This window comes from Homo sapiens, chromosome 17, assembly GCF_000001405.40.
Source record: "Homo sapiens chromosome 17, GRCh38.p14 Primary Assembly".
NCBI lineage: Eukaryota > Metazoa > Chordata > Mammalia > Primates > Hominidae > Homo > Homo sapiens.
The window spans coordinates 34,281,391-34,353,479 of record NC_000017.11 but is presented as its reverse complement, the minus strand read 5'-3'; the positions used below and the strand labels follow the sequence as shown (position 1 = coordinate 34,353,479).

Genomic DNA, 72,089 nt, shown 5'->3' with positions numbered 1-72,089 from the left:
CCATTTTAAGTGTTATCTATTTCTTGCTGGGACACTTACTGACATTGAATTGGCCCCATAAAATAGAACTTCCAAATGGGATTCTGGGATTGGATTGCTCGTATGTTTTAGGTGCACCATGGAAAGGGGCACAGGAATAGGATCTGTCAACATATCATGATTACTTTAATTACCACCAGTAGTAGCATGGCAGACTGCTTTAACAAGCCCATTAGGTGATCCTGAAATACACAAAAGTTTGAGAACTATGGGATTATATCATGTCCCACTGTCATCACTGATCTATAAAGAATAGCCACTACAGAGCTCTTAAGCATCCTGCCCTCCTCCCACAACTCATCAAAACATTTCCTAATACCTGGATTGAAGGGAGTGTCCCCCTGGGCCTCCCAGCAGCTTGCACATAGACTAGATCCATTCCAACAGATCCAACAGATAGACTAGATCCATTCCAACAGATCCACTTCCCTGAGTCTCTGGACTCCTTCCTGTCATTCCAGAGAATTTCTGGCATTTCAACTTCATTAACTGTAGGCTTCTTATTTTTTAATTTTTAATTTTTGTGAGTACATAATAGGTGTGTATTTTTATGGGTTACATGAGATATTTTGATGCAGTCATGTAATGTGTAATAACTACATCAAAGTAAATGGGATATCCATTGCTTCAAGCGTTTATTTTCAGGTTGTTTATTTGAAGGTTTGCTTCTTTTTTGATGTAGGCACTTAGAGCTATATAAATTAACCTCTTAGAACTGCTTTTGCTGTAACCCATAGCTTTTGGTATATTGTGTTTCCATCATAATTTGTTTCAAGAAATTTTTCAGTTTCCCTTTTAATCTCTTCATTGACCAACCAGTTGTTCAGGAGCATATTGTTTACATTCCATGTGTTTGTGGAGTTTCCAAAATTCCTCTTGTTATTGACTTCTAGTTTTATTCCATTGTGTTCAGAGAATATACTTGATACTATTTCAATTTTTTGAATGTTTTAAGACTTGTTTTGTGGCTTAACATCTGATATATCCTTGAGAATGATCTATGTGCTGAGGAGAAAAATGTGTATTTTGCAGCTGTTGGATTAAATGTTTTGTAAATATCTAGTAGATCCAATTGGTCTATAGTGCAGATTAAGTCTGATGTTCCTATGTTGATTTTCTGTCTGGATGATCTGTTTCAGGGTCTGAAAGTGGGGTGTTAAATTATCCAGCTGTTATCCTGTTGGAGTCTATCTCTCTCTTTAGCTCTAATGATATTGGCTTTATATATCTGGGTGCTCTAGTGTTGGGTGCCTATATATTTATAATTGTTATATCTTCTTGTTAAATTGACCCCTTTATCACTATATAATAACTCCCTCTGTCTCTTTTTTTATGGTTTTTGTCTTGAAATTTATTTTGTCTGATATTAGTATAGCCACTCCTGCTCTTTTTTGGTTTTCATTTGCTTGGAGTATCTCTTTGCATCCCTTTTGTTTTCAGTCTTTGTGTGCCTTTATAGGTGAAGTGTGTTTCTTGTAGGCAACGGATCATCAGGTCTTGCTCCTTCATCCTTTTAGCCACGTTTTACGTCTTTTGATTGGAGACTTTAGTCTGTTTACATTTAATGTTATTATTAATAAGTAAGGACTTACTCCTGCCATTTTGTTATTTGTTTTCTGGTTGTTTTGTGGTCTTCTCTTCTTTCTTTCCTTCCTTCCTTCCTATCTTCCTTTTGGTGAAGATTATTTTCTCTAGTGGTATGATTTAATTTCTTGCTTTTTATTTTTTGTGTATCTGTTGTGTGTTTTTAGATTTGAGGTTACCATGAGGGTTGCAGATAGTGTCTTATAACCCATTTTAAAAAAATTGATTACAATTTAATGCTGATTACATAAACAAACAAAGAGAAAACTGATAAAACTTCTACATTTTAACTTCATCTCCCCACTTTTTAACTTTCTGTTGTTTCTGTTTATATTTTATTGTACTATCTATGTCTTCAAAAGTTGTTGCAGATATTTGGATCAGTTCATCTTTTTGTCTTTCTACGTAACTTATGCATAGTTTACACACCACAATTACAATGTTATTCTGTGGTTTTCTGTGTACCACTTTGGTGGTCTTGGATAAAATCCAGAAGAATTCTCTGGACTACCAGGCAGAAACTCTTGTTCTTTTTTCTTACTTTGTCCCAAACAAACAGATTATCTCTCTCTGTGCTGAGATGCCTGGAGCTGGAAGAGAGGTTACACAACTACCCCCATGGTCACCACTACTGGGACTGAACTGGGTTGGACCTAAAAGCAGCACCAACTGGAACCACTAGCTGACTACTGGCTATGTTCACTCAAGGCCCTAGGGCTCTACAATTAGCATGTGGTAAAACCAACCAGGCTTATGTCCTTCCCTTAAGGGCAGCAAATTCTTCCAGGCCTTAGGCAGGTCCAGAGATACTGTCCAGGAGCCAGGGTCTGGAGTCAGAAACCTTAGTAATATACCTGTTGCTCTGTTCCACTGTGGCTGAGCTGGCACCCAAGCCACAAAATGAAGTTTTTTCCATCCTTTCCTTCCCCTTCCCTATGTAGAGGAGTCTCTCCTCATGTTCACCACCACCACCACAGGTCCATAAGGAGTACTGCCAGGGTACCTCCAATGTTCACTTAAGGCCTAAGGGCTCTTTGGTCAGCTTGTGGTGAATGCTGCCAGGCCTGGGACTCACTCTTTAGGGCAGTGGGCTCCCCTCTGGCCCAAGGTAGGTCCAGAGATGCTGTACAAGAGCCAAGGCCTGGAACGGGGGACCCCAATGCCCACTTGGTGCTCTTCTCTACTGTAGTTGAGCTGCTAAGTTCAAGACAAAGTCCTCTTTACTCCTCTCTCTGTTTTTCTCAAGCAAGGGGGCCTGTTCTTGTAGCTATCATATCTGGGAATGTGCCGGGTCACACCTGAAGCCAGTATGTCTCAGAGTCTCACCCAAGGCCTATAGCATGTGCTACCTGATTATGGCTGCTGGTTATTCAGCTCCCCGGGGCTCTTTAGTCAACAGGTAATGAATCCTGCCAGGACTGGGTCCTTCCCTTCAAGGTAGTGGATTCCTTTCAGCTCCAGGGTGTATCTGGAAATATCCTGGAGCTACGCCCTGGAATGGGAGCCTCACAACCCTCCCCAGTGCCTTACTGTGGCTTCCTACTGTGGCTGAGCTATTTAGCATCCAACTTGTAAGACAAAGTTTTTTTTTTTTTTTAATACCTCTCTTTTCAAGTGAAAAGAAGGGGTCTCTTTCAGAGCTGCAAGCTGTGACACATGGGGTTGGGGGAAGCGTAACATAAGCACTCCCTTGGCTGCCCCAGCTGATGTCTCACTAGGTTGCGTGTTGCCCACCAGTTCACAGCACTAGAACTTGCCTAGTAAGTGCAGTCTTTGTGGCCTAGACTGCCTTCCAAGTTTATTTAGAACAATTTAGCCAGAGCAATTTAGCCCATGGTGGCAAGGCTTGCCAGAATTAACATTCCAACTCCTGGCACAGATAATTCTTCTCTGGCCAGGGCAGGTCTAAATGCTCCCTTTGTGGGCGCTGGTTGAGTTCTGCCCAGTGTTGGCAGCACAGAGTTCCAGTGCAAGTCACCCAATCACTGCACTTTCCCTCCCCCCGCCCACATTTTCTTTCCGCTCCATGCAGCCACTGCCAAGAGATAGGGGAGGGGTGGTGTTGGCAATTTAAGATTGTCTTTCCAACTCTCTTCAGTGCCTCTTTCAGTGATACAAAGTTACAGCCAGGTACTGTGATTACTTACCTAAGTTTGGTTCTTATGAAGGTGCTTTTTGTGTGTAGATAGGTGTCCAATTTGGTGTTCCTGCAGGGAGGATGATCAGTGGAGACTTTTATTCAGCCATCTTGCTCTGCTTCCTTCTCTTAGACTTCTTTTTAAGTCTAGACTTCAATTAGCCAATCTAGCTGACCATTAATATCCCTTCCAGGTACTTGTGCCAGTACATTAAATTCTGAATTTGGGCGATTGAACCCTATATGTTATTTTTCTCAGTCTAACACTCTTAAAATTGACTCACACACATATGCCCCAAACTTTCCTATAAACTGGATGAGTGAGAGGACATTCAAATCTTCCCAGCTGTAAAATCTCCTGTCTGTCCTTTCCTGTGATTCAGGACTTAATACGACATAGGAGAATGTGAGCCTGGGAACTGGGGTCAGTTAAGCATGGGTTCAAGTTTTATATCCATCGTTTACTGGTTATGTGATTCAGAGCAAATTACTTCCCTCTCTGAACCTCCATGAGGAAACTGATTGGTAATCGCTATCTCATTACGATGTTGGGAGAGTCAATAAGATAATGCATGGAGAGTTCTTAGAACAGTGCCAAAATTGTGTATTTCTAACAAGTTCTCAGGTGATACCGATAAGGCTTGTCTGAGGACCACTCTTGGAGAATCACTGCTGCAATGAGACTGGGGTTGCTGATCTCAGTGAGAGAAATGGGTTCCAGGAGCAACAAAAGCCAGGCAGCAATGTTTATTAAACAGCGGAGACAGGGTGGACACAATTACCCCAAGAAGCCACAGGTCCAGAGTTGGAATCTGAGTGCTTTGATTGGCAGGGATTTGTAGCTAAGACTATGGAATCCCTAGAAATGAAATAGATGAGATGCTTACTAAGGTGCTTCTTGACTTTAAGGTAGAAAATTCTAGTGGGCAGAAAGCTAGTATGCTCATATCTCTTACCCAGTTATCAGATCTAAGCCAGTTTATAGACCTGAAGTCTCCTGATGGATGGGTAGGCCAGGTCTTTTTGAGGAAGGGCCCTGCAATGCTGGATTGCCAGATGAAATACAGGGCAGTTAGTTAAATGTGACTTGCAAATAAACAGGGAGTGATTTTTCTTTTTAAGCATAGATATACCTCTTGCAATATTTTTGCTTAATCTGGCAACTCATAGGTCTAATACTATAAATCTTCTTCCATGCCTTTTCCAGAAGAACCTGCTGCCATAAATCAGGGAGACTCTGTACTGGGGAAAGAAATAGAGACCTTCTGGGATTATTTGCTGATGGTTCTGAATGGATGATGTCCTATGAAGACCTGAAAATCTACCCTGGTTCACCAATCAGAGTGAGAACTTTCGAAGGTCCTATGTTAGTAATGCAGTTATGTCTAGAGTAGAAGTTCAGCCAGCTGTTTCCCAACCCAATAATCTTTATATAACAGAAGTCTCCAAGATCTATAGAATCCTGTTATTTTAGAATCATTATGTTGCTGTAGAATCTTAGAACCCAAGCATCCTGCCATCTTGCCCACTATAGTACTAGGCAATCTTAGTGCCCACAATCTTAGAGAGTAACATAATAGTGTTGGCAAATGTATGTAATGTTGTGGTTTTCAGATATTTGTTTACCTTCTAAAGTCTATTCTCAAGGAGTAACTTATTGGTAAGTTCTGACGTAACAGATTAAAACCAAAACTGCTCAGGGAAGCAGAGCTGGGGCACCTTGTGCCTTTACTTTTCCCTGTTTATCTCATTTCACTTGTTAAGGCTCTGAGGAGCACCACGATGGTGCAAATTTTTCATTTTATAGGAAACATGTCTAACTGCTGGAGTGGCTACTGAAAAGGGGAGGAAGCCAGCACTAATCAATATGTTCAGCCTCCAGGGCTGAATCTCTCCAGAAAGGCAAGCCTGCAGAAGAGGAGACATCCATTGGTATGCTGGGGGAGAAAAACCCATGCATTGCCCATGAAAACATTACAAGACCACTTCCTTACTTCTTCCTTCATACCACCTGCAGTTCTTATATCCATCACTATATGCATTGCTTATAATATTCCATCAACCCGTAATTCCTTCCCAAACAGGAATCATTTGAGACCTGGTATAAATCATGTCTCATTTATGAAGACTTCTCAAACTACACAGATGTCAAAGGAGGCCAAATCTGAAATAAATTGTTGGTCACCTCCCAGGGCAAGCTTTACTGCTTCTACTCTAGAAAATCCAGTCCCTTTTCTGGGCATTCTCTGGACAAGCACACAGTCAAAAATGAATACTTACTTATGATATGAGTGTCTAAGAAGCCATAAGGGCTCTCCTCTGTATGAGAACTATTATATACTTTATCTTGCAAGCCAGACAGGAATAAACCAGGGTTGTCCCAGACAAATTGAGGTGTACCATCTTCCTCTCCAGTGGGGACTTCGCATCTTACCAGTTGTTGCATCATCATTTTAGTTGTTTACATTTCTAGCTTCTGCTGCCCTTTCCTTCTGGGGAACTCCGAGGGGGGTTGCCTGGAGCTGCCCCTTCCCATGACCAAGTGGAAAATGCCAACAGGAACAACCGTGTATTCAGCACATGCTGGTACTAAGAATAAGCAAAGAAGCAGAAGCTTTTCTGTTGGAGCAGCGTTTTGTAGAAACACATTTATGTTTTTAAAAATAATGTACGATGACTTAGAACTCTTGAAAAGTATATCTCAAAAATCATAAAAATATTATAAAACAACATGTACACTCAATGTTGACACAGAATCACAGTAAAATTTCTGTTGTTCTTTTTTTCTTTCCATGTGAGCATATTAGGAATTTTACTGGATAAATGTTGGTCTCCGTTTGTTAGTTAATGCTATGTCAAAAGTCATTTTACATATGTCCATAACTGAATTTCTTAATGATTGAATAGTGTTCCGTTAAATGGGAGAACTAGAACTTATCTATGACCATACAGTGCTATTTGGCATTTAGTCTATTTTACTGGGACAATAAGTGATGCTTGATGCTATGATACACATAAGAAATATTTATTGGTCAATGTCCCACCTTCCAGAGGTGACCACTACTTTGACTTCTGTCATCACTGATTGTTCTTGAAATTCACATAAATGGAATTATATGGCATGCACTCTTTTGTGTCTGAAGTCTTATGCTCAGTGAAATTTTTTTTTATACTTTAAGTTTTAGGGTACATGTGCACAACGTGCAGGTTTGTTACATATGTATACATGTGCCATGTTGGTTTGCTGCACCCATTAACTCGTCCTAGTTTATTACTAGTCTTCAGACATCCAGAAAATAGAGTAAGATACTAGGTAGACATAACACCTAGTATCTTACTCTATTTTCTGGATCTGTCTGAAGACTAGTAATAAACTAGGACACTAACTGGGTTCCATGCGATGTTTGCCCTTTCATATGATCTTCTAAGCTGATTTTTTTCCTCCCAAGTCCTTTTTAAAGAAAGTATACTGTATTTTACCAACCCCCTCTCTTTTCTCATAGCTCTTTTGTGGTGAATTAAACCTACTTGAGTTAAAATACTTCGATTTCTTTTTTTTTTTTTTTTTAACAGAAAGTACTGAATAACAACACTGGACCTTCTTCATTAAAATGCTTACCACTTAGTCTATCTTTTTCTCTCTCTTGTTTTTTAATGACAGATGATTTTGTCCAGAAATTTTGCTGTTTTTCTTGGTGCTAATACCTTGCCTCTTATTCCTGCTACAGCAGGGTGGTAATATTGGCATCCTGATTAAATACTGTGCCTTAGGAGACTGGAAGTTTAAAAATGTACAAGTCCTTTCAGTGATGAGGGAATTGACTTTTTTTTTAAAGTCTTTTTTCTTAGAAAGCCAAAATGTTTGTTTTTTTAAAATTCTGAAATGTGTTGTGACAACAATGACCTATTTATGATCTTAATTAAAAAAAAAAAGTTTCTGTTTTCTGTGTTGTGTTTTTCGTATTTAAATCCAAATGTAAGATGTGGTAGTAATAGGTTAACTTATGTTATTTCTTTAGTACATAGGGCTTAGCTTTATACTCTTGGTTTCCACTCACACTAATGTCACATGGTTAAGGAAGAAAAATGTAGGCTTTCTGAAGTTTCAGATATTTAATCAATCAAAATGTGTTTCCTTCAAAGAGAGCTCTAAAATAACTTTACTATGGTTATGAAGTTATTACAGGCCAGGCGCGGTGGCTCATGCCTTCAATCCCAGCACTTTGGGAGGCTGAGGCAGGCGGATCACCTGAGGCCAGGAGTTCGAGAGCAGCCTGGCCAACATGGTGAAACCCCATCTCTACTAAAAATACCAAAATTGCTGGGTGTGATGGTGTGCGCCTGTAGTCTGCTACTTGGGAGGCTGAGGCAGGAAAATCACTTGAACCCAGGAGGCAGAGGTTGCAGTGAGCCGAGATCACGCCACTGCACTCCAGCTGCTCAATGTAATTTTAAAAAAATGTCAGTTTTTTGTTGTGTTTATTGCTAGGTAATATTCCATTTGATGAATACGCCACACTTTATCCATTCTCCTAGATCTTTGAAATGCTTCTAGTTTTCTGCTGTTATGAATAAAGTTGTGATGAACACTGTTGTTCCAATCTTTTTATGCATATAGGAATACATTGATTGAAATACTTACTTAGAAGTGGGATTTCTGGGTCATTGGGTAAACATATGTTTACTTTTATCACAAAGCACTAAACAGTTTTGCAAACTTTCCTCCAGCAACATATCAGATTTCCTTTTGCTCTATATTTCCATCAATACATGGTATTATCAATCTTCCCTATTGTAGCCATTTTAATGGGTTGTAGTAGTGTTTTATTAGGTATTCAATTGCCTTTTCTTGATGACTTGTGATGTTCAGCTCCTTTTTATATTTTTATTGGTTATTTGAATATTTTTTGTGAAACGACTGTTCACATTTTTTCTAAAAAAACCTCAATAGCTTTAGGGGTACAAGTGGTTTTTGATTACATGGATGAATTGTATGGCGGTGATGTCTGAAATTTTAGTGCACCCATTAGTGTACATTTTACCCAATATGTACTTTTCTATCCCTCACCCTCCTTCCACCCTTCCCCCTTCTGAATCTCCAATGTCTATTATACCACTCTGTATGTCTTTGCATACCCATAGCTTAGTTCCCACTTATGAGTGAGAACATATAGCATTTGGTTTTCCATTTCTGAGTTACTTCCGTTTCCATCCAAATTGCTGCAAAAGAAGATATTTCATTCTTTTTTATATAGCTGAGTGGTATTCCATGGTGATATATATCAAATCTTCTTTATCCATTTATAGGTTGCTGGCCACTTAGGTTGGTTCCATATCTTTGTAATTGTGAATTGTTTTGCGATAAACATATGCATGCAAGGATCTTTTGATATAATGACTTCTTTTCCTTTGGGTAGATACTCAGTAGTGGGATTGCTGGATCAAGTGATAGATCTACTTTTAGTTCTTTGAGAAATCACCATACTGTTTTCCATAGAGGTTGTACTAATCTACATTCCTACTAGCAGTGTGCAAGTGTTCCCTTCTTACCACATCCATGTCAACATTTATTGTTTTTTAACTTTTTAATAATGGCCATTCTGGCTGAGGTAAGGTGGTATCTCTTTGTGGTTTTAACTTGCATTTACCTGATGATTAGTGATGTTGAACATTCTTTTCATATTTCTTGGCCGTTTATCTATCTTCTTTTGAGAACTCTCTATTCATGACATTTGCTCACTTTTAACTGGGATGATTATTATTAATATTATCTACTGATTTGTTTGAATTCCTTGAAGATCCTGGATATTAGCCCTTTGTTGAATGCAGAGTTTGCAAATATTTTCTCCCGTTCTGTGGGTTGTCTGTTTACTCTGATAATTATTTCTTTTGCTATGCAGCAGCTGTTTAGTTCAATTAGGTCCCATTTCTTTTATTTTTGTTTTTGTTACATTTGCTTTTGTGGTCTCAACCATGAATTCTTTGCATAGGCCAATATCCGGAAGGGTTTTTCCTGGCTTTTCTTCTAGAATTTTTATGATTTCAATCTTAGATTTAAATCTTTAGTCCATCTTGAGTTGATTTTTGTATATGCTGAGAAATAGGGATTCAGTTTCATTCTTCTACATGTAGCTATCAAATTTTCCCAGCACCATTTATTGAATAGAGTGTCCTTTCCTCAATGCATGTTTTTGTATGCTTTTTCAAAGATCATTTGGTTTTAAGTATTTGTCTTTATTTCTGGGTTCTCTATTCTATTCCATTGGTCTCAGTATCTACTTTTACACCAGTACCATGCTGTTTTGGTTACTATGGCCCTGTAGTATAATTTGAAGTCAGTGCAATACCTCTTGGTTTGTACCTTTTGCTTAGAATTTGCTCTTTTTTGGTTCCATGTGAATTTTAGAATAGTTTCTTCTAATCCTGTGAAAAATGAAGTTAGTATTTTGATAAGAATTGGATTGAATCTGTATATTGCTTTGGGCAGTATGATCATTTTCACAGTATTGATTTTTCCAATCCATTAGCATCAGATGTATTTTCGTTTTTTTGAGTCATCTATGATTTATTTCAGCAGTGTTTTGTAGTGCTCCTCATAGAGATCTTTCACTTCCTTAGTTAAGTATATTCCTAGATATTTTACTTTATTTTTGCAGCTATTGTAAAAGGGACTCAGTTCTTTATTTGATTCTCAGCTTGGTTGTTGTTGGTGTATAGCAGTGCTACTGATGTGCAGATTGATTTTGTAACCTAAGACTTTACTGAATTCATTTATCAAATCTAGGAGTATTTTGAAGGAATCTTTAGGGTTTTCTACATATACCATTATATCATTGGCAAACAGAATTGGTTTGGCTTCCGTTTTTCCAGTTTGGATGCCCTTTATTTCTTTCTGTTGCCTGACTGCTCTGGTTAGGACTTCCTGTTCACATTTTTTTTCCTATTTTTATTTGGGTTGTTTTCTGTTTCTGTTATTAATTTTTAAAATTTACTATCCAGTCTGAATTAAAGTATTTTCTATGTAATACAATATATTTTCTCCTAATCTTTAACTTATCTTTTTACATTCTTCATAGTATCTTCTGATGAGTAATTATTTTCAATATTGATAAAGTCTAATATATACGTTTCTAAAAGTGTAAGGTTATGTGTTCTGTTTTGCTTAAAAAAGACAGGTTTTCTGCCACAAGTTGTAAGGATACTCTCCTACGCTTTCTTCTAGGTGTTTTCTAGCTTTAGCTTTTGTATTTAGGTATATCATCCATCTTAAATTAATTTTTGTCTATAGTGTGAGGTAAGGGAGAAACTTATTTTTTTTTCATACAGATATCTGGTTGCTCCAGCATAATTTATTTGGAAGACTTTTTATTTCTTCATTGGATTGATGACTTTCTTAAAAATGAAATCAATATGTGAATGTGTCTGGGTGTGTACTTATAGTTATGGTTACTTTTATGTGTCAGCTTGACTGGGCCATGGAGTGCCCTAATATTTGGTCAAACAATATTCTGGGTATTTCTATGAGAGTGTTTTGGATGAGATTAACATTTAAATAGGTAGACGGTGTAAAGTAGATTGTTTCCTCTAATGTGAGTGGGCCTCGTCCAATCAGTTGAAGGCTTGAATTAAACAAAAAGGCTGACCCTCACTTGAGTTAGAGAGAATTATTTTGCCTGACTTCCTATGGACTGGGACATCAGCTTTTTCCATCCTTTTGGACTGAAACTGAAACAATAGCTCTTCCTAGGTGTCTAGCCAGCTGGCCTTTGCAGTGGAACTACCCATCAATTCTCATGGTTCTCAGGTCTTTGGGTTTTGACTGGAGCCACTTCATTGGTTCTCCTGGTCTCCATCTTCCTGACTCATTCTGTAGATCCTGAGACATGTCAGCCTTCATAATTCTGTGAGCCAATTCCTTACAATCAATCAATCAACCTCTCTCTCTCTCTCTCTCTCTATATATATATAGATAGATAGATAGATAAATACATATGTGTGTGTATGTATGTATATGTTCTATTTCTCTGAAGAGTCACGACTAATACAGATCCATTTATTTATCTATCAATAGATACCTAATCTATATATAGTTAGATACATACATACATATATATGTATATTTCTGAACTCTCTACTTTGCTCTATTGATCTGTTTGTCTATCCTTATGCCTATATTATACTATCCTAATAATTATCACCTTATAGGAAGTCTTGAAATCTGGTAGTGCCCATCCTTCTATTTTATTGTTTTAAAGATTGTTTTGGCTATTCTAGGTCCTTTTCACATACATATCAATTTCTCTATAAAAAAGACTGTGGCAAAAAACACAAAGCACATAGACCATTGACATTATAAAGCAACTCTACAGTCAAGTCTGCATAGCAATCAGCTAACAAGGTGATAACATGATCAAATCTGCACATATCAATATTAACCTTGAATGTAAATGGGCTAAACACCCCACTTAAAAGATACAGAATGGCAAGTTGGATAAAGAAGCAAGACCCACTGTATACTGTGTTCAAGAGACCCATCTCTCACATTCAGTGACACCCTCAGGATCAAATTAAATGGATGGCGAAAAATTTGTCAAGAAAACAGAAAATAAAAAAGCGGGGTTGCTATTCTTATTTCAGACAAATAGACTTTAAACCAACAATGATCAAAAAGGGCAAAAAATGGCATCACATAATGATAAAGGGTTCAATTCACCAAGAAGACTTAACTATCCTAAATATATGTGCCCCCAACACTGGAGCACTAAAATTCATAAAACAGGTTCTTAGAGACCTACAAAGACACTTAGATGGCTACATAATAATAATGGGAGACTTCAAAACCCCACTAACAGTGTTAGACATAATCGAGGCAGAAAACTAATTATGATATTTGAGACCTAAACTTGACACTTGATGAAATGAACCTAACAGAAATCTATAGAATACCCAACAACAATAGAATAGACATTCTTCTCATCCGCTCATGGCACATACTCTAAAATCGACACCATGCTTAACCATGAAGCAATTCTCAACAAATCAAAGAAAATCGAAATCATACCAATCACACTCTCAGACCACAGTACAATAAATAGAAATCAATACCAAGAAGAGCTCTTAAAACCATATAATTACATGGAAATTAAATAATCTCGGTCTGAATGACTTTTGTGTAAACCAGAAATTAAGGAAGAAATCAAGAAATTATTTGAATCTAATGAAAACAAAGATACATTGCACCAGAATCTCTGGGGCACAGCTAAGGCAGTGTTAAGAGGGAAGTTTATAGGGCTAAATAACCACATAAAAAAGTGAGAAAGATCTCAAATTAACAACTTGACATCACATCTAGAAGAACTAGAAAAACAAGAGCAAACCAACCCCAAAACTAGCAGAAGAAAAGAAATAACCAAAAGCAAAGCTGAACTGAATGAAATGGAGACATGAGAAACCATGCAAAAGATAAACAAAACCAAAAGGTGGTTCTTTGAAAGAATAAATAAGATTGACAGACAATAGCTAGACTAATAAAGAAAAAAAGAAGGAAGATCTAAATAAACACAATCAGAAATGACAAAGAGGACATTATCATTGACCCCACAGAAATACAAAAAAAACCCTCAAAGACTATTATGAACACTTCACGCACACAAACTAGGAAACCTAGAATAAATGAATAAATTCCTGGAAACATACAACCTTCCAAGACTGAACCAGGAAGAAGCTGAATCCCTGAACAGACCAATAATGAGTTTCAAAATGGAATCAGTTAAAAAAACCAACCAACCAAAAAAAACCCAGACCAGATGGATTCACAGTCAAATTCTATCAAATGTATAAAGAGCTGGTACCAATCCTAATAAAACTATTCCCAAAAATTAAGGAGGAGGGACTCTTCCCTAACTGATTTCTCCCCCGCCAGCATCATTCTGATACCAAAACCTGGCAGAGACACAAAAAAAAACAACAAAAACCTCACGCCAATATTCCTGATGAACATAAATTCAAAAATCCTCAACAAAATACTAGCAATTTGAATCCAGCAGCACATGAAAAAGCTAATTCACTATAATCAAGAAGACTTTATTCCTGGGATGAAAGGTTGGTTTAAAGATATGCAAATCAATACATGTGATTCATCACATAAACATAACTAAAAACAAAAACCACATGATCATCTCAATAGATGCAGGAAAGGCTTTCAATAAAATCCAACACTCCTTCATGTTAAAAACCTTAACAAACTAGTCATCAAAGGAACATACTTCAAAATAATAAGAGCCTTCTTTGACAAACCCACAGATAAGATCAAACAAAACAGGCAAAAGCAAGAAGCATCTCCCTTGAGAACTGGAATAAGACAAGGGTGTTCACACTCACCACTCCTAGTCAACATAGTACTGGAAGTGTTAGCCTGAGCGATCAGGCAAAAGGAAGAAATAGAAAGTATTCAAATAAGAAGAGGAAATCAAACTATCTCTACTCACAGGCGATATGATTCCACACCTAGAAAACTGCATATTCTCTGCCCAAAGCCTCTTAGATCTGATAACCAGTTCAGCAAAGTTTTGGGATACAAGATAAGTGTACAGAAATCAGTAGCAATTTTTATACATTAATAATGTTCAAGCTGATAGCCAAATTGAGAATGCAATCACATTCACAACAGCCACAAAAAAGAATAAAATACCTAGGAATGCAGCGAACCAGGGAGGTGAAGATTTCTACAACAAGAATTACATAATACTGCTGAAATAAATCAGAAGTAATGCAAACAAATGGAAAAACATTCCACGCTCACGGATAGGAAGAATCAATATTGTTACAATGCCATACTCCCCAAGGAAATTTACACATTAAAAGGTATTCCTATCAAAATACACATGATATTTTTCAGAAAATTAGAAAAAGAATTATAAAATTCATATGGAACCAAAAAAAAAGAGCTTGAATAATCAAAGCAATCCTAAGCAAACAAACAAACAAAAAACAAACAAAAAACAAAGCTGGAGGCATCACATTACCAGCCTTCAAATTATACTACAAGGCTACAACAAACAAAACAAAACAGCATGGCAACGATATAAAAACAGACACATAGACCAATGGAACAGGTTAGAGAACCCAGAAATAAAACTGTCCACCTGCAACCATCTGATCTTCAACGAAGTCGACAATAGCAAGCAATGGGGAAAGGGCTCCCTATTCAATAAATGGTGCTGCGATAACTGGCTAGCCATATACAGAAGGTGTATGCTGGACTTTTTCCTTTCACCATACACAAAAAACAGCTCAAGATGAATTAAAGACTTCAATGTAAAACCTAAAATTATAAAAACCCTAGAAGAAAACTTAGGAAATATCATTCTGAACATAGGCCCTGGCAGAGATTTTATGACAAAGTCTCCGAAAGTAATTGCCACAAAAACAAAAATTTACAAGTGAACCTAATTAAACCAAAGAGCTTCTGCATAGCAAAAGAAATTATCAACAAAACCATATGATCATCTCTGAGTAAACAGACAGTCTTTGTTCTCTGGGAGAAAATATTTGCAAACTAGGCATTCAACAAGGGTCTAATGTGCAGAATCTATAGGGAACTTAAATTAAAAAGCATAAAACAACCCATTAAAATGGGCAAAAAACATGAATAGATGTCTTTCAAAAGAAGACATACATGTGGCCAACAAGCATATGAAAAAATGTTCAACATCACTAATCATCAGAGAAATGCAAATTAAAACCACAGTGAGATACTATCTCACATCACTGAGAATGGCTATTATTAAAAAGTCAAAAAAATATCAGATGATGACAAGGTTGTGAAGAAAAGAATGCTTATGCACTGCTGCTGGGAATGTAAACTCATCCAGCCACTGTGGAAAGCAGTTTGCAGATTTCTCATAGAACTTAAAACAGAACTACAATTTGACCCAGCAATCCCATTAACGGGTATATACCCAAAGGAATACAAATCATTCTACCATAAACACATGCACACATGTTCATCACAGCACTTCTTACAATATTAAAGATGTGGAATTAACCTAGATGCCTATCAACAGTGGACAAAATAAGGAAAATGTGATAATGAAAAAATGATAAAGGGGATATCAACACTGATCCCACAGAAATAGAAACTATAATCAGAGAATATTATAAACACCTCTATGCAAATAAACTAGAAAATCTAGAAGAGACAAGGTATGGTGGCTCACGCCTGTAATCCTAGCACTCTGGGAGGCCAAGGTGGGTGGATCCCTTGAGGTCAGGAGTTTGAGACCAACATGGCCAACATGGTGAAACCCTATCTCTACTGAAAATACAAAAAAATTTAGCCGGGTGTGGTAGTGGGCGCCAATAATCCCAGCTGCTCAGGAAGCTGAGGCAGGAGAATCACTTGAACCTGGGGGTCGGAGGTTGCAGTGAGCCAAGATCATGCCACTTCACTCCAGCCTGGGCAACAAAGGGAGACTCTGTCTCAAAAATAAAAAATAAAAATAAATTGTAATTAAAAAAAAAGAAAATCTAGAAGAAATGTGTAAATTCCTGGACACATACACCCTCCCAAGACTAAACCAGGAAGATGTTGAATGCCTGAATAGACCAATAACAAGTTCTGAAATTGAGGCAGTAATTAAGAGCCTACCAACCAAAAAAAGCCCAAGAACAAATGGATTCACAGCCAAATTCTACCAGATGTACAAGGAGGAGCTGGTAACATTCCTTCTGAAACTATTCCAAACAATAGAAAAAGGGGGATTCCTCCCTAACTCATTTTATGAGGCCAGCATCATCCTTATACCAAAATGCGTCAAAGACACACCAAAAGAAGAAAATTTAAGGGCAATATCCCTGATGAATGTCAACGTGAAAATCCTCCATAAAATACCGGCAAACCAAATCCAGCAGCACATCAAAAAGCTTATCCACCACGATCAAGTCAGCTTCATCCCTGAGATGCAAGGCTGGTTCAACATATGCAAATCAATAAATGTAATCCATCACATAAACAGAACCAGTAACAAAAACCACATGATTATCTGAATAGATGCAGAAAAGGCCTTCAATAAAATTCAATATCCCTTCATGGTAAAAACTCTCAATAAACTAGGCGTTGATAGAACATATCTCAAAATAATAAGAGCTATTTATGACAAACCCATAGCCAATGTCATACTGAATGGGCAAAAGCTGGAAGCATTCCCTTTGAAAACCAGCACAAGACAAGCATTCTCTCTCTCACCACTCCTACTCAACATCTTATTGGAAGTTCTGGCCAGGGCAATTAGGCAAGAGAGAGAAATAAAAAGTATTAAAATAGAAAGAGAGCAAGTAAAATTGTCTCTGTTTGCAGATAACATGATTGTATACTTAGAAAACCCCATTATCTCAGCTCAAAAACTCCTTAAGCTGATAAGCAACTTCAGCAGTCTCAGGACATAAAATCAATGGGCAAAAATCACAAGCATTCCTATATACCAACAATAGGCAAGCAGGGAGTCAAATCATGAGTGGATTCCCACTCACAATTGCTACAAAGAGAATAAAATACCTAGCAATACAACGTTACAACTTACAAGGGACATAAAGGACCTTTTCAAGAACTGCAAACCACTGCTCAAGGAAGTAAGAGAGGATTCAAACAAATGGGAAAACATTCCATGCTCACTGATAGGAAGAATCAATATCATGAAAATGGCCATACTGCCCAAAGTAATTTATAGATTCTTTGCTATTCCCATTAAATTACCATTGACTTTATTCACAGAATTAGAAAAAACTACTTTAAATTTCATGTGGAATCAAAAAAGAGCCCATATAGCCAAGACAATCCTAAGCAAAAAGAACAAAGCTGGAGGCATCATGCTACCTGACTTCAAACTACACTACAAGGCCACAGTAACCAAAACAGCATGGTACCGGTACAAAAAACAGATATATAGACCAATGGAACAGAACAGAGGTCTCAGAAATAACACTGCACATCTACAACCATCTAATCTTCAACAAATCTGACAAAAACAGGCAGTGGAGAAAGGATTCCCTGTTTAATAAATGATGCTGGGAAAACTGGCTAGCCATATGCATAAAACTGAAACTGGATCCCTTCCTTATACCTTATACAAAAATTAACTCAAGATGGCTTAAAGACTTAAATGTAAAACCCCAAACCATAAAAACCCTAGAAGAAAACCTAGGCAATACCATTCATGATATAGGCATAGGCAAAGACTTAAAGACTAATACACCAAAAGCAATTGCAACAAAGGCCAAAATTGACACATGGGATCTAATCAAACTAAAGAGCTTCTGCACGGCAAAAGAAACTATCATCAGTGTGAACAGGCAGCCTACAGAATGGTAGAAAAATTTTGCAATCTACCCATCTGACAAAGGTCTAATATCCAGAATCTACAAGGAACTTAAACAAATTTACAAAAAAAAAACCCATCAAAAAGTGGGTTAAGGATATGAACAGATGCTTTTCAAAAGAAGACATTTATGCAGTCAACAAACACATAAAAAAAAAAAGCTCATCACCTCTGGTCATTAGAGAAATGCAAATCAAAACCACAATGAGATACCATCTCACACCAGTTAGAAGGGTGATTATTAAAAAGTCAGGAAGCAACAGATGCTGGAAAGGATGTGGAGAAATAGGAACACTTTTACACTGTTGGTGGGAGTGTAAATTAGTTCCACCATTGTGGAAGACAGTGTGGCAATTCCTCAAGGATTTAGAACCAGAAATACCATTTGATCCAGCAATTCCATTACTGTGTATATACCCAAAGGATTATAAATCATTCTACTGTTAAGACACATGCACATGTATGCTTATTGGAGCACTATTTGAAATGGCCAAGATTTGGAAGCAAGCCAAATGCCCATCAATGATAGACTGGATAAAGAAATTGTGGCACATATACACCATGGAGTACTATGCAGCCATAAAAAAAGAATGAGTTCATGTCTTTTGCAGGGACATGGATGAAGGTGGAAGCCATCATTCTTAGCAAACTAACACAGAAACAGAAAACCAAACACTGAATGTTCTCACTCATAAGTGGGAGTTGAACAATGAGAACACATGGACACAGGGAGGGGATATCTCACACCAGGGCCTATCAGGGGTGGGGGACAAGGGGAGGGGGAGCATTAGGACAAATACCTAATGCATGCAGGGATTCAAACCTAGATGACAGGTTGATAGGCATAGCAAACCACCATGGCACGTGTAAACCTATGTAACAAACCTGCACATTCCACACATGTATCCCAGAACTTAAAGTTAAATAAAATTTTTTTAAAAAGAAAATTTGGTACATATACATCACGGAGTACTATACAGCCATTAAAAGGTATAAAATCGTATTCTTTGAGGCAACATAGATGGAGCTGGAGGTCATTATTTTAAGCAAATTGGTACAGAAACAGAAAACTAAAGACTGCTTGTTCTCTCTTATAAGTGGGAGGAAAACATTGAGTACACATGAACACAAAGAAGGGAACAATAGACACCAGGGACTATTTGGGGGTCAAGGGTAGGAGGAAGGTGAAATTTGAAGAATTAACGACTGATTAATATGTTCATTACTCGGGTGACAAAATAATCTGTACACCAGACATCCACGACATGCAATTTACCCATGTAACAAATCTACACATGTACCCCTTGAACCTAAAATAACAGTTGGAAAAAATTAAGAAAAAAAAGACCATGGGGACTTAATTGGGATTATATTGACTTTTTTTAAACTTTTAAGTTCAGGGATACAAGTGCAGGTTTGTTACATAGGTAAACTTCTGTCATGGGAGTTTGTTGTACAGATTATTTTGTCACACAGGCATTAAGCCTAGTACCCATTAGTTATTTTTCCTGATCCTCTCCCTCCGCCCAGTGTGGGTAGGATCTTTCAGATCCTCCCTCTGAAAGGCCCCAGTGTGTGTTGTTTCCCTGCATGTGACCATGTCTTCTCATCATTTAGCTTCCACTTATAAGTGAGAACATGCAGTATTTGGTTTTCTGTCTCTGTGTTAGCTTGCTAAAGATAATGGCCTCCAGCTCCATCCTAAATTGACAGCTTAACATTATCGAGCCTTCTGCTCCATAAATGTGGTATATAGCTCTTCATTTATTTAGGTCCTTCTTCATTTTCCCTTGAGTATGTGTGGTAGTTTTCAGTATAGAGGTCTTACACATCTTTTGTTAAATTTATTCTTATTCTTATTCTATTTTTGATGATACAATAGATGGATTTTTAAAACTTTAATTTCTAATTTCTTATTAGTATATAGAAATTCAAGTGATTTTTGTATATTAGCTTAATTCCTGTGATCTTGAGAAATTCACTTCATTCTAGTAGTTTTTGTAGATCTCCTTGTATTTCCTATGTATATAATCATGTTACCTGTATATGACATTTTAAGTTCTTTCTTTCTAATCCTTATGTCTCTGTTTCTTTTTATCTTACCTTATTGCACTGCCTAGGACGTTGAGAACAATGTTGAAAAGGAATAGGAGATGCTTCTTGTCTTGCTCCTGATCATTTACAGTGCTGTTGTTTACTTCCTGAAGATCTGTGTTTCCACTGGAATCATTTCCCTTCAGATTTTCTCATAGTGAAATATTGTTATTCTAGTAACAAATTCATTCAGCTTTCATTTTTTTTTCTGAAAATGTCATTAGAGTAGAAAAACACTACAAGCAAAATTTACTTAGTTGACATGTCTGTAACCAACAACTTCAGCATATACATTTTTTCAAATACACGTGGAACATTTATCAAACTGACTCTCTATGTTGGACTACAAAGCTAATCTCAAAAATAGAAAAGGTTTGAACACATAGAATGTGTTCTTTAACCATTATGGAATTAAATTAACACCAACAATAAAATGATTTATTTTTATAATATCTCAAAGCTTAAAACTTTAGTCAATTTTGTCTAAATAACTCATAGATCAAAGAAGAAATCACAATGGAAATGAGAATATATTTTGAGGTAAATTATGATGAAAATGTGTCATATTAAAATGTGTGAGCTTTAAAAGCTGTGTTTAAGAGATTCATAGTGGCGACCGGTTGCAGTGACTCACGCTTGTAATCCCAGCACTTTGAGAGGCCAAGGCGGGTGGATCACCTGAGGTCAGGAGTTCGAGACCAGCCTGGCCAACGTGGTGAAACCCTGTTTCTACTAACAATACAAAAATAGCCGGGCGTGGTGGTGGCCGCCTGTAATCCCAGCTACTCGGGAGGCTGAGGCAGGAGAATCGCTTGAAGCCAGGAAGTGGAGGTTGCAGTGAGCTGAGATCGCACAATTGCACTCCAGCCTGGGCAACAGAGTGAAACTCCGTCTCAAAAAAAAAAAAGAGATTCATAGCGGCAACTCACTCATTGAGAGGGAGGAGAAAGCAGGGAGCTCCAGAGCCCTGCCTAGCCTGGCCTAAACTTTGCTGCCAAAGATGTGGTGGCAACAGGTACAACTTCTCCCTTGCCGAGCTGCAGCACTTCAATGGGGTTTAGGACCTGCACATTCTCATGGCCACACCAGCAAGGGCAAAGTGTTCAGCGTGACCAGAGGTTGCAAGTTCCAAGGGCCAGGGGGCCACACAGGATCTTTGCCGAAAGAGATACATCCAGGGGCCCTGCCACATTTTGCCTGGATAAGGGAGCACTGCAGGACAAGCATGATGACCTTTCTGACCTCCCTCCTGCCCAGGAGGAGACCCTGAGTGACTGGGCCTCTCAGTTCACATTCAAGTATTCTCACCTGGATAAACTGCTGAAGGATGGGAGGTACCCACTGTGGATTCAGATAAGGAAGAACCAAAAGATGAGAATGTACAGAAAAATGATTATTTTACAGAATCATTTGTAACATTCCAGTCTGTCTTAAAACATGGTGATTTCAATTTTTGGAAAAGCTTTGAACTTGCTGTATCTTTTAAAATTAACAACACTAGTGACACTGATAAAATTAACTTCTGTCTTAGAATGCATGATGTTTGTGTGTCACAAATCCAGAAAGTGAACGGCAGTGCTGTCATACAAATGTTAATACTGTTTTTTTCTTTTATCTGTAGTTAATACAAGCTGAATTTAAATGTGTTTGTTCTGAGAGACAGGTAAGAAGACCCTTATCTGCTGACCTTCCCTCCACTAGTGTCCTATGACCCTGCCAAATCCCCCTCTGCGAGAAACACCCAAGAATGAACAATAAAAAAAAAAAAAAAGAAGAAGACTTGAATATTTCCCAAAATAGGTAGAAATGTTAAATGTGCACCAAGAATAAAGAATCAACTGTTAGTCGTGATATTATCTAAAGATGGAAAATCCCTTTTTTTCTCAATTGACTTAACTGCCTGATTTGTTTTATCTACCTCCATAGCAAATCTGCAGTGTTCCAGAGTCTTTGGTATTGATTAAAGAGCTGTCAACTAACAAAATGAAATCTCAAAGCCGGGCTCAGTTGGAAACACACACACACACAAACACACACACACTCACTTACTGTGTTCCTGGACTACTTTGTTGTCCTTGCCATCACATGGTCACTTAGATACCCTCACAAACACAGTAATCTACATTTAGGATTAAAATAGTATCTGAAGATTCAAAAGAAAGCTTTGGAGAAAACCAGCCGGCTTGCCTAAAAGCCAAAACCTATGAAGAAGATTGTAGGACTATCTTTCCAATCCCCAATGTTCATGGTGGGGCAATAGTTATTTTACACAGTTTGAAATGAGAGAGAGGCATACAGAACAGAAATAGATGTTTGCTCTCCTAAGAGCCTTCATACACACCCCAGAGCAATGAGGAAACAGTACAATTACTAGCCAAGTGATTTTTAAAGTATATTCATAAGGTAACAATTACTCTTCTGTTATTACAAAACTCTAGCCATGACTATGGTTTGCTCTTTTGGTTCACACTAAGCTTAAGTGGTCCACACGATTGTGTGAATTTGTACAAGTATTATGTGAACAACTAGGGAGATTTCTAACTCTTGTAATTGCAGTTAGTTAAGTAATCATTGTATTTTCTTGTGAACTGTGTTTAATGGTTGAACCTCGAATCAGGAAACAAAATGAAGTACTTTGATCAGTTAATAAAGTGGTTTTACCCAATGAAAAAGACAGAGATTCATAGAATTAAATGCATGTATTAAAAAGAAAAACTTAAAATCAGTCATCTAGGTATTTTTCTCAAGAATTAGAAAAAAGGTAGAAAATCAAATCCAAAAAATGGAACAAAAAAAATAAAAGCAGAAATTAATGAAAACATAAAATAAACATGCAATGAAGAAAAATGCCAATGCAAAAAGTTTGCTCTTTGAAAAGATTAATAAAATGTTAATCCCTTTGCAAGACTGACCAAGGAATCAAAAGTGAAAAGTTCCAATTTAGCAACATCAGAGATCAAAAGGAAGACATTATTACAGAGACTACAGATGTTACAAAATAATAAAAAAAGTGAACAACTTCAGATAGATATATTTTAAAATTTTATGAAATGGATAAAATGTGAGAAAAACACAATTTATTAAAGAGAACCAAGAAAGATAGAACATTTTAATATTTCAATTCTAGTAATTAGTGGAATCTGTAATTAAAAACTTTTGACAGGTAAATTCCAGAATGCTTTACTTCTAAGTACTAAAGGAAGCAAAAACATGAATTCTTATAAAAATATATTCAGACAATAATTAAACAAGAAACACAGTCCAGTTTATTTGATAAAATCATTATAATGTTGAGGCCAAACCCTGAGAAGGACTTTCAAGAAAGAAAAATTATAGGGCAGTATCTTTCATGAGCATAGATGTAACAGTCCTGAATTAAATAATAGCAAATGGAATCCAGTAATACCTGAAAAAATGATACATTGTAACTAGGTTGGTTTGATTTTTAAAATATTAGCTTGTTTTAAAATTGGAAAAACCAATGAATGTATTTTATCACAATTATAAAATGAAGTAGAAAAATCATATGATCATTTGAATTAAAAAATCATTTATTGAGTTTCAAAGCCATTTCAAAGCTAAAAGAAAAAAAAAACCCTAAGCAAACTAACAAATACAGGAAACTTCCTTAATTTGATAAACAGCATATACAAAATACCTCCAGCAAGCATAACGCTTCATAGTAGAATATTGAAAACTTCCCTTTGAGAGCAGGACTGAGACAAGAGCTGTCCACTTTTATTCAACATTGCACTGGAGGTCCTAGTAAATGAGATATAAGAATCTGAAATGAAATTATCATGATTGTAAAGGATGGAATAAAGCTGTCATATTTTGGCATGAAACATGGGTTTCATAAAAAACATCTGAGTCTACACATAAGCTATAAATAATTGAGTGAATTTAGCACAATTGCTCATTAATAATACAAAAATTGATTTTACTTTTACATGTAACTAACATTAAGAGATGACATTTCATAAGTGACACGATTTCCAATAGTTTATAAAAACCTTAATACCTAAGAATAAATCTGACAAGACACGTGCAATACCTCGGAAACTACTAAGCATTACTAAGAGAAATCAAGAGACTTGAATAAGCAGAGGGATATGGCATGCACACGAATTGGAAGACTCTGAATAATCAAGTTGTCAATTCCCCCACAAATGCAATGTAATCTCAATTAAAATCCAAGCAAGTATTTCATGGAAATTGATAAGCTTATTCTAAACTTTATATAAGGAGAAATACAAAGCCAAAAATCATCAAGACAATCATAAAGAACAAAGATGTAGAACTTATACTACCAGATATTAACACTTATTATAAAGTTGTAGTCATTAAAACATGTGCCATTACTCCAAGAATAGAAAATATACCAAGGGAACAGATTAGAGGGTACAGAAGTGGAATCATACGTATATGGACATCAGATTTATAACAAAGTTTGCATTCTAAAGAAGTTAGGAAAAATAGTCTTTTAAATAACTCGTGTGCTTTGATTAGTTAGTAAAGATATTTATAGGAATCAGATATTTATAGGAAAAAATATAATCTTGATTCCTATCTTTCCTATCTTTCAGCATACACAAAAATTAATTCCAGGTAGATTGTAGCTCTAAATGTGAACAGAAAAAGAAATGAAGTTTCTAGAAAATATCATAAGAGAATACCTTAATGACATTAGGTTTTAAAAAGTTTTCTTAAACAGAAAACAAAAGTATAAACCATGAAGGAACATGATAAATGGACTATATTAAAATTGTGAACTTGTTTTTTTTAATCAAAAAGCATCTTTAAGGGAGTACACAGTCAAATCACAGATTATGAGAAGATATTTCAATTCTTATGCCTGACAAAGGGTTCCAATCTGGAATGTCGAAAATACTTCTAATTCATAATGAAAAGACAGACAATCCCAAATAAAAATGACAAAAGACATGGCCTTGAACTTTATAAAACAGGATAGCCACCAAACATTTGAACAGGTGCTCAACCTCATTATTCATGAGTGAAATGCAATTTGAAACCGTATGAGATGGAACCATGCACATAATAATAATGGCTAGCTTTTTTAAAAATATACCTTAAGTTCTAGGATACATGTGCAGAACATGCAGGTTTGTTACATAGGTATACATGTGCCATGGTGGTTTGCTGCACCCATCAACCCGTCATCTACATTAGGTATTTCTCCTAATGCTATCCCTCCCCTAGCCCACCACCCACCAACAGGCCCTGGTGTGTGATGTTCCCCTCGCTGTGTCCATGTGTACTCATTGTTCAGCTCCCACTTATGAGTGAGAACATGCAGAGTTTGGTTTTCTGTTCCTGTGTTAGTTTGCTGAGAATGATAGTTTCCAGCTTCATCCATGTCTCTGCAAAGGACATGAACTCATCCTTTTTTATGGCTGCACGGCCAGCTTTTTTAAAAGAACAACAATACCAAGTGTTGCAATACCAGATGTGGAGCATCTGGTGTTACACGCCCCCCCCCACACACACGCACACACACTTACAAACATACACACACATAAATATGTGATATAGAATGATCTATCTCTCTATCTTTAAAGGGAGTGTTTTGTGTCTTGAACCGTTTGAGATTAGACTGTAGACAGAATGCCTAATTATACCTTAATAGTTCAGTATATTTCCTAAAAACAAAGATACTCTGCTACAGAACAACGGCATTAAAAATATGAAATCAGGAAATTAACATCAGTTTAATGTCACCATCTGATCCAAATATTTCATTAAGGCTTTTTTCATTGTCCTAATCATATCCTTTACAGGTTCATGGTCCAATCCAAGATCATGTTGCATTTAGCTGTCATGTCTCTTTAGTTTCCATCAATATGAAATAGTTGCTCAGTCTTTCCTTATATTTTGTGACCTTGACAGTAAGATCAGTTACTTAGCAGAATCTCCCTCAATTTGATTTGCCTGATATTTTCTCCTGATTAGATTCAGTTGATGTATTTTTAGCAGGAAAGTAATTGAAGTAATGCTGTGTCCTTCTCAGTGCACCATTATCAGGAGATATTCAGGCTGATTTGCCCCATTACTGGTGATGTTAGCTTTTATTACTTGGTTAAAATGTTGTCAAGTCTCTTCTCTTCTCTTAATTATATATGTTAATTAATAAGTGTTTTGTACTTATTAATTCATGTTATTAATTATGTTGTGGGGAGATACTTTGAGGCTATGTCAATAGTTAAATTTTCACCCATGAGTTTTAGTATCCATAGATGATTCTTGCCTGAATCAATTTTTACTCTGATGGTTAGAAGTTGGTGATTTTCTAACTTCACCATTCCATCTATATGCATTGGTTAGCATTTTATTCTACGATAAAACTTTATCTTCTTTGATTTTATTCAATGGGCTAAAATAAATTATTTTGTAATAAAAAATGTATTTATTTTGGTTATCAAATTGTCCCAAATTGGCCAGTGTGAGACTCTTCAGGTTGGCTCTTTTTTTTTTTTTTTTTTGAGTCGGAGTCTTACTCTGTCACCCAGGCTGGAGTGAAGTGGCACGATCTCGGCTCACTATAGCCTCTGCCTCCCGGGTTCAAGCGATACTCCTGCCTTAGCCTCCTCAATAGCTGGGACTACATGCATGCACCACCATACCCATCTACTTTTTGTAGTTTTTTAGTACAGATGGGGTTTCACCATGTTGGCCAGGCTGGTCTTGAACCCCTGGCCTCAAGTGATCCTCCCGCCTTGGCCTTCTAAGTTGCTGGGATTACAGACATGAGCCACCAAGCCTGGCCATGAGCCACTGTACCCAGCCCAGATTGGTTTTTAAATGTTTTTGACACGTCTCCATCTTTCTTTGAGTAATCCCTTTCTCTTTGACACGATAGAATATTCTAATTCTGGAGTCAGCCACTTATCCCAGGAGCTCTTGTTTCTATAGTGGAGGATAGTATTTATAAACTGGGCACTGAAGCGCACATTACCACCCCATGTGTCATTCTTTCTAGGCTTTCTCAGTAAACATAACTAGTATACCTATGTTTATGTGTTCCCACTAATCACCATTTCCTTTCTTCCTTCCTTCCTTTCTTCTTTCCTTCCTTCCATCTACCTATCTATATTTAAAACCATGAGTTTACCTCTAATAAGTTAATGAACAGTGAGTTCACCTCCAATTCCAGGCCAACATCCCAGAGTTTTTTGTTGTTGTTGTTGTTTTGCTTTATTTTTTTTCCCTCCAACTTTCTGTATTTTTTATAGAAGCTTCTTCAACATTGAGTGACTTGACTTCCATTATCTTTGATACATTTCCATTTCCATTATTTGCTCAATCCATTTTTGTGTCTTCATACTCCTAGTTATGTGGCTAACTTGGCCCCAGCCCTGTTGCTCCTGATTTGTGGGCTGTCCTCTTGAACCCAAACCTACCAAGCACGTCGACTGAGTCTGCAATGTCAGCCCCAGTCCTGGCTCCAAAGATCATGCTGGGTAAGTCCCCAGTCCTAGTCTTATCCCCAACCCTGGAGAACACACCAACCAAGTACCCAACTGAGTTCCTGGCCCTGACTCTAGTGAGCTTGCCTTTTGAGATCCAGGTATTGACCAAAGAGAAGGGAAAGAAATATTAACTGTATAAAACAATGAATTAGGCACTTAACAAAAATACAACCAAGAACACTCACAGAGTCCACTTCACTCCCATGCTACCTCCACTGGAGCAGGTACTGGTATCCATGGCTGAGAGACCTGAAGACAGATCACATCACAGGACTCTTTGCAGACACCCTCCAGTACCAGCCCAGAGCCCAGTAGCTCTGCTGGGTGGCTAGATACAGAAGAGAAATAACAAGCACTACAGTTTGGCTGTCAGGAAGCCTCATCCTTGGGGAGAGGAAAGAGCACCAAATCAAGGGAACACTCCGTGGGACAAAATAATCTGAACAGCAGTCCTTGAGTCCTGTATCTTCCCTCTGACACAGCCTACCCAAATGAGAAGGAACCAGAAAAACAGTTCTGGTAATATGACAAAACAAGGCTCTTCAACACCCCCAAAAGATCACACTAGCTCACCAGCAATGGATCCAAACCAAGATGAAATCTCTGAATTGCCAGAAAAAGAATTCATAAGGTCAATTATTAAGCTAATCAAGGAGGCACCAGAGAAAGGTGAAGTCCTACTTAAAGAAATAAAAAAAAAGATACAGCATATGAATGGAAAAATCTCCAGTGAAATAGATAGCATAAATAAATCACAATCACAACTTCTGGAAATGAAGGACACAGTTAGAGAAATGCAAAATGTGCTGGAAAGTCTCAGCAGTAGAATCAAACAAGCAGAAGAAAGAACTTCAGAGCTTGAAGACAAGGCTTTTGAATTAAACCAATCCAACAAAGGTGAAGAAAAAAGAATTTAAAAAATGAATATAGCCTCTAAGAAGCTTGAGATTATGTTAAACGACCAAATCTAAGAATTATTGGTGTTCCCAAGGAAGAAGAGAAATCTAAAAGTTTAGAAAACATATTTGAGGGAATGTTTAGAAATATGTTCCCCAAATATGTTTAGAAAACATATTTGAGGAAAACTTCCTCAGACTTGCTAGAGATTCAGACATCCAAATAAAAGAAGCTCAAAGAACACCTGGGAAATTCATTGTAAAAAGACCATCACCTTGGCAAGTAGTCATCAGATTATCTAAAGTCAAGAGGAAGGAAAGACTCTTAAGAGCTGTGAGGCAAAAGTACCAGGTAACCTATAAAAGAAAACCTATCAGATTAACAGCAGATTTCTTAGCAGGAACCCTACAAGCTAGAAGGAATTGGGGTTCTATATTTAGCCCCCTTAAACAAAACAATTATCAGCCAAGAATTTTGTATCCAGCAAAACTAAGCTTCATAAATGAAGGCAAGATAGTCTTTTCCAGACAAACAAATGCAGAGAGAATTTGCCACCGCCGAGCCGGCACTACAAGAACTGCTAAAAGGAGCTCTAAATCTTGAAACAAATCCACAAAATACACCAAACTAGAATCTCCTGAAAGCATAAATCTCACAGGACTTAGAAAACAATAACACAATGAAAAAAAGGTATTCAGGCAACAAATGGTATTATGAATAGAGTAGTACCTCACATCTCAATACTAACATTGAATGTAAATAGCCTAAATGCTCCACTTCAAAAATACAGAATGGCAGAATGGATAAGAATTCACCAAGTATCTGCTGTTTTCAGGGGACTCACCTGACACATTAGGACTCACATGAGCTTAAGATAGAGGGGTGGAAGAAGATATTCCATACAAATGGACACCAAAAATGAGCAGGAGTAGCTATTTTTATATCAGACAAAACAAATTTTGAAGGAACAGCAATTAAAAAAGACAAAAAGAGACATTATATAATGATAAAAGGACTAGTCCAACAGGAAAATATCAGTCCTAAATATATATGCACCTAACACTGGAGCTCCCAAATCTATAAAACAATTACTACTAGACCTAAGAAATGAGATAGCAACACAATAATAGTGGGGGACTTCAATACTCCAATGGCAGCACTAGACAGGTCATCAAGACAGAAAGTCAACAAAGAAACAATGGACTTAAACTATACCCTAGAGCAAATGGACTTAAGGGATATTTACAGACCATTCTACCCAACAACTGCAGAGTATACATTCTATTCATCAGCACATGGAACATTCTCCAAGATAGACATTATGATAGGCCACAAAACAAGTCTCAACAAATTTAAGAAAATTGAAATTATATCAAGTACTCTCTCAGACCAAAGTGGAATAAAATTGGAAATCAACTCCAAAAGGAAACCTCAAAACCATGCAAATATATGGAAATTAAATAATGTATTCCTGAATGATTGTTGGGTCAACAATGAAATCAAGATGAAAATTTTTTAAATCTTTGAACGGAACAATGATAATGACACAACCTATCAAAACCTTTGGGATACAGCAAAAACGGTACTAAGAGGAAAGCTCATAGCATTAAATGCCTATATTTAAAAGAAAAAGTCTGAAAGAGCATTAATAGACAATCTAATGTCACACCTTAAGGAACTAGAGAAACAAGAACAAACCAAATCCAACCCCAGCAGAAGAAAAGAAATAACCAAGATCAGAGCAGAACTGGTAAAAGGGATGGCAGAAGCATTTGAACATCTGCCTTCACCCTTCACTGTGGACGGTTACCACCCAAAATGTTCACTCTTCCACACTTCTGAAACTTGGACAAGTGTGCAGTGGAGTCAACTCCTGACCCAAGATGACACCCAGGAGAAGCCTGGGGGCAGCAAGTGAGAAGTGAGAAGAGGCAGAAAGCAGATATTGAGTGAATCAAGTGAGTCATGGACTGCCACAAATGGTCAGCCTTAGCTGAGGGTGAAACTGAGGTGAGCCTGAGGTTGTATGTCAGCTTTGAGTGACCTTTCCAGGTCTTTCCCCCAGTTTACAAGACAGCAAAGCAGGGCTTACAGATCTGAACCAGTTTATGGAAGGATGTGGATTTTTAAAACACATATATTCAAGTCAGGGCACATAAAACATCAACCACTTAAATAAGATGACATGTTACTTAAGGTGTATTATGCTCATTGTCATTTGAAATATAATGACATAATCCCAAAGTGAAGCTGGGTAAAATTTGAGAAGAACAAATTTGTGTCTTTTTGCTGTGGCCTGGTGTCAGTTTTGTGTGAGTGTTCTTGCCTTTAGAATTTGGGATTTGTGGTCCAGGATTTCATGAAGCCCAGGACCCACATATCTGTGCCCAATTGACCTTGAAGCTATTGAAGAAAGAGCTTAGAGTTTGATGGAGCTTTTTTGTGGACCCTGCCTGGGAGGTGCCCCTCTAGTCCATCTGACACTTAGCTGCTTTATTGCTCTTGGAACTGTGGGTGTACTACTTTGAACTTTAATGGAAAGCTTGTCTCCAAATAAGGGGTATCTGACTTAGATGTGTTTTTCCAATAAGCTAGGCCCTGGCTGCCTTTATGGCTTTAATCCCAGGAACTTTATGTCCCCACTCTACCCCAGACAACAAACATGACCTTGTTTCTAAGAGACATGGCTCTAGAGCTGGAGGGACTTGTGTAGTCATCTGCTAGATCCTCTCACTTCCTGCCTGTGACACAGTATGATCCTGATTTTTGGATGGGGCATCTTAATGCTGAAGGGAAAAATTATGTCACCCTAAGTGACCAAGAGAGTTAAGGTTACTCTTAGGAGCAGAACCCAAATCTCTTTCCTCTCTATACTTCCAAATATACTGGAATTGTGGCACCTTTACATGAACATTAACAGTAGGCCCTGCAGAGTTGGTTCAACAGTACAATAAATTTGTTTGCCTTAGACGTGTTTTCCCAATAAGCTGGAAAAATAATAAGCTCTGGTATGTATGGCTCAATATGGCGGGTCACATGTTTGTAAGAAGATTCAGCTAAGCTCACTAAGTACAGGGGAATCTTGACCTTAAAAGGCTGTCAAAAAGAAGAGGTTCCACGCCTTTAAATGGATGCTTGCAAGTTCTTGGGATTGGGGTTGGGGGTAGAGTGATGGAGATTATCTTAGTCTTTTTGGGCAGCTATAACAAAATACCTTAGGCTGGATAATATATAAACAAGAGAAACAAGAGAGGCTAGCGAATCAGGGCTGCTGAAGTTAGGGACTAGAGTCAGAGAGCTGGAACATCCTGGCCTGGTCCCACCAAGTTCTCTGAGAACCTTGGTTGAGTCCAGCGTAGCCAGAAGACATTCTTGAAAAATGGCCCGTCCATGCCCAAACTGTCACCCATGATGCCCAAAACTCACTCCCAGCTAAATGTTACCCCAAGAAGAATAAGACTAAGTAGTTTTAAATTATATATATTTTTTTCTTTTTGAAATTTTTTTTCAAAATTCCATAGTTATATACAGTAACATCAATTTCAACAACAGCAGTACAAAGCACACATTTGACTTACAGGAGCACTGATTGCCAAAGAATACCAAAGTGTTTCACCTTGATGATCCATGGGAGGACCCCACAACACTACAGACAGGTAGGAGGGAGAACAATGACATTTTGCCGTGAACTTAGTTGAGCTCACAGGAAAACAAAAACAAAAAACACATCACCAGGATTTTGCATTTTACATTCACTAGGATGTATGACAGATAGAGTTAAAACATCAACAACTTAAATATAATTAAATACTTTTTAAGAAATATTATGCTTTAAATTATTTAAAAATAATCTCTTTGTGGATGTTATAATAAAATAATGTCACACTGCACCTGGGGGAGGTTGGGGAAAATAAATAAGCTTTTCTTCAAGCTCTGACTCTCAGTCCATGTATGAAGGCTCATGGCTTCAGATTTTGAAATATTTGGTCCAGATGCTTCATGGAATCCCTGACCCATCTCTCCTTGGGGTCAGCACAGACCTCCTTGCCCCGTTTGGTCTTGAAGCTGTGGGGGAGAGAGGGCACAATTAGATGGAAGACTTTGAAGATCCTGCACAGGACTGTGGGCCATTGGTCCCTAGAACTGATCAGCCCTTGGTCCTTAGGTGAAGGACCCGGACCCGGGAGAGGAGGGAGGGGAAGAGTGGGAGGAAGAAGCTCCAGAAGGAAGCTCTGCTCTTGCTGTCCAGGTGAAACCCTCCAGGGTCCTGGCTACAGATATTGGGTTAGTTTCACCAAGCCCCTAGAAGGGAATCCTAGAGCAGTTATGGACTCCTTCTCATGGACTGAGTTTCTCTATGGGGTAGAGGGGCCCTTTGGATAGAAGTTATATGCATCCGACTCATATGGACATGAATCTTGACTTCTCTATGTTGTCCATCAGAACTTTTGAATGGGGGTGCCAGGCACTGTCCACTCACATCACAGCTTCCTTGGGACATTGGATGTTGGTGATTCTTGTGTAGCTCTCCAGCCTCTGGATAGGAATTTTCCTATTGATCACGTTAAAGCAGCAGGTGATTGGAATGGAAACTGAATCTGAAAGAAATTTTGCAAAGAATGAGACATTTAGGACCCACCGTAAGTGTGCATTTGTAAGGAAAAGAAGAGAAGGAAGGAGAAGACCAAGAAGTCACCATCCCAAGTTCAGTGTCTTAGTCCAGATCCCAGAGATAAAATGTTGCCTGTGAGTCTCTTTCCTCTATTGAACTCTGCGGCCCGTCATTGTTGACTGGGTTTGGAAACATTTTGAGTAACAAGCTAGTCCTTGTCTACTAACCCAAAACTTCTGACACTGGGAACATAAGTTCCAATACCTTGCTTCCCAGTCTTTCATCCTCATGGGCTTTAGAGTTAGCCTATGCCATACGCTGAGATTCCTCTGGGTCCTCATCCTCTTTACACAGCCACTGTTCTGGAAGGTACACTGAACCATAACCAAAATTTGAAGCTTCAGGCAATAGTTTCTCCCTCTCCACTACGGCCTGAAATGTCCTTTACACCCACAGTGAGAAACAGTTCTTCGTTCTGGATTATTTCCCCAAACAATGGGAGGGTTGTTGCTGTAGCGGCTCCACTGTCTCCTCCCAAAACTGGGGTCAGGAAAGATCAAGGGAACCAGCCTCAGTGACCTGAGCCTTTAGTTCTGGTTTTGTTCCTAATGAGCTGTGACATAATGGCTCTTCTTAATTCCTCTTTTGGTCTCCCCTTAAAAAGGGAGAGGTCTTACCTGGCTGAGCAAGTCCCTGAGGGCTGAAAGTGGCTGCCATGAGCAGCAGGCACAGAAGCGCTGCAGAAACCTTCATCTTGGAGGGCAAGGGTGTGAGCTTCAGCATGAGAGGTGAAGGTTTCTGGGTTGTTCTCAACCTCTCTGCTCCTCGGTGGCTCTGCCTGCCTTTTATAGGGAGCAGAGAGCCTGGGCATGGTCACAATCAAGGAAGAATGAAGTAAGACCTTCCTTGAATATGCTGAGTAAGCACCAGATCCTGGGATAATTTCCAGATAACAAAACAAGGAAGTTGTGAGTTTCTATCTTTTGCTTAGGCTCTGTGGAGCAGAGGCTGAAGGGTATGGGATTGTGCTCAGCAAAGTGACCTCACTGAACTATTAAGGGCTCTGATTTCCTTGAAATGGAAAATTGTCTATAAGAAAGGAAGAATGGAAGCTGACGTCATAGTGGAAGAGAGCCAAGGGCCTACCCCTCTGTGGGTAACAGGAGGCCAGGGATGGGCCCTAAGGCTTTGCTGGTGCTCTCCATCACACTAGAGTCACTTGCAGTTCTAAGCCAGGCAAGCTCCTTTAGAACCCCAGCCACAGAACGTTGGCAGAATGACAGAATCCTGGAACTAAGTCTTAATGCCCCAGAATCTTACTGTTGCAGAGGGTAAGAACTAGACAGCACATGCTGGTCTTGTAGCATGGTGGTTTCCAAACATTTTATTTAGATGCTCAAGTTTCTTTCCAAATGAAATTATATGGAGAAGTCCAATATGTCATGGAGATTCAGGTGGAATGGGTCCGTCTGCAGAAGGCCTTCCAACTCTCTTGGTTCACACACAGTGGGGCTGTGGGCGGGGCGTGGCAAGAAGGAACCAGGTTTGCAAAAGACTGACCTCATCTACTCCCCCTGCAGGCCTGATCTATCCATCATTACAATATCATATAGAAGTTTTCCTGCTCTAAGAATTCACTGTATTCTTCTATTCATCCTTTTTCCTCTCCACAAATCTCTGGCTACCACTGATCTTTTTACTATCTCTGTGAGCTTGTCTTTTCCCAAGTATCATATGCATAGTTGGAATCATATAGTAGGCAGCCTTTTCAGACTGGCTTCTTTCACTAAGCAATATGCATTTAAGGTTTCTCCGTGCCTTGTTGTGGTTTGATAGCTAATTACTTCCTTTGTTCTTTATTCATTTATTATTTTTATTGTGGTAAAAATGCACATACCATCTTAACCATTTTTAAGTGCATAGTTTAGTGGCATTAAGAACATTCACACTGTTGTGCAACAGTCTCAATAACTCTTTTCATCTGTAAACAGAAATTCTATACCTATTGATCTCCAGTTTCCCCTCCCCCAAGCCCCTGGCAACCACCATTTCTACTTACTGTTTCTGATTTTGACTGCTCTAACTACCTCATGTGAGTGAAATCATATAGTATTTTTCTTTTGTGACTGGCTTATGTCATTTAGCGTAAGGATCTCAGGGTTCATCTATGTGGCAGCATATGATATGCTACATATCCTTAAGGCTGAGTAATATTCCCTTGTATGTATATAGTACATTTTATGTATCCATTCATCTGTTGAGGGCTCTCTATTCTGTTCCATTGATCCATTTGTCTATTCTTTCACCAATACCACACCGTCTTGATTACTGTTTCCTAATAGTAAATCTTGAAGTTGGGTAATGTTAGTCCTCTGACTATTCTTTTTCAGTACTGTGTTAGCTATTCTAGATCTTTAACCTTTCCATATAAACATTAAAATCAGTCTATCACATCCAAAAAGAACCTGCTGGGATTTGGACTGGGATTGTGTTGAAGGTACAGATCAAGTTGGGAAGAACTGACATGCTGACAACATTAACTCCACCTATCCATACATGTGGAATATCTCTTCATTTATTTAGATCGTCTTTAATCTTTCATCAGAAGTTTGTAGTTTCCCTCATATATATTGTACATCTTAGACTAATTTCTAAACACTTCATTTTATTGGTGTTAATGTAAATAGTATTGTGTATTAATTTCAAATTCTAGTTGCTCATTGCTGATATACAGGAAGTTATTGAATTTTATCTATTAGCCTTGTATCCTGTAGCTAAAATTGCTTATTAGTGGCATGACTTTTTTTTGTTGCTGATTCTCTGTAATTTTCTACACAGACAATCATGTCTTCTGCAAATAAATTCAGTTTTATTTATTCTTTCTAATCTGTATATATTTTTATTTTCTTGTCTTGTGCTGTTGTGTTGGCTAGGCCTTCCAGTATTATGTTGAATTGGAGTGGTGAGAAGAAACATCCTTGCCTTATACTCAATCTTAGGAGAAAAATATCTAGTTTCTCACCATTAAGTATGATATTTGCTGTAGGTCTTTTTTAATGCACTCTATAAAGCTGAGGAAGTATCCCTCTATTCCTAGTTTGCTGAGAGTTTTTTTTTTTAAATCATGAATGGCTGTTGAATTGTGTCAAAAAAAATTTTCCATCTATTGATATTATAATAAGATTTTCCTTCTTTAGAAAGTTGATATGATGGGTTATATCAACCAATTTTTGAACGCTGGATCAGCCTTGCATACCTGGAATAAATTCCACTTGGTTGTAGCTTATAATTCTTTTTATATGTTGTCGGATTTTATTTGCTGATATTTTGTTGAGAATTTTGTTCATGAGTTTGGTTTATAGATTTCTGTTGGTTTATAGTTTTCTTTTGTTGTAATGTCTTTATCTGGTTTTGATGTTAGGGTCATTCTGGACTCAGAATGAATTAGGAAGGGAGGAGAGGGGGCAATTACAAAATTTGTTCCTCAGGAATTCTCATTGTTTTATAGAAATAACATCGGTTAGTAATTGGCAATGTATTGTTGAACTATAGGGTGTATATCTAAAATTTCACCACCAAATCCAAGATTGAATACTGCCTTTTCAATTAGTGTGTTTAGATTTCTCACAAGACAGTAAATATTCCCCAATAATCTTGAACTTTAAAAGCTCTATAGGAGTTCATATATATCAGTGCACCATAATTAACTTAAGAATTTACTTCTCCATAGTTGGGAATCATACCATTTCCATTTTTATGGTTTTACACAATACTTGTGGAAAAGCTGATATAACATTATTATTAATGTCTTCGTTTAATTTTCTAGCCAAAGAATTAATAAATCAAAATATGTGGATATTATTAAGACTTTTAATCAAATGAACACATTGCTGGAAAATTTGCCCCTTCACTTAAATGTGAGTGTATTATTCTTAAAAACATTTTATAGTTGCTAAGAAGAAGATATTTTTCTTGTTAAAAGACAAAAGAAACGTACAGTGATAGAGGTTAGAACAGTGGTTCCTTTGCAGGTATGGACATCATGAGGGAAACTTTTGGAAGCTTCCCTCTCTGATTTTGATCAGAGAGGTAGTTAAATGGTTAACTACACATGTAAAATTCATGAAACTCTACATTTAAAATGCCTGCACTTTACTGGACAGTATATTGAATTATACTTCGAAATAAAGTAAATCGAAGCAAAAGGCTCACCATTATTTTGCTTACATTTTACTTTATTTGCTTTTGAATATGTATGTTAGTTGCTTTATTTTTTTCTTGTGGTTAATATGCTCCTGTTCTTAAATCAGGTGGGTTTTTACTGTTTTGATTCAGAAGAGATTTTTAAACATTTACCTCATGCATTTTTCATTTATTACAATTACTATGTGAACTTTTAACAGTAAAGAATTTGCAGTATATGGAACATGTGTGTCATTTGGATTTCCTTTAATCAGAAAGGAAATTGAGTTGTTTCAGGATGGCAGCTTTTTAATCATTTTAGGGGATGGTTCTCTGCCAGGTGTACTGTGTAGCATCAATCTGAGTGTGTGCATGGGGTGGGGGTATTGGTTTAGGGGTGGAGTTTGTGTGTATTTTCCAAGCAGCAATAAAGCCATTGTCTTATGTAATACCCTGAGGACTTTGTTAATTTTCCTCTGAGCTGACTTCAAACGAAAAGTGCATCCATGCACAGACAACAGAAATAGTCATGAAAATTATAATTATTGGGAATCAAAAAAGGCTAGTAAAAATGAAGGGAATTAAGTGTCAAGGAACTTGAGTCTAGTCTTGATTTCACCAATAACCTGCCCAAAGTGGCCTTGGGCAAGTCTTATTGACTTTGAGATTCACTATCCTCATCTATGAAGTATGGGGTTTTGACAGGTTTTGGGATGACAAGTAGTTTTTGATCATGTGCCAACTTTATGAATTGGTGATAGATGACTAGAAAGTTTTGTTGTAAAACTAAAACAATGAGGCATTACCGTGAATATAATGCTGTGATTGATTAGTGATGTCTGCTATTAGTACAGTAATAAGGAGTGGTACCATCTATGTAACCTATTCCAGAATTAAATAGTACTTAAGCTCTTCTCTAACTTGATTCACCTGTGATTGTCTGCAAATAATCAAATCAAAGAGCAGAGAGGCTCAGATGCTAGGAAATGTCAGAGAAGTGTTCCTGGCTGTCAGTCCTAAAATAGACAGGCAGAATAGCATGATGGTTAAAAGTCTTCATTTGGATACTGGGAACACTGGTTAATATATTTGTCAGAGAAGGCTTAGGTTATTTAACTTCTTTATATTCCAATTTCCTACCTATTCTTTAATTTTCTTGTGCGGAAATTGATATTTATTTTTATGCATTTTATGAATATTATCTGATACCCAAAACTTGCTTTGAAGAGTGAGTAGCATATGGTAGGTGATCAATAAACTAACTGTAATCAATAGTTAAGTAAGGTGGGTGTAGTGTCCAGAAGATAAGTGGATATAGATGTGTTATAGGGATGGACCTTGGGGAATATTTGTGCTGTGGATGAAGGAAAAAAAAGTGTCTCCCAGGAACGGGAGCAAAGTGAGATCCTGGGATCCTGCCATGAACCAAAATACTAGATGGCTCTGGGAACTCAGAGGGAATGGAAGTCAGATCCCAGTGCTAACAGATGCCAAGGGGCATCAGAATTCTAATTCTGCAGGGAGTTTAGGAATCTCAGTTGGCAAGCCGCTTTCATTACGCAATTTCCCTCTCTTGTTTTTAAACTGAATTTGAGAAATCCTTATGTAAAAAGTTAAAACGAAACTTAGGGCATGCAAATTCAGCAGCTGTTCTGTCCAGTGGCCTGGCTGTGTTGTTCAGAGAAGTGGTCCTTCTGCCTTTCCTGTTTCTTTTCTCTTCGGTGGCTTCCTCATGAGCAGTTTCCTAAGGTGGACTTCACAACTATGTGAAATAGGACATATAGAACAAATATGTCTGTGGCTCAGTGGCTAATGGAGCAGAGCCTGAGATCAGAAACAACGGTCTGTGAATGAAGGGCAGGAAATATATACCTTGCTATGGAACCAGACCTTCTAGATTCTTACCTGGTTCTCAAGGAGTGAAATTAGGTGGGAGAGCATCCTGGGAAGCAGAATTTCTGCTTTCATTTTTCAGCTCTGCTCCAACTGTCCTTAATGATCACAATATTATAGAATGAGTTGAAAGAGGCAGTTGCATTTAATTTATTCAAGTATTTCCCTTTACAAATGAAACAACAACAGAAGTGAAATGATTTATTGTAGGTTGTGCGGCTACTTCATGACAAGCTAGCACTGGCAAGTGGGAATGTCAGAACAGAAGCCATCATGGAATTCCAATTAGAGGGCAAGAACCATGCAGAAAACCTACAGTGAGGTGTCTAGAAACCTCAGAGACTCTCCAGTGCACTGGTCTTTTCAGACCTGCCTCCTGGAATATCCAGATGCCTGGGGCAATTATTAATAATGCAGAAGAGATGCCTTAACCTACACCAAAATACAGAGTCAGAATCTTCAGAGATGAAACCCCGAATTCTCTATTTCTGAAGTGGTCTAGGTGACCAGGTAATTTTTAACCAAAGCCATTTTGGGAGTCATTAATCTAGTTCAAATGCCTCATTTACAGATGTATAAACTGAGGCACAGAGTGGGAAAATGATTTCCCCAAAGTCACTTTGACAATTTAGTAAAGAATCAAAACCAGAATTCAGCGACGGGGTCACCATGCCCTGTTACACAGTGGACTATCTCGTTTGGTCCCTGGTACCTGGTAGAGTCTTCATTGTAATGGAGGCTCCAGAATCTTTATTTTTTTGTCTCTGTAAGTTCATGTTGCAAGGATAAGCAATCCTGGGCCCAGCTGGAAAACAGATGAATAATTTCAAGGAGGGTTACTTAACATGTCTCAACAAAGGAGCATGAACAGATTCCATTCAGACTTGGGAACACGGAATTTACTATTTCAAGCTTTTGTATCACCAGTCCCCACTCAATGCCTAATATTTGCTTGGCACAGGGGAACTTCTGAACCCCAATAAACTGTACAGGGATGTCTATTCTTGTCCTTTGTAACTCCCTGGAATCAATTGGAATTTTAGGATAAACTCTTGAATGAGGTTTGGGTATGTGGCTAGGTGTAAGGAGGAGAGGTGGGCAGAACTGTTTTATTATGAGAACTAAGAAATTGTCTTGATGACAGTGAACTGTCCAGTTGCCCCTGGGGCTTTCGGGGTGCTATCGGGATGTGCGTAGAAGTCTCCTGGCCTGCCCTGCTGGTTATTTGGGCAAATATTGCATAATGCTGGGTCACTGGCTTGCTTGGTAGTGTAGATTCTGGTTACTGTCTTCCCCCGCTCTGTCTTTGCTGGTGGCCATGGTGATGTGGTCCAAGACACACATTTAAGGACTAGGGGTGAAAATGGAATTTGTCTGTTGAATCCCCTCATTTCCTAAATATACAGATTATCATCTCAACTTTATTGATGGAGCAGCTGAGGATGAGATTAGGGAATTGATATGCTAGAGGTGAAACAGAGCACCCAGGGGTCTGGTTGTCCAGGCCAAGCTCTTCTCAGGGCTCCTGGTTTTGACTGTAATGCCTGGAACAGTGTGGTACGGTTTGACACAGCATAATGTGGGCTGCCTCTTATCCAGATTTCAAGAGTTTTCTCACCAGTCTACTTTCTCCTTATTTGGGCTGCTGGAGTCTTTATCACTGGACCACTCCTGGTCACTGGCAGGTGAAAGAGACATGGAGACTCTTGTCCTAGCTCTTAAATGTATCTGCCTGGAAGGACATATGCCACTTCTGCTTACATTTTATTGCCCAAAGTGGATCACACAGGTTGTCGGTTTTCAAGATGGCCTGGAAGTACAACCCTGCCCTGTGCACGGAAGAGGAAGAACTGGAAATATCAGACGTCTCTAATCACTACCAGATGTTCCATGTTATCCATGTCAGCTTAGTAACCTTTGAGCCTTATGACGTTCTTGGCTAAGCAATTTCTCATACTTCACATTTAAATAGTCCAACTCATTTATCAAAAATGTCTTTTACTTTAACTTGAGGCAGGGTGATGGGTCTAAAATATTTCATAATATTTAGTGCACTCCACAGCATTCTAAATAAAACATATTAATTTTGTCGACATAAAAACCAAACCCACAATTGACTTTTATCTAAATGTCAGAGAATAGTGTTAATGATTCCACAAGTTATTCACATCAACTCAATAAATTGGGAAATTATTATAAAGCCCTCAATGACAAGGTGTTAATTGGTACTCAGGGTGGTATTTTTACTTCATTATTTATTAAGATCACAATTAAGCTCATCAAGGCTAACAGCCTCTAGGTTAATATCTGTTAGGCACTGTGAAGGAGTCATTGCACAAATAAATGTTCCACATCACATACAAAATAGTCGGTTTTGTTTGTATCACTGTTTTTTAAAAACTGAAACCAAGTAGTCTACTTGATTTATTAATATGATTAATATGTATTTTACTCCATAATAGCATTCTGAGCCAAATAGTGTTTCATTTTCTTTGTGTGAAAATCAGCAGTTCATTTCTATTCGATGTTGTTAAAGATAAGAAAGTACAATATGAAGTCAACTGCAGAGTCTTTAGGTCAGTATAATAAACATTAGTGTGTTTTAGACTACATGAACTAGTTAAAAAAAAAACGTAAAACATCTCTCTCAAGGCACCTGCCAACATTGGCATGTAGCGATGGACGGCTGCAGTGTGGTGCCTGCTCCCACATGTGCCTCCAACATTTGCCTGCAGAGTCCATGCCAGAGTCACTCCCACAAGAGGGATCTTCAAGAAGAAATTGCAACTTGAAGCTTCCAAGTAGCCCAATTTTAGCTGTGTGGTTTTAATTAATTAATTAATTTTAGAGACGGAGTCTCGCTATGTTGCCCTGACTGGTCTCGAACTCCTGGGCTCAAGTGATCCTCCTGCCTCAGCCTCCCAAAGTGCTGGGATTACAGGCACTCACTACTGTGCCCAACTCCAGCTTTGTGGTTTTAAATTTCATTGCTTTTCCCATTCAAATTTCTGAGATTGGTCTAATCATACATAACTAAAGGAGATAAAGTCTTTTTTAACTGACATGTGGCTGCTGCGAACTGCAGAAATACTGTTTCTTCAAGAATCTACCTTCAAAAGTCAAGAGGTTTCTATTTCATTGGTGGAGGATACTACACTTCCATCACTTATCTGAAGCATTTCCAGGATGTGTGCTGTTGCTAAGAACAGCTTCTGAAATGTGTCTGGCATTGCCCCCAACACAGAATGAGGTACCTGAAGAACTTGTAATAAATTTTAAATGGTTGCATTTTTCTTTTAGAAAACATAAAATATATTGTTCCCTAAAGGAAAGGACAAAAATGTATCTGCATTTAGGGTAATCAGTTCATTCTGCTTCAGCCTGGACTTTCTCGGTAGCAATGAAAGTCCAGTGTCCCAGGAAACCTCTCAGTTCTGGGCAAATCAGGACAGTTGGTCACTCTATCTGTGCTTTAAACACTAAGATTGGATCTGGCTGCTCTATTTATGTATTTTCTCCCTTTCTTCTCTCTCCATCTCACTCTGTGTGTATATCTGTGTGTATATACATATGTGTGCATATATATGTACATAGGTATGTATATATAAATATACAAACATATACATATACACATGTATATAAATACACACATATATGGACATAATGTACTTATGATCATATTTACAGCTTTTTTCACTTAATGAGTCATGCACTCTCTCAAGTCATTAAATATTCTTCAATTGGTTGAATTTAGTGGCTTCATACTGCTTCATTATAAAAATGTCATACATAATTAAAGCATTTCTTTATGATTAGGCATATATAATTTATATTTTCATTTAAAAATAATTTTAATTAACATTATTTTGAAAACCCAAGTTTAAAAATTCTCCCCCATGTCTTTACTGCTGTTGAAATGTGAAGCTTTAGTAGATATTGCCATATCGCTTTCCATAAAGTTTTTACTCAGGACAACATTTATTAGTTGTAGTAGGCGAATAAAGGACCCCTTTGGCTAGGCACGGTGGCTCACATCTGTAATCCCAGCACTTTGGGAGGTCGAGGCGGGTGGATCACTTGAGGTCAGGAGTTCGAGACCAGCCTGGCAACATGGTGAAACCCTGCCTCTACTAAAAATACAAAAACTAGCCGGCCATGGTGGCACATGCCTATAATCCCAGCTACTTGGGAGGCTGAGGCAGGGGAATTGCTTGAACCCAGGAGATGGAGGTTGCTGAGGGCGCACCACTGCACTCCTGCCTGGACGACAGAGTGAGACTCTGTCTCAATAAATAAGTAACCCCTAAAAGTTCACTCCCTGATCCCTGGAACCTGTGACTCTGTTACCAGGGATGAGGGGGTGAGTTTTTTATCATATCTCCTTTAGATAATGGCTAACTGGGAAGGAGTTAGAGAAAAGGAGTGAGCGAAAAGGCAGAATGGCCATCTCTCTGGGGAATGAGTTCAGGTTGCTGGACCAAACAGCTACAGGATTTGGGCAGTCCTAAGTTTCATTTTCACTTTTCACACTAAGGATCTTTGTGGATGGGATCCAGGGTACAGACCTTGAGATGGAGAGATTATCCAGGTATGCTCAATCTAATACCTTGAGTCCTTGAAAGTGGAGACTCTTTTCTGAGTCTCAACAGAGAGAGGAGATGGAAGAAGAAGAAATGCATAGTATGAAAGGGACTTGACCCACTGTTGCTGACTTTGAAAATGGAGAAGGGGGCTCTGGGCCACAGAATACAGAGGCGTCTAGAAGCTGGGAAAATCTCTTGTCTGACAGCCATCAGGAAAATGAACATTTAGGCTCAATAAACCAATAACCCAAAGGAACTGAATTCTGCCAATGCCCAGAGCAATCGAAAAAATGGATCCTTCCCTAGAACTTCTAGACAGAAACACATTCCTGATAATACCTTGGTTTTAGCCTGCTGAGGCCTATGTTCAGCTTCTGAACTCCAGAATTATAACATAATACATTTATATTGTTTAAACCACTAATTTTGTGGTAATTTATTAATGCAGAAATAGAAAAGTAATACATTATTAACTGAAAGTATATGCTACTTTGTTAATAAAAAGTATTATTTTGTATATAGGCAAAACTAACCTATAGTGGTAGCATTGAGACTAGATGTTGTGGGGTATTGACTGGCAGGGAATGTGAGGGAGACTTTGGGGTTTAGAAATGTTCTGCAAATATTGATTTGGATGGTGATTCCTGGGGCATATGTATGTAAAAGTGATTTAACTTCTTTGAACTTTATTGTAGGAAACCAATGCCTCAATTTAAAAGTTAGCAGAAAGAAACTATTCCAGTATGAGCTTGTTTAAATTTGTGTCTACTGGTTGGTATTTTTGTGTACATGTTCAATGGTTTATGTTTTTATCTGGTGAATTATCTGGTAGTCTTCTTAGCTCAGGAGTTCAATTATTTTTTTAAATTTATTTATAAGAGACCTTAAATCTTCTACCTCTTGTTTATCTAATTTCTTTTTTAAAAAACTCTGGATCATCTTTTAACAATACTGAAGTTCCAGAACTTGAAACATATCCCTAACCTCAGGATTTCCTCTCACAAGAGGGAACTTACACTCTTACACAAAAGCATCTGGGACTGTCCCTGCCAATTGCCTCATATAACACTGATACAGAGTCAAGTTTTCTTTATAAATTGAGTTTATATAAATCCCCAGTCCACATGCATGGCAAGTGTCACACAAAAATAAACTCAGAAAATTTTCATTCTCCAGTGATGTGGCTTGACACAAAGGTGCATTCAGAGCTAAGAAATGAAAATAGTGGTAAAAGTCAATTATGAGAAAGCAAAGTGGGTTAGTAGAATGCAGGGCGTGTACGCCAAGTGCCTAATCCCAGCTTGCCTGCTTAGTAGCCATGGAACCTATTTAGATATTTTTAGGTCCACCTGCTTCGTGTATCAAATGTGGGGATATACAAGATCAAGGATGTCAAATAGGTTTTCAATGCAAGTGTCAACTCGAGAGGTTTATTGGAAAAGATAATGAGGCCTTATGTCGGCCATGAGAAATAGTGATGTGATTCTTTACTGATATTCTCCATCAGTACAGGATCAGGGAGGAGCCCAGCTCTGGGACATGTTGGCCATTCGTGGGCTAGGAGATTATCTGTGTTCCTCTCAATTTTATTTTCCTATGATTGATTATCATCTTGAAATGAGTCCAATCTGAGACTTGGACACTTAGGGCATTAGGAATCAGCAGAGAAGTGTTCTTTGCTGTTTAGCTGTAGGACAGGCAGGATAGTGGTTAAAACAATGGACTCTGTAGCCAGATTGCCAGGATTTGGATGCTTAGATGTTTTGAAAGCTTATTTCAGGTCTCTGTGCCACTGTTTTCCTATCAGCAAAATAGGTGTGAATTAAACTAGTTGACACAGGAAAAGGGCATTGAAAAGTGAGGTGTTAGCATATGGTAAGTATTTAATAAACTCATTGTTATAGATATTGATAGTGAGAATATAGTGATCAGAGGATGCTAAACAGAGACCCAGGATGTGGACTATTGAAGAAGGACTCCCTTAATTGTCTTCATGCATTCAGATGAAGACATGTGATAGAGATGGACCTTCAGGAATGCCTGTGCTGTAAATAAGGAAATAAAAAGAGTCTCCCGGAAACAGGGAAGCAAGAGACCCCAGGATCTTCACATCAGCCAGAGGTGCAGGATGCTCTGGACCCCAGAAAGAATAGGAGAAAGATCCCAGGTATGACACATACCCAGAGACACCATGCTCATGTTCTGCAGATGGTTCAGAGCCTGCAGTTGGAAAGTCCCTGTGTTTTGCAATTTCCCTTCCTTTGGTTTTGGTTTTAATGTGGATTTCAAAAACCTTAGCGTGAAAAACTAAAATGAAACTTAAGACTGCCCAATTCCTGCAGTTGTTTGTTCCAGCAGCCAGAATGCATTCCCTGGGGAGGTGGCCATTCTGCCCTTTCTCTCTCTCCTCCTTTTCTCTAACTCCTTCCTAGTTAGCCATTATCTAAAGCGGATGCAAAAACGTGCTCATAATTTAGGAGGTGGTGAATGGTGAGACCATGGTCTAGACCATAAGCTAGTAGAAGACAGGGATCAATTAGCATTGGAAAAGAAACAAATCTCCTGCAATGGAAGCTGTTCTCTGTCTTAAGTGATTCCCAAGGAACATAGCAGGGTCAGGTAGAAGAATGTTCTGCAAATCGCAAGTTCTGGAGAATGGCTACATTCTTCATCTTCATCTCAGATTTATTCAGAGATCACAAAAGTCATAGAAGTAATGGAAAGAGACACTAAGAGGGAGAGATGAAGTCACAGCAGGTCGCACAGCTGGTTTATGGCAATCCAGGACTGGAGAAGAAGTGAGAGGCCACACAGGACTTGGGCAGGTCATTCCAAAGACTGCCATGCAAGTTCAAAGCCGTGGGGTCCGAACTCAAATGTGAGAGAACAAAGGAACCTCAGAGAGCATTGGTGTTCCAGTGCTATACTGAGCTATACCTCTGTATCCCCAGGAAAACTGGTTGAAATCCTGATGGGGGCACTGTTCCACAACCCAATGTCCTGACTCAGAATCTTGGGATAAGGCCAGGAAATCTGCATTTTCAGGGGTAGTCCTGGTGATTCTGATTCATACTCAGTTTGGAAACCATCAGTCTAGTGCAAAAGGTAAGCTGGGTTTCATGGAAGAAAAAATGATTTGCACAGATTTACCTGACACACAGCCTAAAGAAAGAGCTGAGGATGCAATGCTCAAAGATGTGCAATGCATTCCTGTCTGGTTGCTGGTCCCTACTGGAAACTGCTCTATTAGAGGCCCCAACATCTCCAATTCTTTGAGTTTACAGGTTCATGCTATGGGAATTGGAGGAAAAACAGCCTGAGAACTTCTTCAACATAGAGACATACAGCATTTACCATTTTCCACCGCCTCCTGCCCAAGCCTTGCTGAGTGCCAGAGGGTCTTCTGAGTATCAATGCATATGGTGATATTTTAGTTTTTTTTTTTATTCCAACTCACTGTGTGCTTCTACACTTGGTTAGAGTTTTAGAGTTCACTCCTGATTGGTATTTGGAGATGAGATCTTGGTGGCAGGGGAAGTATACAGAACTACTTGATCTGGCATGAGGACGAATGAAGTTGTCTGGTTGCTAATTGCTCCCAGGACTTTTGTTGAATTTGGGGGTGGGGATGGGGGGCCTTAATGAAAAATCTGTGTCTAAGCAGGCAATGCCTGAGAAAGGAGTGGGTTCACAGTAATCCAGGTCCTGGCTGGTACATGAAGACAGATTTGAAATACTTTCCTTTCCAACTCTTCTCTAGCCAGTGCATGTGGTGATGTTTGCCAAGACATAGTTCCTGGGGCTAGGAAAACATGTGAGATCATCTGCCAGATTCCTTCACTTGCTGCCTGTAACACAGCATTATCCCCATTTAATGGAGAGGAAAACTGAGGCCCAGAAGGAGAATTTGATATTCCACAATGCTCAGGGAGTCAGTGCCACTCCTGCAATCAGCATCAATGTCTCCTGCTTCACAGGGTGAGATTTTCTAGTGCTCCATGCTTCTGAGTGCTCTGCTTTCTACAGAATCTATCATTCTCTCCCCAAGACTGGCAGGTATTGGCCCTGCTATTGGTCTTTACTGTTGGTGAGGAGGTAAAATTATAGCTAATTTTCATACAAATGGATCCCCGTTTGGAAAAAGGAGCTGGCCAAACTCATAGACTGCAGTTGAATCTTAGGGGTCATCCAGGAAGAGGAGGCCCTGTCTTTTTGAATCCATGTTTTAAAAGCTCTGCGGTTGGGGCTTACAGGGCTAGTGAGAGAGGGACGTGAACTTGGGGCTCAGGGTAGGCATGTCTCTCAATACTGCCTTGTGATATTTTGGTAGTGAGTTCTAGGAGCTGGGTCCCTAGGCCTCCCACTGTGTCCTCTTGACGAAATATCTTCAGTAAGCTCCAGCTGACCCCATTCTTCCTATGAGCTGCTGCCTCTCCTCCACCTCTACCATCCCTTCTTGCCTGGATTATTGCGGATACCTGCTCTCAGGTCCTCCTTTCCACATTCCATCCTCAGGCAGCCAGAAGCTCTGTCTTCATCATGCATACTTCTGATTAGTTTGCGTCTCTTCCCCACTAATTCACACACCTTCATTGTCTTCCTATGACATTCAGAACTGAACCCGACTGTCCATGTTGACATTCAAGACCCTCCAAAATGTAGCTCCAAGCTTGCATTCTAAGTTTTTAAAATGTTTTTCCTATTTCTGGACCAAATTCCAGCCAGACAAGAGTTCTGCTTCTTGCCTACTCTTCTGTCCACCCTAAATTAGTTCAGTCGAACCTCTCCTTTGATCTCACCCCATCATTTAAGAGAGGTCCTGCTTATGCCTCTTCTTCACTGAGAAGTGTAACCTGACCACTGAATCTATTGCCACCTGCTCTTCCTCTGATGTTTCAATTCACCATTGGTGTTCCTCTGGAGTTCATGATAGGTTGAATGGGACTGACTGCAGCCAGGGAGAACATTTCAGAGGCTATTGCTATAGATTGGGTGGGAAAGCTCCCCTGGTAGGAAAGAAGGTGTGGTGGGCAGGAGAGGAAGGAAATGGCTGTGGGCTGACGCTGAACAAGTGACCACAGTCCTTGGTCCCAGGAGGTTGGAATTAGGGACTAGAATCACAGTGCCAGGGCAGTCTTGTCTGTCTTCAACCTGCATGGAGACCAGCCAAGTCAAAAGCCATTCGATGGGATCATGACCTCCACTTCCTAAAGCCATGCCCTCACCCCCAGCTTCATTCTTCCAGCTTCATCTTTTTCAGAAAGAAAATATAACTACCCAATTTTATTTTGTTATTTATACTTTATTAGAGAAGGTTGCTGGCAACCAGACCTAAGCCTGTCATAAACAGGCCTTAAAGAAACTGGCCATAAACAGGATTTCTGCAAAAATGTGACATGCTCATGATGGCTATGATGCACACTGCTAGAAGTTGTTGGTTTACTGGAGCAGGGCAAGGAATGCCTGGCCCATCTGGAGCGGGAAACTGCTCAAACCACAAGCAATAGCATGAGCGGCCTGCGCCTTAACATGTTTTTGCTGCGGATAATCAGCCAGAGCCTATTTCTCTACTCCTTGCTAAGAATTCTTTGTTTCCCCTAAGGAATGCTTTTAGCTAATCTATAACCTATACAAACAATGTGTATCACTGGCTTACTGTCAATAAATATGTAGATCAAACTCTGTTCGTGGCTCTCAGCTCTGAAGACTGTTAGCCCCCTGATCCCACTTTGCACTCTATTTCTGTGTCTTTATCTTCAATTCCTCTAGCACCGCTGGGTTGGGGCCTCCATGACTGAACTGGTCTTGGTAGAAGGTCTCACTTTTTTCCCCAGGCTGGAATGCAGTGGCATGTTCACAGCACACTGCAGCCTCAATCTCCTGGCTCAAGCAATCCTCCCACCTCAGCTTCCTGAGTAGCTGGGAATACAGGTGTGTGTCACCATACCTGGCTACTTTTTGTGTTTTTTATAGAGAGAGGGCTGTGCCATGTTGCCCAGGCTGGTCTCAAACTCCTGGGCTCAAGTAATCCACCCGCCTTGGGCTCCTAAAATGGTGGATTACAGGTGTGAGCCACTATGCCGGACCAACTGCCTAATTTTATAAACAAAATGTTCTCTTGAAAATCTCAGAGCTATACAATAGAGTAGACCTGTTCCCCAAACTGGTGTCCTGGGAAGAGCCCAGAGACTGGCTTCGGTGGCCTAGAATTCCAGTTCCAGCTTGTACCAATCTGGTTTCTCTTGAAACATATTCCCATTTTTTAGGGAAAAAAAATTTCCCCTAAATTCTGAAGACCCTTATTGCAGTGACATTCTGAGGGCCCTTATTGATCAGATTGTCCTGAAGGTTAACTTTCCTGAAAGGAGAGAGAGGCCTTACCTGGTTCAGCAAACACCTGGGAACTCATGGTGGCAGTCAGCACAGAAGAGCTGGGGAGACCTTCATGTTAGAGGGCAAGAGTTGGAGGTTTCTGGGATTTTCTAGGCCTCTCTGCTCCTTTGGCTGCTTTACTTAATTTTTTAAACTAAATCATGATGTTATTTTATAGGATGTAAAGAATTAGGGAGAAGAGAGAGAATTCCTTGGCAGAATTATTGTCAAAGAATTATGAGATGAGATCCAAAATCTGCAGAGTGGGCATTGGGTCCTGGGGAGGTTTCCAAGAAGTGGAAAAGGGAAGCAGTGGGCTGGGACTGGGCACATTTTCCATCCATTGCTGAGACTAATGGGGATGGGATAGGAAAGGGAGGTGCAGTTATGCCCAGCCTAAAAAGAGGAAATGCTCCAAGTTGGATCATCTCATGGGCTGCACTTCCTTTGCACTTAAATGTTTTCTGTAGAAAAGAGAGGAAGAAAGTAAATTGTGGTCATCAGAGAGGTGAGTAGATACAAAATTTGCACTATCCTCAACTCTGTCAGCATCCTCATCATGGACTTAAACCGTGGCTGGGATTCCAACCAGAGATTAGGAAAACCTGTATATTTTTAAACCTTGCTAGCAGGGTTCTAAGTAATACCACTCTTCACAACCCAGGGTGGTATTAATTAGAACTTTGGCTGAATGAGGGACTCCAGGAATCCTACAGATATAAAGCTATCTTATAGCTTTATCTTGGTATCAGAGGATATGTGATGCTGGGTAGCACATGAAGATCTTGGAGTGCTGTGGTTTTCAAACCTTGCTTTAGCTGTCAAAGTCTTTCCCCAAGTAAAATCAAAGGGGAATTCCAATATATCACCAGGGCCAGTGGAGTGGTCTGTGTGATGCAGGAGCTGGAGGCCCCTGTCCCTCACACCCAGCTCCAGGGAACAACAAAGTGTGGGATGGACTGATCCATTAAAGCTCTCTCTCCCAAAAATGCATATCAAGGCAAGGTATCTGATGCAATGTTAGTAGACAAACTGACATAGCTTCTACTTGCTCCAGTGGACGGTTGGTGCAGGGTTGAGAAATTCAGTAGCATAGCTGCATCAAATGCCAGCTTGGAAGCGTGTCATGGATATTTGTCTAGTTACCCCTGCACTGCACACTCATCCCTGCCTCCATCTTGCTCATGAAGATACTCACCATTAACTCCTTGAATTCTTGTCTTTTTTTTCCTCCACTATTCCAAATTCTAGAAATTATTGCTAACTTGACTTCCCTCCTCCCTCCTCCATGTAGCCCTACTAGACTGCTCAGATTTCATTAGACAACACCCTTTCTACTGCCTGAGTTGTACATTTCATTTATTTGACAGTAAACCTGCCAGGCCAGGCCTATATTTTCTTTTCTAATCAAAAGAGGAGGTTTTCCTCAGGCCCTCTACAGACCAGCAGTCTTCATTGAAAACCTGCGAATGACATATGGGCATAGAAGAAGGCACAGGAGCCTTGCCCAGAGGGGACCAGCATTCTCTTTTGGATGTTGGATCAAGGTTAAGTCAACAGCTTATAACCTTCAACTGAACTTCCTCTAGGTAAAGCCTTAGGTTGTACTTGTCCCTAGGCCAGGCAAAATGCCCACTTGTATCTATTAGACTGATTCCCTATGCTTATCAATCACTGGATGTGGGAAAGGATGAAAAATAAGAAGCTGTATCTCAGTTTATACTTCTGGAAACAGTGGGATTATAGTGTTATAACGGTTAAATTAATAGACACATGAAAAGTGCTTTAAACAGTGACAAGCACATAGTTAAGTTCTCAGTAAGCTTAACAGTTGTTACTTTTAGGAACTTCAGAAGAAGTATGGCTAGGAAATGCTAGGAAGGGACTCAAAGTGTAAGACAATAACATTCTCATGATTTCTCCCAAACAGAAGCTCATGTTTCCAAATTGAAACATGTTGCAGCGGGCTGTGTTTTCCAAGGAATGCCTTGTGTTGTGGAAAAGAAATGATGAAGAATGCCAGAGAAAGGGAAGAGGTCCCAGATATCTTGCCAAGGATCAAGCGTCGGGAGTACTCCAGGCTTCAGAGGCATGTGGCTAATGTGGTCCAGGAACAGCAGCTTCTGAGTGATATCAGTGTCATAAATAGGCAGGACTTCAGTGACAACAGGCAGTTTGTTTGCTATTTTCATTTTGCAGATTACCTTCCCAGACTTCAACTTGATGCTACCTGCAGAAGTTGAATGTGAGAATGTTAAGCCAGCATTTCAGACCATCTGGATTCAGCTGTTCTGCCCAGCTCAGCTGTCTTCTGCAGAGAGTGGGTGGCTGTCCAGCTTCTTTCTGTTTCTCATTTTTGGTGACTCCTTGACAGTAGCCATCTAAAGTGATTCAATTCACATTTTCTGCTGCTGGGGAATGAGAAACCTGTGGTCAGAAATAACTCCTGATGGGGGCTGGAAATGAGTCACTTATGGTGAAAACAGATCTCCTGGCTTCCTGGAATGCAGAACCATTTGATGGAAGTAAACCTGAAAACATGGACTCCCAGCTTTGTTCTTTGTCTCAGATTCCCTCTGAGATTACACAATTAGAGGAAGAATTAAATAGGACCTGAGAACTGTTGTTTTCCACCCTGTCCTTTCTCAGAAAAACTGAGACCTGAGAACAGAAACAAAATCCTTAAAGTCATTCAGGATTAATATCCCTGTTAATAGGCCCAGGTGTCTCAGTGCTCAGGTCCTGGATATATCCCACGAGTCTTTTACTACAGTGTACTCTCTCATCCTGGGCCTCATTTATCCCTTCCGCAAAACAGAACCAGCTGGTATTTGCTACTAGCCTTTCCCAGGGTTGCTTGGAAGTTCCTGGAAGAAACATTCCATAAGCTTATTTGCATAGCATGTAGTGATGCAGCTGACATGCAATAGACACTCAATAAATAATGATGGCTACTTGTATTGAATTGTTCTCCAGGCCAGGAACTACCAAATTTATGTGTGTTATCTAATTTAATCCTTCTGATTGACTCTGAAGTAAGTGCTTTTATGGTGCTTATCATGAAGAAGAGAACTGAGGCTTAGAGAAGCCAAGTATCTTACTCACAAGGCCCGTGAACACACTCTTTAACTATGCTGAGCATGCACCCACATGCCTTTGTTTACAGTGCTATTTGCCTATTATTTCACATAATCCTCCAGTGGCAGATGTCTTTATCCCTATTTACCAGGGAAATTAAGTGATTTGGGGGCACACCAGAGCTGGAGCAAATCCAGGAGGTACAACAGGATCCGCTAGCCCCATCCCTACTCTAATACATTGAACTAGAATCTTTGGGGAAGATAATTTAGAATCTGTAGTTTTAGACAAGTCCCTGGTGATTTTAATACACAGCCAATTAGAAGCCATATATCTAGTTTCAGAACCTGTTTTATGGTTGAGTAAACTAATGCCCAGTGAGAAAACAGAAGTTTCCCAAAGTTATCTTACAAGGTAGCTACACAGCAAAGCCAGGAGCCGTAGATCATGCATGAGGCCCAGGCCCTGCATCACATAGTAGTTGCTATGTTGCTTTACCTAGAGCCCCCCCTACCTGCCTGGACCAAGGTAGTCATTTTCTTGGCTTCTGCAGCATCAATGATCAATAAGTGTCTGCTGAGTGCCTCTCTGTGAGTTGCTCTGGGCTGCAGAGAGCTGCCTTCCTCAAGGTCACGTCCCATTTCTGGGTGTAGTCCACGTGCAATAATTGGTTGATGTAGGTATAGAAACTCCAGTTCCATGTCTCCTAAATTGGGCCTGTTCAATTCTGAAGGGTCATTTCAGCTCCAGAATACCCCATACAATGAGTCTAGGGGCATACAGGGACACTTCCTCAAAAGTAAAAGACTAATAATTGCATCTCATGCCTCCACCCATTTAAAAAGAAGCACAGTGCCCAGTAGGTAGATTTTCTCTACTTAGGAGGCAGGGCTACTCTGACTCACATACACAGAAGGTTACCAGTAGTGACTGGGATGCTGAGTAGGAATGGGCTCTGCAATGGGTCCAGGCTGTGGCACAAGAGATCCTGTGGCTTGGATCATAAACCAGGCAGACCTTATGGTATTAGAGTTAACGTGGATGGGAAAAGAAACCCACTGGGCCCTGTGAAATCTACGCTTTAGTAGAAGAACCTGGGGTTTTGGAGAAAAGTCAGGCTGTCTGAAGAGGAGAACTTGTACCTTTTGAAAAAAAAGTTTCCGGTGTGCTACTGAACTCTTGCAGAGACAGAGAGCCTGGCCATGGGAAATCAAATGATTTTCGTAGCCAGAATTTTGCAGAATTTGCTCGCCATGATCTGGGTTCAGTCAAACCTACCAAATCATAATGCCAGGTGGGCCCAGAGGTAAGATTGAGGCAGTGCATTGGGATTGGGCACAGCAGTGCCAAAGGGCATTGCACAGTAAACCATATGAGCAGATGGCTCAGACCCCCATGTCATCCATACTGCATGCCACTCACTCACTTCACACCCATGGCTGCCTGGGAGTCACTTATGACAAGGTGATGGAGGAAGAAAAAGGCTGAGCATGGTTCAAAGATGGTTCAGCTCAGCATGTGGACACAAACAAAAAACGATGACAATTGCTCTACAGATCAACTCAGGGATGGCCTTGAAAGGGAGAAGTGAGGGGAAATCCTCTCAATGGATAGAGTTTGAGCAGTTTTCTCAAACTAGTCATTGACTTGTATATACAGAGAGGTGGCCTGAGGTTAAAATATATGTGGACTCGGAATAGGAACAGCTCCGGTCTACAGCTCCCAGTGTGAGCGACGCAGAAGACGGGTGATTTCTGCATTTCCATCTGAGGTACCGGGTTCATCTCACTAGGGAGTGCCAGACAGTGGGCGCAGGCCAGTGGGTGCGCGCACCGTGCGCGAGCCAAAGCAGGGCGAGGCATTGCCTCACCTGGGAAGCGCAAGGGGTCAGGGAGTTCCCTTTCCGAGTCAAAGAAAGGGGTGACGGACGCACCTGGAAAATTGGGTCACTACCACCCGAATATTGCGCTTTTCAGGCCGGCTTAAAAAACGGCGCACCACGAGACTATATGCCACACCTGGCTCGGAGGGTCCTACGCCCACGGAGTCTCGCTGATTGCTAGCACAGCAGTCTGAGATCAAACTGCAAGGCGGCAACGAGGCTGGGGGAGGGGCACCCGCCATTGCCCAGGCTTGCTTAGGTAAACAAAGCAGCCGGGAAGCTCCTGGGTGGAGCCCACCACAGTTCAAGGAGGCCTGCCTGCCACTGTAGGCTCCACCTCTGGGGGCAGGGCACAGACAAACAAAAAGACAGCAGTAACCTCTGCAGACTTAAATGTCCCTGTCTGACAGCTTTGAAGAGAGCAGTGGTTCTCCCAGCACGCAGCTGGAGATCTGAGAACCGGCAGACTGCCTCCTCAAGTGGGTCCCTGACCCCTGACCCCCAAGCAGCCTAACTGGGAGGCACCCCCCAGCAGGGGCACACTGACACCTCACAAGGCAGGGTATTCCAACAGACCTGCAGCTGAGGGTCCTGCCTGTTAGAAGGAAAACTAACAAACAGAAAGGACAACCACACCGAAAACCCATCTGTACATCATCATCATCAAAGACCAAAAGTAGATAAAACCACAAAGATGGGGAAAAAACAGAACAGAAAAACTGGAAACTCTAAAATGCAGAGCGCCTCTCCTCCTCCAAAGGAACGCAGTTCCTCACCAGCAACGGAACAAAGCTGGATGGAGAATGACTTTGACGAGCTGAGAGAAGAAGGCTTCAGATGATCAAATTACTCTGAGCTATGGGAGGACATTCAAACCAAAGGCAAAGAAGTTGAAAACTTTGAAAAAAATTTAGAAGAATGTATAACTAGAATAACCAATACAGAGAAGTGCTTAAAGGAGCTGATGGAGCTGAAAACCAAGGCTCGAGAACTACGTGAAGAATGCAGAAGCCTCAGGAGCTGATGCGATCAACTGGAAGAAAGGGTATCAGCAATGGAAGATGAAATGAATGAAATGAAGCGAGAAGGGAAGTTTAGAGAAAAAAAGAATAAAAAGAAATGAGCAAAGCCTCCAAGAAATATGGGACTGTGTGAAAAGACCAAATCTACGTCTGATTGGTGTACCTGAAAGTGATGGGGAGAATGGAACCAAGTTGGAAAACACTCTGCAGTATATTATCCAGGAGAACTTCCCCAATCTAGCAAGGCAGGCCAAAGTTCAGATTCAGGAAATACAGAGAACGCCACAAAGATACTCCTCGAGCAGGGCAACTCCAAGACACATAATTGTCAGATTCACCAAAGTTGAAATGAAGGAAAAAATGTTAAGGGCAGCCAGAGAGAAAGGTTGGGTTACCCTCAAAGGGAAGCCCATCAGACTAACAGCAGATCTCTCGGCAGAAACCCTACAAGCCAGAAGAGAGTGGGGGCCAATATTCAACATTCTTAAAGAAAAGAATTTTCAACCCAGAATTTCATATCCAGCCAAACTAAGCTTCATAAGTGAAGGAGAAATTAAATACTTTACAGACAAGCAAACGCTGAGAGATTTTGTCACCACCAGGCCTGCCCTAAAAGAGCTCCTGAAGGAAGCGCTAAACATGGAAAGGAACAACCGGTACCAGCTGCTGCAAAATCATGCCAAAATGTAAAGACCATCGAGACTAGGAAGAAACTGCATCAACTAACGAGCAAAATCACCAGCTAACATCATAATGACAGGATCAAATGCACACATAACAATATTAACTTTAAATGTAAATGGACTAAATTCTCCAATTAAAAGACACAGACTGGCAAATTGGATAAAGAGTCAAGACCCATCAGTGTGCTGTATTCAGGAAACCCATCTCACGTGCAGAGACACACATAGGCTCAAAATAAAAGGATGGAGGAAGATCTACCAAGCAAATGGAAAACAAAAAAAGGCAGGGGTTGCAATCCTAGTCTCTGATAAAACAGACTTTAAACCAACAAAGATCAAAAGAGACAAAGAAGGCCATTACATAATGGTAAAGGGATCAATTCAACAAGAAGAGCTAACTATCCTAAATATATATGCACCCAATACAGGAGCACCCAGATTCATAAAGCAAGTCCTGAGTGACCTACAAAGAGACTTAGACTCCCACACATTAATAATGGGAGACTTTAACACCCCACTGTCAACATTAGACAGATCAACGAGACAGAAAGTCAACAAGGATACCCAGGAATTGAACTCAGCTCTGCACCAAGCGGACCTAATAGACATCTACAGAACTCTCCACCCCAAATCAACAGAATATACATTTTTTTCAGCACCACACCACACCTATTCCAAAATTGGTCACATAGTTGGAAGTAAAACTCTCCTCAGCAAATGTAAAAGAACAGAAATTATAATAAACTATCTCTCAGACCACAGTGCAATCAAACTAGAACTCAGGATTAAGAATCTCACTCAAAGCCGCTCAACTACATGGAAACTGAACAACCTCCTCCTGAATGACTACTGGGTACATAACGAAATGAAGGCAGAAATAAAGATGTTCTTTGAAACCAATGAGAACAAACATACCAGAATCTCTGGGATGCATTCAAAGCAGTGTGTAGAGGGAAATTTATAGCACTAAATGCCCACAAGAGAAAGCAGGAAAGATCCAAAATTGACACCCTAACATCACAATTAAAAGAACTAGAAAAGCAAGAGCAAACACAGTCAAAAGCTAGCAGAAGGCAAGAAATAACTAAAATTAGAGCAGAACTGAAGGAAATAGAGACACAAAAAACCATTCAAAAAATCAATGAATCCAGGAGCTGGTTTTTTGAAAGGATCAACAAAATTGATAGACCGCTAGCAAGACTAATAAAGAAAAAAAGAGAGAAGAATCAAATAGACGCAATAAAAAATGATAAAGGGGATATCACCACCAATCCCACAGAAATACAAACTACCATCGGAGAATACTACAAACACCTCTACGCAAATAAACTAGAAAATCTAGAAGAAATGGATAAATTCCTCGACACATACACTCTCCCAAGACTAAACCAGGAAGAAGTTGAATCTCTGAATAGACCAATAACAGGAGCTGAAATTGTGGCAATAATCAATAGTTTACCAACCAAAAAGAGTCCAGGACCAGATGGATTCACAGCCGAATTCTACCAGAGGTACAAGGAGGAACTGGTACCATTCCTTCTGAAACTATTCCAATCAATAGAAAAAGAGGGAATCCTCCCTAACTCATTTGATGAGGCCAGCATCATTCTGATACCAAAGCCGGGCAGAGACACAACCAAAAAAGAGAATTTTAGACCAATATCCTTGATGAACATTGATGCAAAAATCCTCAATAAAATACTGGCAAACCGAATCCAGCAGCACATCAAAAAGCTTATCCACCATGATCAAGTGGGCTTCATCCCTGGGATGCAAGGCTGGTTCAATATACACAAATCAATAAATGTAATCCAGCATATAAACAGAGCCAAAGACAAAAACCACATGATTATCTCAATAGATGCAGAAAAAGCCTTTGACAAAATTCAACAACCCTTCATGCTAAAAACTCTCAATAAATTAGGTATTGATGGGACGTATCTCAAAATAATAAGAGCTATCTATGACAAACCCATAGCCAATATCATACTGAATGGGCAAAAACTGGAAGCATTCCCTTTGAAAACTGGCACAAGACAGGGATGCCCTCTCTCACCACTCCTATTCAACATAGTGTTGGAAGTTCTGGCCAGGGCAATCAGGCAGGAGAAGGAAATAAAGGGTATTCAATTAGGAAAAGAGGAAGTCAAATTGTCCCTGTTTGCAGACGACATGATTATATATCTAGAAAACCCCATTGTCTCTGCCCAAAATCTCCTTAAGCTGATAAGCAACTTCAGCAAAGTCTCAGAATACAAAATCAATGTGCAAAAATCACAAGCATTCTTATACACCAACAACAGACAAACAGAGAGCCAAATCATGAGTGAACTCCCATTCACAATTGCTTCAAAGAGAATAAAATACCTAGGAATCCAACTTACAAGGGACATGAAGGACCTCTTCAAGGAGAACTACAAACCACTGCTCAAAGAAATAAAAGAGGATACAAACAAATGGAAGAACATTCCATGCTCATGGGTAGGAAGAATCAATATCGTGAAAATGGCCATACTGCCCAAGGTAATTTACAGATTCAATGCCATCCCCATCAAGCTACCAATGACTTTCTTCACAGAATTGGAAAAAACTACTTTAAAGTTCATATGGAACCAAAAAAGAGCCCGCATCGCCAAGTCAATCCTAAGCCAAAAGAACAAAGCTGGAGGCATCACACTACCTGACTTCAAACTATACTACAAGGCTACAGTAACCAAAACAGCATGGTACTGGTACCAAAACAGAGATATAGATCAATGGAACAGAACAGAGCCCTCAGAAATAACGCCGCATACCTACAACTATCTGATCTTTGACAAACCTGAGAAAAACAAGCAATGGGGAAAGGATTCCCTATTTAATAAATGGTGCTGGGAAAACTGGCTAGCCATATGTAGAAAGCTGAAACTGGATCCCTTCCTTACACCTTATACAAAAATCAATTCAAGATGGATTAAAGATTTAAACGTTAGACGTAAAACCATAAAAACCCTAGAAGAAAACCTAGGCATTACCATTCAGGACATAGGCATGGGCAAGGACTTCATGTCCAAAACACCAAAAGCAATGGCAACAAAAGACAAAATTGACAAATGGGATCTAATTAAAATAAAGAGCTTCTGCACAGCAAAAGAAACTACCGTCAGAGTGAACAGGCAACCTACAAAATGGGAGAAAATTTTCGCAACCTACTCATCTGACAAAGGGCTAATATCCAGAATCTACAATGAACTCCAACAAATTTACAAGAAAAAAACAAACAACCCCATCAAAAAGTGGGTGAAGGACATGAACAGACACTTCTCAAAAGAAGACATTTATGCAGCCAAAAAACACATGAAAAAATGCTCATCATCACTGGCCATCAGAGAAATGCAAATCAAAACCACTATGAGATACCATCTCACACCAGTTAGAATGGCAATCATTAAAAAGTCAGGAAACAACAGGTGCTGGAGAGGATGTGGAGAAACAGGAACACTTTTACACTGTTGATGGGACTGTAAACTAGTTCAACCATCGTGGAAGTCAGTGTGGTGATTCCTCAGGGATCTAGAACTAGAAATACCATTTGACCCAGCCATCCCATTACTGGGTATATACCCAAATGACTATAAATCATGCTGCTATAAAGACACATGCACACGTATGTTTATTGCGGCATTATTCACAATAGCAAAGACTTGGAACCAACCCAAATGTCCAACAATGATAGACTGGATTAAGAAAATGTGGCACATATACACCATGGAATACTATGCAGCCATAAAAAATGATGAGTTCACGTCCTTTGTAGGGACATGGATGAAATTGGAAATCATCATTCTCAGCAAACTGTCGCAAGAACAAAAAACCAAACACCACATATTCTCACTCATAGGTGGGAATTGAACAATGAGATCACATGGACACAGGAAGGGGAATATCACACTCTGGGGACTGTGGTGGGGTTGGGGGAGGGGGGAGGGATAGCATTGGGAGATATACCTAATGCTAGATGACGAGTTAGTGGGTGCAGCGCACCAGCACGGCACATGTATACATATGTAACTAACCTGCACAATGTGCACATGTACGCTAAAACTTAAAGTATAATAAAAAAATAAAAAAAAATATATATATATATATGGACTCGTAGATAGATAGTGTTGAATGGTCTGCATCATTGGGCAGGGGCCTGGAAAGACAAAGGTAAAAATTTTGGGGGAAAGGGGTTCTGGCAGAGAGGCAAGTGGACGAACCTATGAGACAGGACACAGTATGTAAAGATGTGGTACTAATCCCATCAGGAATTTGGACATACAGAATGACTAAGGTAACAAGATGACTCAGCCAGTTGGCATCAGCCAGCTTCTGTTATTTGTCACCACAGTAATGGGACAGTAAGAATATGAACAAAGTCATTATGGTAGCAGGAGTTCAGATGACACGTGGCCCTGTAGCTGAATGTCCAACCTGCCAGTAACATAGCCCATTGTTGATCCCCGGCTATGGCATCATCCATCCATCAGGGAGACTAACCAGCCGTTTGGTGGAAAGTACATGTTTGATTACATTGCACCTATTCTACTCTGAAAAGAGCAATGACTCATCTTAACTGGAGTAGAAACACTTTCCAGGTATGAGTTTGCCATTTCTGTCTCCAGTACCTTAGACAGCACCATTATCTGAGAGCTTACAAGTGTTTGTTCACTGGCGCAACATGCCACATAACATCACTATAGACTGGAAGACACACTACAGCAAATGAGGTGCAGCACTGGGTGTATGGTCATCGGATCCACTGATCCCACTATATACCTGTGTTATCCACAGGTTTCCAGGCTGATACAGTAATGGAATGGCCTGCTGAAGGCACAGTTAAGGCACCAGCTTGGAAAGAGTATCCTACAAGGAAGAAATACTATCCTCTAGGATTCAATATAGACCTTAAATCAAATAATAAGTGAAGCTGTATTCCCAATAGGTAAAATTCATAGATTCATGTCAAAGGTGGAAGTAAAATTGCCCTACTTACCATTACTCCTAGTGATCCACTTTGGGGGATTTGTGCACATCAGGGCTGTACGGATTTAGAAATCCTGTTTCCCAGAGGAAGAATGCTTACCCCTTGGTTCCTAGAGGGAGTCTCATTAATCCTCAGCTGTGGCTGCACTCTATCTCTTTAGACTTGCAGGCCAAGAAACTAACAGGCAAGGAGAGGAAGAGGTCACTATCCGGGCCAGGGTAATGGGCCCTGGTCATCAGAAGTGAGTGGAGCTGCTTTTACTCAATGGGGTTAGATAAGAATATGTTTGGCATCTGGGTGACCCATTTGGATGTCTCTTGACCCAATTTTAATGGCAAATGGACAACAGTAGCAGCCATATCCTTGTCCTGAGAGGAGTGTGAAGACCAGGGGCTGAACCCCTCAGGGATGAGGGTCTGGGTGAATCCTGAAGGCAAGCCACTTAGGCCAGCAGAGGCATGGGCTGAGGTTGAGGAAAATCTAGAATGAGTGTTCTAGGAGTGGGGTGATAAGCATCATTTATAACCTCAAGACCAGTTGCAGCTGTTGTAGGTGGCTACTGTTCACTCCACCAACCTTCCTCTTGCAAGTTTCCTTAAAAAATGAGGCTCAACAGATTTCTGGATGAGTTTTCCAGAACTTTGTATATAAGCAAGTGGATTTGAATGGCACAAGGGGTGGGTCATGGTGGAGTTCATAGTGTGCTGCCCAAGTTTTTCCCTCCCAGGTCTAAAGTGCTTCTTCCCCAGCTGCTAGAAGTGTTGGCAGCCAATGCTTCTCAGCGGAATTTCCTCTATGAGGCCCGCCGTCAGCTAAAAACAGCTGCCTTGCCCAGAGTTGTGTCCTCTTCCAGGAGCATCCTGCAGCCAGGGCTGGTTCAGATGGGGGTATAAAAGCCTGGCCCCTCGACCTCATTTGTGCTATCCCAGTTCTAAAGCTCCCTATGGGATTGCTGAGACCTGGGCTGCAATTGCACCACAATATCAATTCTCCCTCTCCTTAGTTCAGCTTCCCCATACTCTCAGTGAACCCTGCATGAACATCTTCATCTAATAGTATGCTTTCCAGAGAAATGAGTTGGTGACATCCCTGATTCCTGGTTGAGATCTGTGTGCCATCAGAAAACTTAAACACCTCCAATGCTTTGTGCCCACAGTTTTATACTCAAGGCCCTGGTGATGCTATTCCCAATTGTAGGGTAATTAGGTTCAGGATTCCTTGAGAGAGGAATAGGGGATATGAGCAAATTCTGTTCAGTCCTTCACAAACAGAGGGCACCTCTTCCCTCTACTCCCCTTCTTGATCTCCTCGTGAAGACTGACCTGAAACCTGAGGGTCTACTGATCCCAGTGAGCTATTCTGTGGCCATCCCATGCCTCCTGGACATGCTGACCTCTGGAGGTACATCCTGATTGATGTTTAGGGCTAAAGTCTGCTAGGCTATAGGAGAGGCAGAGAGGTTTTTTGTACTCAGAGTGAGGGCCAGTGATTGCTCTGAGTGGGAGCCCTTCTGTAGTAGATACAAAAAGCTCTCTGATGGTTCTAGGGATCCATGCTTCTACTTGCGGCTCTCACAGAGAAATCTTCTAGAAATAGAGTAAGTGTGCCAGTTATCCTGGCCCCTGTCCGACTTGGGCTTGTGAGTGTGGAACCCTCTGACAACATTCCCTCCCTCAATGGGTGGAGGTAGTGATGCTTTCCAAGAGGTAGTGCTCTCAGAACAGGAGATCTTGGTGGGTCATTGGTCAGATCCCTTAAAAGATATTAATATACCCCTATTATGGATGGGGTAACTAAAGCCAAAAGTAACACAGTGACAGAGACCAGTTCTCTGTCTGTGATGAAACTGAGGTCATCTGCCTCCTAGATCAGTGCCCTTCCTAATGTCTCATTCTGTTCTTTATATTGCCTTGTGCCATTGCCACCACACAGTCCAAGGGGGACAGCCTTATGAATGGTGCCTCTGGGAGCTTTGCATGCAGCGACCCTGCTGGGCATGCATGACACAGTAGGCCATTGGCCCTCCAGATCAATGGCCTTAGACCATGCAGAGTTATACCAGCAGGGCACCTGTGACCCTTTTCTACCCTTGGGGACATAGTTGGTCTCTGCGTTCAGGTACATAGGTAATGTGACCAATGGAAACGCAAGCTGATTTTGTATGCTGAAAGGGAATCCTGATTTAAGTTGCTTATACAGGAAGATGAGGTCCTGTCCATTTGATTGAAAGCTCTCAAGCTAGTAAAGTTAAGGTGTGAGTAAACAGTGACAGAGAGAAATTAATTTTCTGGGTCTAAGAAGCTAACCTTTAATTGCAGCTTTGGCATTTAGAAAGTTTCCATGTCATTGGTTCTACTTCTTCAACCACAACATTTGGCATTCCACCCTGCCTCAGCCATTCTTCCAATTATCTTCTCCCCTCCCAACTACCAATGCCCCAGTTCCATATCTTCCATACACTGCAATAGTGAGCTAAGTGCTTCTCCCTTCTCCTCCCAATTCAGCCCATGGCCACCTGGCTGCCCTTCCTGAAGCCCCTCATAGTGTGGTCATGGCACTTCTCTCCACTGAATCAAAACTTGCAATGCATTCTATTCCTAGAGTGACCACATGCTCCAGTTTGCTTAGGACAGTGTTAATTTATATCCGTTGTTCCAGAATAATTATGAATAATACCACTTTTCTGCTCTCAAAAGCATCCTAACTGGGCTGGGAAGAACCATATGTTCACCTTACATGGAGCACAAACTCCCCACCTAGACAGCCTGGTCTCAAACTTCTTTCCAAATTTCCCCACCATTTCACACATACTCCAACACTGACATCTTTTGATGGGCTCCCACCCAACTGGGTAAATGCAGCATGATCATTCCTACTTCTTGGATTTTGCCCAAGCAACACCCCTTCTCCTCTACCTAGACTGAAATACCTCCAGCAGAGCCTCTCCACTTTGTGCATGCACAAGACCCACTTTAAGCTCCACCACACCTGTAAAACCTGCACCTAAACCTCTGGTCAAAGGTCACCTAGCCTTCCTCTGATTTCCAGTGTCTGTCATGTCTGCCTAGTCTGGGTTGGAAGACCGAGGAGCAGGGTCGGGTAGAGGGAGATACCACAGGGCTGTTAAAATAGGTCCCAGGAGAGGCAAGTATGAGGTGGGGAGGAAAGGAATGGTGGCAAAGCTCCAGATATTTTCGTGGCTGAAGTTTGGGGTCTGGGAAATACTGTTGAAAATGGGAATAGAGGGCTGGAATGGGTTTGTCAGTTTCACCCTGCATTTCAATGAAGACCAGCTAAGCCAAAAACTCATTTCCCAGGGACATAGTTCCCACCCCCTTAACCAAGCCCCTCTTGGCCACAGCCATCTTTGTCCCCCTCAGCTCAGTGTGGATTTCCCACAAAAAAATTACAACTAGTGACTATAATAAAATATGCACATACTTTATGTATTCCTAAAACAACATTTACTTCCATTTAATGAGTCACACTTTGGGTTCACAAGAACAATGACATTTTCATACTGATCATCTTTGCCAGGACCTTTACAAGATTCCAGGGAGGAAGAGAGGAGAGGGGGAACATTGCCCACACGTGACAGGGGATCGAATTGGGGCTCCCAGGGGGTAAAGAATCTGCACAAAGCTTTACAGTTTAAAAATAACTGATATTCATGGAGGATAAGTTTTAAAGCCTCAATAAATTAAATGCAATACGTTTTTTTTTTAAAAAAAAAAATATATATATATAATAAAACCCATGCCCTTTGGACTGATAATGAGGTTACCTCAGAATGCATTGTAAGAAGGGAAAACAAATTAGGCAACACTCAGGCTCTGGTTTGGTTTCAAAAATGGTGATTATTTATGGCTTTGGAGTTGGAGATTTTTGGTCCAGATACTTCATGGAATCCTGCACCCACTTCTTCTTGGGGTCGGCACAGATATCCTTGGCCAGTTTGGTCTTGAAGCTGTGGGAGATACAGGATGCAATTGGAAGGATTGTTTTTGAAAATTCTGCCCATTTGACCCTAAATATTTAAGGACCATCTGCCCCTGGACAAAGGGTTGCTACGGAGAGGAGGAAGGATGAGACTCTTGGGTTAGTTGCTGCTCTTAAAGGCCCAGTAAAACCATCTTTGCTCTTGACTTGAAGAAATTGATATGACTACAGCAATCTCCCAGGCAGGGAGCTGGGAGTGAACACTCACTTGTGAAAATTAATGAATTGGACCATAGAGGTCAAACTATCAGAGTCTATGACTCCCAGCAACTGTGACACAGTTCTTGACTCTGTGCCCTAGACATTATTTTTTTGTCTAGGGGAGGGTGAACTTTATTTACTTACATCACAGCTTTCTGGGGACATTTGCCACTGGTGATTCTCCTGTAGCTCTCTAGTCGCTGAAGGGGTATCTTCCTATTGGCCAGGTTAAAGCAGCAGGTGGTTGGGACAGAAGCTGAATTTTGGGGAAAAAAAATGAACAGAGAAAAAAATGAGCCACATGATGATACATAGACATTTCCAAGCATGACTTTGTAAAGGAAGTTAGGAGAAAGCAAGGAATTGCGAGAGGTGGAGGGAGAATCCCTCTGCTCTGAAGTCTTATGTGTCTGGAGGATGCTGTCCTGTGTCTTCAGCATCCTCCCCTGTGCACTGAGGACTCATCATTACTGTAGAGTGTATGGACAAAGCTTGGTCAATGTGACAAATGCTAGCTCTGTCATTATAAAGACCTACGTGGCCATGTGATGGTCATGGTAATTTTCACCAAATATTCTCCATCCTCTGTTTTGAGACACAAGGTAGACTTGCATTTCTTGGCCACTTTTGTTTGGTTGGAGGCATTAATTAGTTTTGATCAATAAAGAAGGAGACAAAGTGATGGGTGTCATTTTTGAGCCACAGTGCATTGCCTATGCAAGACTCCTGAGAGCTTTCTTCTGCTTTATCACAGTATCCATCAATGTTCCCCCACATGGGCAACTTCTCCATCAGTCTAGAATCCTGAGTATAAAATGCAGAAGCCTGAGCCCATACATTATAGATATTTAGTACAAGTGAGAAAGTAACTTTTGTTAATTTAGTTAATTCTGTTAAGTCATTGATAATTTAGAACTGTTTGTTACCATGCTATGCACTGGCTCAGTGGGACCGATACACTCAGTAAATTTGTCACCAGAGTATGGGAAAATGAGTTATGGAACAAATCTCCTAGATAACTTTCCCAAAGAGTGTCAAAATAAGTCACCTCAAGAGATCCCCCTGGGACCTCGTTCTTCTCTTAGCCACTGTCTCTGAAAGCTGTCCTGGAGTCGAATTAACATACTGAGCTTCTAATCAACAGATTTTCCTTCTCTCCCACTGCCAAAAATGCCCACCATGCCCACAGTAAGACAGAGCCATTCCCCATTCCCAAACACTGTAAGGATAGCTGGGTATGGATGCACCCAGCAACCCTCTTGAATGTGGGGAAAAGACTCGGGAGCTTTCTAGTTCTGGCTCTTCCAGTGACTGGATGTGAGGTTGAGGCATTTCTTGTCCACCCACAAAACCTGTTTCCCTATTTTTCAAATGGAGAATTTGCAGTGAGTCTGTAAAGATTCTTGCTGACCTAGTAGCTCTGGAGGTGGTTACCTTACCTTTCCTGTAAGGAGTTGGGGGGCTTACCTGGCCCAGCGAGCCCCTGGGGGCTGAAGGCAGCTGCTATGAGCAGCAGCCACAGAAGTGCTGCGGAGACCTTCATGTTGGAGGCTGAAGGTGTGAGCTTTGGCGTGAGAGGTGGTGGTTTCTGGGTTGGTCTCAGCCTCTCTGCTCCTCTGGCCCATCTGCCTGCCTTTTATAGGGAGCAGACAGTGTGGGAGATTCCAGGGAAGCCTTTGCCCATGCGGGGGTCACGATGAAGGGATTCCTGATTGCTGACCAGATTCCAGATCCTAGGAAGTCAAGCAGAACAGAAGAGAGGCAAGCTAGTAGGAGGGACTTGGTACATTTTTTAATCCATCTGGATCTTGCCTTGGAAAAGGAGGGGAATATGTGGTTATGAAATGAAGTTAAACATCTGTAGTGGGGGAAGAGAGCAAGAAAACCAAGGCCCTAGGGGATGAGTTGAAATGAAACACCTGTAGTTGGGGAAAGGAGCAAGGAAACCAAAGGCCTGGGGGATGAGTCGATCTAAGAACCTTCCTTGATTCCTGTGTTCACATGGTGGTCTTGAGGATTTTGGAGACCAGGAAGGAGCCCCAAAACTTCCATTAGGCTCCCACCCAGATGCAGAGAGAGCTCAGCAGCCCTGCACATAGTTGCATCTCTGAACCAGGAAGGACAACACACCACAGCTTTGCTGCTGTGTTTCAATGTAATGATCACAGAATCTTAGTCCCTGAAATTTTAGCATGATAGGACATCAGAACTGGATAGTTTCTATTAATCTTGACTTCTGAGGCACTTTAAAACCATTTGCTTAGCTGCTAAAGCCCTTTTCCAAATGGAATTAAAACAAACCCCAACTCATCAAATACACTGTAGTGAAGGGGATTTGTTTGAAATAGAATAGGCAGCCTCTCGTGCCCTTATTCCCCAGGGAACACATTTAGGGAACACATTTGGAAAATCAATCATCTAGTTCCCCCCTCACTCTCTGAGCACACATTGCAGACAAGGTATCTGATGGCTAAAAATATCAAAGAGAGAGGCAACACAAGAACCTATACATATCCCTTTGTTCATAACACTAGGCACCCTAGTTGGAGAGGGTATAAGGGAGGCAAAGTCTTTAATGGAGTCACTGCAGCGGATTACAGCATTGAATACTGGTGTGGAGGTACTGCAAACCTGTTTCCTGTTTTTTCCTGCACACTCTCATATCAAATTGATTGATTGGTACAGTAGCACAAACAAGAATGTTAAAGATTCTGAGGAGTTGACTTGCGTTAGTTAAATACTGTGTTGTGGTTGACTGGTGATGTCTGTCATGGGCACAGGATTAGAGACAGCTCTTGCTGTCCTGCAAAGTCTCTAAGTGCCCATCTAGGATAATTGGTCTATAATTACCTAAAAAGTTAACTATAATTACCAAATAGAGGCCAAAAATGTGGAGTCTTCCCTGTTCTTTCCTGCTCCATTCCTGGTGGGTTAGTCTAATGTAGAACCTGAATTCAGGATATCTGCATTTGGATGATGGCTCTGTGACTGACTAGCTGTGATACCATGGACAACTTACTTAACCACTCTCTGCTAGGGTAAGAGCAGGATACTAATCATGTGTACTTTAGGGAATTGTCGTGTGAATTAAATGAGTTCATGTATCTAAACTGCTTAGAAGAATGACTAAATCACTGTAGGTACTCAGTGAGTAGAAGTTACTGTTTTTTATTATTAGGAAATAGGGCCGGGTACAGTGGCTCACACTTGTAATCCCAGCACTTTGGGAGACTGAGGCAGGCAGATCACTTGAGGTCAGGAGTTCAAGACCAGCCTGGCCAACATGGTGAAAACCTGTCTTTACTAAAAATACAAAAAATTAGCCAGCCATGGTGGATGGTGTTTGTAGTCTCAGCTACTCAGGAAGCTGAGGCATGAGAATTGCTTGAACACAGGAGACAAAGGTTGCAATGGGCAGAGATCATGCCACTGCACTCCAACCTGGGCAACAGAGTGAGACTGTGTCTCAAAAAAAAAAAAAAAAGAAGGGCAGATTGGGAATGCTGGAAAGACCTCAGAGTCTGGATATTTCTCCAAATATTCTTCCAAGTTTTCCCACTGCTTCCAAGTAAAGATATGCTACCGCAGGGATGGTTTCCAAGAATGCCTGAGTTGCACATGTGGCAGATACGAAGTTTTAAAAAATTCTCGGCAGAATAAATTTGGAATATTATTGACCTCAGAGGTGTTTGTCTGACGTGGTTTAATGATTGTTTCTGTAGTAAGAATAATTTCATAACTCTGGCGGGAATTTAAAGGAATTATCAGCAAGCGATTATTCATTTTTGTGTTTTCCTTGAAAAATGGCTTTGGAGTTAATGGGCTTTGGATTTACTCTACACCTGAAAAACCTCAGTGGCTCAGTGGAAATAAATAAAATCAATCTTTAGATATCCAAGCTCTGCAGCTGTTTCATCCAGCTCACTGGCCATCCCTAGCAAGCAGGGGCAGCTTCAAGGGCTTTTTCTCTTTCTTTCTTGGAGGCTTTCTTTTCAGCAATGAAGTAGAGTAGACCAATTTCTTGCCTGTGATTTGGTGCCTGATGAATGAGGGGCCTTGATCAGGAATGATCCTGAGTGATGGGCAGGAAATGGATCCCCCCTTGTGAAAACAAAATATTGACTTCTAAAGAGTTTTTTTTCTTTTTTTTAATTGGAAAAGGTATCTTTTATTTTTATTATTATTCTTTAAGTTCTGAGATACATGTGCAGAGCGTGCAGGTTTGTTACATAGGTATACATGTGCCATGGTGGTTTGCTGCACCCATCAACTCGTCATCTACATTAGGTATTTGTCCTAATGCTCTCCCTCCCCTTGCCTGCCATCCACCGACAGGCCCCAGTGTGTGATGTTCCCCTCCCTGTTTCCATGTGTACTCATTGTTCAACTCCCACTTACGAGTGAGAGCATGCAGTGTTTGGTTTTCTGTTCCTGTGTTAGTTTGCTGAGAGTGATGGCTTCCAGCTTCATCCACGTCCCTGCAACGGACATGAACTCATTCCTTTTTATGGCTGCATAGTATTCCATGGTGTATATATGCCACGTTTTCTTTATCCAGTCTATTATTGATGGGCATTTGGGTTGGTTGAAGTCTTTGCTATTGCAAATAGTGCTGCAGTAAACATAACGTGTACATGTTTCTTTACAATAGAATGATTTATAATCCTTATATACCCGGTAATGGGATTGTTGGGTCAAATGGTATTTCTGATTCTAGATCCTTGAGGAATCACCACACTGTCTTCCACAACGGTTGAACTAATTTATACTCCTCCCACCAACAGTGTAAAAGTGTTCCTATTTCTCTACATCCTTTCCAGCATCTGTTGTTTCCTGACTTTTTAATGATTGACATTCTAACTGGCATGTGATGGTATCTCATTGTGGTTATGATTTGCATTTCTCTAATGACCAGTGATGATGAGCTTTTTTTCATATGTTTGTTGATCACATAAATGTCTTCTTTTGAGAAGTGTCTGTTCATATCCTTCACTCACTTTTTGATGGGATTTTTTTTTCTTGTAAATGTTTTTAAGGTCCTTGTAGATTCTGGATATTAGCCCTTTGTTGGGTGGATAGATTGCAAAAATTTTGTCCCATTCTGTAGGTTGCCTGTTCACTCTGACGATAGTTTCTTTTGCTGTGAAGAAGCTCTTTAGTTTAATTAGATCCCGCTTGTCAATTTTGGCTTTTGTTGCCATTGCTTTTGGTGTTTTAGTCATGAAGACTTTGCTCATGCTTATCTCCTGAATGGTATTGCCTGGGTTTTCTTCTAGGGTTTTTATGGTTTTATGTCTTGCCTTTAAGTCTTTAATCCATCTTGAGTTAATTTTTGTATAAGGTGTAAGGAAGGGGTCCAGTTTCAGTTTTCTGTATATGGCTAGCCAGTTTTCCCAACACTATTTATTAAATAGGGAGCCCTTTCCGCATTGCTTGTTCTTGTCAGATTTGTCAAAGATCACATGGTTGTAGATTTGTGGTGTTATTTCTGAGGCTCTGTTCTGTTCCATTGGTCTATATGTCTGTTTTGGTACCAGTACCTTGCTGTTTTTGTTATTGTAGGCTTGTTGCATAGTTTGAAGTCAGGTAGCATGATGCCTCCAGCTTTGATCTTTTTGCTTAGGAATGTCTTGGCTATATGGGGTCTTTTTTGGTTTCATATGAAATTTAAAGTAGTTTTTTCTAATTCTGCAAAGAAAGTCAATGGTAGCTTGATGGGAATAGCACTGAATCTATAAATTACTTTGGGCAGTATGGCCATTTTTACAATATTGATTCTCCCTATCCATGAGCATGGAATGTTTTTCCATTTGTTTGTGTTCTTTCATTTTGTTGAGCAGTGGTTTGTAGTTCTCCTTGAAGAGGTCCTTCAGATCCCTTGCAATTTGTGTTCCTAGGTATTCTATTCTCGTTGTAGCAATTGTGAACGGGAGTTCACTCATGACTTGGCTCTCTGTTTGT

General features: G+C 40.0%; 2 protein-coding genes across 2 annotated transcripts, besides 1 other annotated feature; both read right to left on the bottom strand.

The window, feature by feature from the left end:
* Positions 1-32,077: 32,077 nt before the first annotated feature.
* On the bottom strand, positions 32,078-34,045 carry CCL8 (C-C motif chemokine ligand 8). The gene is made up of 3 exons (NM_005623.3): positions 33,903-34,045; positions 33,094-33,211; positions 32,078-32,678 (listed from the first exon to the last, which is right to left on the bottom strand). Exons 1-3 carry the CDS (start codon positions 33,976-33,978, stop codon positions 32,573-32,575), a joined length of 300 nt encoding a protein of 99 aa, NP_005614.2. The 5' UTR covers positions 33,979-34,045; the 3' UTR covers positions 32,078-32,572.
* Positions 55,259-55,848: an enhancer, noted in NCBI's record as "NANOG-H3K27ac-H3K4me1 hESC enhancer chr17:32624651-32625240 (GRCh37/hg19 assembly coordinates)". NCBI's record gives its function as "activates a minimal SCP1, AML or CMV promoter by ChIP-STARR-seq in primed H9 embryonic stem cells {active_cell/tissue: H9 hESC(primed)}" and the evidence as "EXISTENCE:reporter gene assay evidence [ECO:0000049][PMID:30033119]".
* CCL11 (C-C motif chemokine ligand 11) lies at positions 65,146-67,738 on the bottom strand. Its single transcript, NM_002986.3, has 3 exons — positions 67,596-67,738; positions 66,273-66,384; positions 65,146-65,895 (listed from the first exon to the last, which is right to left on the bottom strand). Exons 1-3 carry the CDS (start codon positions 67,669-67,671, stop codon positions 65,790-65,792), a joined length of 294 nt encoding a protein of 97 aa, NP_002977.1. The 5' UTR covers positions 67,672-67,738; the 3' UTR covers positions 65,146-65,789.

What these genes read in the sequence shown, in the direction of transcription:
- CCL11 (NM_002986.3), bottom strand. Translation starts at nt 67,671, where the DNA reads ATGAAGGTCTCCGCAGCACTTCTGTGGCTGCTGCTCATAGCAGCTGCC. An exon ending in CCAGGGGCTCGCTGGGCCAG is followed by an intron (nt 66,385 to 67,595) that starts GTAAGCCCCCCA and finishes CCCAAAATTCAG; the next exon opens with CTTCTGTCCCAACCACCTGC. An exon ending in TGTCCCCAGAAAGCTGTGAT is followed by an intron (nt 65,896 to 66,272) that starts GTAAGTAAATAA and finishes TATCTCCCACAG; the next exon opens with CTTCAAGACCAAACTGGCCA.
- CCL8 (NM_005623.3), bottom strand. Translation starts at nt 33,978, where the DNA reads ATGAAGGTTTCTGCAGCGCTTCTGTGCCTGCTGCTCATGGCAGCCACT. An exon ending in TCAGGGACTTGCTCAGCCAG is followed by an intron (nt 33,212 to 33,902) that starts GTAAGACCTCTC and finishes AATTTCTTTCAG; the next exon opens with ATTCAGTTTCCATTCCAATC. An exon ending in TGTCCCAAGGAAGCTGTGAT is followed by an intron (nt 32,679 to 33,093) that starts GTGAGTGGACAG and finishes TCTCCCCCACAG; the next exon opens with CTTCAAGACCAAACGGGGCA.